At 50.8% G+C, this 69,778-nt stretch overlaps 1 protein-coding gene across 5 annotated transcripts; it reads left to right on the top strand.

Moving 5' to 3' along the window:
- Window positions 1-13,317: 13,317 nt before the first annotated feature.
- Window positions 13,318-53,297, top strand: ZBTB40 (zinc finger and BTB domain containing 40). 5 transcript variants are annotated; one of them, XM_086476076.1, is made up of 19 exons: window positions 13,318-13,377; window positions 21,342-22,132; window positions 22,761-22,888; window positions 29,427-29,622; window positions 30,155-30,297; window positions 35,542-35,734; window positions 38,623-38,759; window positions 39,199-39,388; window positions 39,587-39,682; window positions 40,446-40,579; window positions 41,551-41,719; window positions 47,155-47,562; window positions 48,061-48,267; window positions 48,825-48,989; window positions 49,460-49,674; window positions 50,272-50,431; window positions 50,760-50,846; window positions 51,842-52,062; window positions 52,808-53,297. In XM_086476076.1, the coding sequence occupies exons 2-19, from the start codon at window positions 21,403-21,405 to the stop codon at window positions 52,997-52,999; spliced, it is 3,771 nt and encodes a 1,256-aa protein (XP_086332202.1). In that variant the 5' UTR covers window positions 13,318-13,377; window positions 21,342-21,402; the 3' UTR covers window positions 53,000-53,297. The 5 variants fall into 5 exon arrangements, with proteins under 5 accessions (XP_086332202.1, XP_086332204.1, XP_086332201.1 ...); XM_086476078.1 differs by having other exon boundaries at window positions 50,269-50,431; window positions 51,893-52,062; XM_086476075.1 differs by having other exon boundaries at window positions 50,269-50,431.
- Window positions 53,298-69,778: the final 16,481 nt, after the last annotated feature.

Below are 69,778 nucleotides of genomic sequence, written 5' to 3'. Positions count from 1 at the left end.
TGCTCCAGCTCATTTTAATTTTTAATTGAATTGCCCTTCCTATAGGAAAGTTAAGGCCTCCAGGTTTGTTTCTATGCTCTGTTTAGTTCTGGGGAAGATCCTCCCTAGGGGCTGTAATTGTGGTGAGTGAACACTCAGCTGCTTGGAAATACATCCTAAAAATATCAAATGCCTTGTTTGTGATGTTGGCTACAGTCCTTCTGGATTTACAGTTTCCTTATAGGTTATTGCTCTTGCGTCAGCAACCTATACTGGTAGTTGAGGACATAAGTGACCTACAGCTATAGAAAATCCCAGGATTTTCTGCTCTGCAAAAAGAAAAGGCTGTTGTGGTTTAACCTCAAGCTGAGGAACAGTAAAATTGTGAAGACAACCTCAGCTTGAGGTGAAAAATCTCACAGGCTGATGTCCCTGGTGGCTTACCATAAACATGCATTTATTTAACACTGGGCTGCATGTGGTCCTGGAGCATTTGCAGGAGGATGGTTGATGTGTCTCATCCTGCTTCCAGAGCTGTCTGGAGATCCCAAGTCTTTGCTCTGCAGAAGCACAGCTGTGCTTAAGAGGCTCTTCTCAAGGCTCACTGCAAAGGTTAAGCTGTGTCAAAGGAAGTTGTTTTTCCAGAATCAGGGTTGAAGGACGGGGCTCTGGTATACCATCACACATTTTGTGTGGTTGTGATGGTCCACCAGGCCATCAGAAAGGCTTTGGGACAGAGAAGATGGCCATTTATTCGTAAATCTTCTGGTCTCCTGAAATGCTTACTGACAAGTAAATGAATAAAAACCAACTCTGACATGTTTCATCTGCTTCACCTTCTGCAAAAGCATACAGCTCACACACAACTGAACGGGGTACGTTCATCTTGAGCACAGCAACAAGCTCAGCATCTCCCCAACTTTATGTTCATCCCACATCTCCTGCTCCTTCCTGGCCACATGCTTGTATGTCCTCACCCTTGGAAAGACCAGGTAGAGCTTGCTCCTGGCTCTTGACCCTGATGCCCATGGTGGCACCTCTCCATTGAGGATCCTGATGGCAGGACAGAGCTGGTCGTCAGGCTCCTGTCCATCGCAATCAGCACAGTGCATGCAGGAAGCCATGGGGCAGGATGGGGCAGCGCCAGCATTCAGGCGCCTGCTCTTGGCCGAAAACCAGGTGTGCAAGCGGCAGAGAGGAACCACTCCAGAGCGCAGGGACCATGGCACAGGGACTGCAGTGAAGGGACTCACCCGATCAGGTGCTGCTCTCTCTTGCACGCAAGCACGGACCTGGGGGCTTTCTCCTCCCAGGGTGGGAGGTGTCCCGCTGACCAGGATCATGACTCATGCAGAGTCCCTTTGCCATGGCCACAGATCCCAGGGACTAGAGGGTGGTGGGTGAGGAGATACCCCCTTGCCCTGCTCCACTGCTCTGAGACCTCTGCATCCCACGTGGGTAGACGCAGGCCTGCCCTCGGCTGTCCCCGTGCAGATCCTGCGCAGCACGAGTGAGCGGGACGCTGACCTCTCCCTGCACGAGGCTGGATGCTGTGGTCTGTGCGTTGGGACCCGCTGACTCACGCATCTGACTCACTCCAAAGCTGAGTTTCCATTGCCCCAAGTTACTCCATTTCCCTAACCCGTAAGTCCCCCCCACCCACGGGGATCCTCTCCCTGTGTCAGGGAGGCTCCCAGCCCTGCGGCAGGAGAGCAACAGCTTCACTGAGAGTCAGCGAAGTGGATGAGAAATCACAAACGGGTTCACAGTTTGGCTGTAGCACGTGCAGAACCGAGCCCTCACACACAGTTATTGCCTATACTTGCTCCCTGCTCACTGGGGCAGAGCAGGGGAGCCCAGAAGGCCCACTCCAGCCTCCAGTGTTAGCCTCCAGAAAGAGGCTGCCAGGGACAAGAGCTGTCTGGCTGTACTGATCTGCAGCTCCACGGCCTCAGCCCAGGGCTCCAGCCCTAGACCCAAGGACCTGCCCAAGGTGTGCTCTGCTCCTAGCTGGCCGCATGCATCACCGGTGGACCACCTGGCTACTGCAGCCCAGTGCTGCAGACTGGCCTTTCTGCTTTCCCCTCTGGAACGGGGCACGTGGGGACGCGTGGAGCAATTTGCCTCCCTCCTCAGGAGGGGGTGCAGAGTCTTGCCCAGGTGGTAAAACAGGCTGCGACATGAAGAGCTCAGGAAGAAAGGAGAGAGCAGAACAAGTGTGTCCCAGCTCAGAGCTTGCTTTGGCTGCCTGGTAAGAGTTGGCTTATCTTGCCTTATGATTTGTAGTGCATTCTGTGCTTCAAAGCCCATCTCACCAGAGATCTCTCACTCCCAGAGAGATACACAGTCCTCCAGGAAGGTGTCCCTCTGACAGGTCCCTGTGCTGGCTGCGAGGTGTGAGAACAAGCTCTTCCCTTTGGGTGCAAGAAGAGGATCTGCTCCGGGCTGGGGAGAGCAGGACTGGCCCTCCAATGTCCCCACTGGTCCCAGGAATGGGGTGTCCTCAGCCCAGCTTTGCTCCCAGTCCATGCTATGGCACCGCTGGAGCAGCAAACCCACTCTGTTGGAAAGGTAGGGCAGGCTGGCTCATACCTAGCTGGTTTGCGTTAAGTGGTGGGAATCTCTGGGATGCTTGTTGTCCCCAGAGCCTCCTGTGCCTGCCCTGGCACCTCCCTGCCCATGCTTCCTTGCAGTTTGTTGGTCAAAATCCCCACCAGATCCCATTAAGATGGAGAAGCTCTGTGCTGCCTCTTGGGCCTGGTCAGGCTGGAGGCTCTCCTGGGAGGATGACCAAATGCTCACTACCCGTCTGGTCTGTTGTCCCTGTTCCTGCCCTCCCCTGTAATGTGGTCAGTCTCGGGAAGAAATGCCCACAGCTGCCAGGCCAGCAAAAAGGACTCTGAACTTATATAGAGAGGAGGACTCTTGGTTCACAGCTCCCTCCCTGAGCGACCCAGATTGACGAGCGTGGGTTTTGGTTGCTTCTGCTAACTCGCTATGGCTACCTCTGTCTTACCTGTACTATGTCCCAGCCAGGGCAGTCTTATCCACACATTTAAGCAATTGCTGCTGCAGAGATGTCCAGCACTGCCTCCTCAGGGATCACATGGCCCTTAGGGTGCAGCACCCTGGCAGGACCATGGTAGGATATACCTCTAGCTTTAAATGAGTGACCTCATCTTCAGGGATGGGAGGTCGGGATGGCGTGGTTGAATTTGAAACCACTTATCATGACAAACTACTTTATTTTTCTGGATGTTACCCATTCCAGGAGATCAGGCTAGACCAAGGTCTCTGGTTTCCACCCAGATGTGTCTACCAGCGACCCTCCACACATAAGAGCAGTGTCCCAGCCCACCAGAACAAAGGAAGAGTGCTTCATCCTTTGCAGCTGGAGGAAAAGCCCCCCCGAGGTTGCTTCACAGCATGATTAGAAATGCTGTCTCAGTCACATAACCTGCTGACAAACTTTCTGGAACTTTGCAAGGCCCTGGAAACATTTTGCCACCCTATTTCTGAGTCTCCTCTCCATCTTCCAGATGGTGCAGATGCCTGAGAAGCACAAAGGAGGTGCTGGCAGTGTTTTTCCTGGAGGATGAACTGTTGCTGGGCACCATGCATTGGAACAGAAAATACCGTACAGCCAGCACAGTACTACTGCTGCCCTGAGCCAGCTCTGGAGGAGAGGGTGGGTGGCCGTGCACAATCTGTCCCCAGTGTGCAAGGAGAGGGCCAAAATGGTCAGAGGGCTAAAACACTTCCCTTGCAATGAGCTCTGTGACAGAGAGACCTTTTCCAGCTCTGCCCTGCCCAGAGAGACCCCAAAATAAATATCCACGAGGCACAGAGCCCCAGGGGAAAGAGGAGAAGGCACAGGGAGCAGGACCAGGCCGGTGTGCTCAGCCCCACGCACAGGGTAGACACACAGATCCACGCTGTTGACAGAGCCAAAAATAACTCCAGCATCTCTATTTAACGCTATTTTAGAAAAAAACTCCTTCTCAGAAACTGTGAGCTGCCCCAAAGACAGGATCAGTATTTAAAAATGCCATGACTTCCGTGACCTGGTGATTTATACGGGAACTGGGTCGGGCCGGGTTGCTGCAGCCCCAGCTGGGTCCGTGTGCATTAATAGTGTCAGTCATTTTTGCTGTTCCCCAGGGGAGCAGGATGGGCTGGGGCAGCCAGAGGAAGAAGTCTGGGCTGTGCAGGGAGGCTGCAGGGCAGGGGCACTTCACATGGAGGCTGAACTTTCCTCCCATGAGAAAACATAATGAATTTTTTAGGAAATTTGGTGCCAGTGCCGACGCAGTTGGGTTGAAGTTGCCAAGTAACGTTGGCCAGCAGTAAGCTGCTTGTCCATGCCAGAAAGGGCTGGGGGCTCCTCTGCAATAGCAGAGGGAGCGTGAGGCACCCACTGGACCCAGGAGACTGTCTCTGTCCTCCTGTGCCCAGGATTCAGATGTGCTTTCCTCTTCCCAGGAGCCTGTCCTGCCCACATGGAGAATAGTCTGGAGGTCAGTGCCTCAGCTTTCACGGACATGACCAAAGTCTGAGCCAATAAGTAAAACTGTAAAGAAGTAACTATTTCGGGTCAATGTGAACTCTGTTTTCCAGGCCACAACTCAGCCAGCAAACACAGCACTTGCCTAGCCCAGATCAGGACGGCTGTCCTTTCCTACCAGATCAGCTGGCAGTCCCCCTGCCCCCTCCCACCACAGCCAGAGTAACACAGCATGTTTTCTTAGGGGACAAAGATGATTTTAGTAATTTCTCTCCTTTCTCTCACGCCTTGCCATCCCCTCCACTCTCCCTATCCAGCTGACTGTGGACTGCCTTAGAAAGCAGATGGGGGTTATATTTAACCCCCAAGTCATCTCCACAGCTCAAACTTTAGCACAAACAAATGTGTCAGCAGATGGCAGGGACAACAAGCTGTGGCATGAGGATGGAGAGATGATTACCAGCAACTCTATAAACTGATTTTCCCTGATAAAAAAGCCTCCTCCGCAACACCACCTCCCAAAATGTCCTGCCTGGTATTTGAACTGGGATACCTGAGGGATGGCATATGGGCTGCAGGTTGCTCTGCCCGTATCAGCTGGGAATAGGTCCCACCTTGCTAGATGCCAGCCATCAGGCCCTCTCCTACTTGGCCTTCATTGTTCCTGCCACAGGGCAGGTCCCAGTCCATGAGAAAGGACTCTTTCAAAGTGTTTGGGGCACTACTCCTCTGTGATGGAGACCTGCCGCAGGATGCTTCCCAGGCAGGTGCCCAGAGGACAGATTTACCTACGTGGCTGAGTGACGGAGAACATCGAGCCCTTCTCTGCTCTGCCCTCAACCCTGCTGCCTGGAAAGGAGCTCGTGATCCAAACCATGGCACTACCTTGGTACCACCAAGGGACTGCAGGAGTCTCCACCCCCTGCTCCTCCAGCATTAAAAGCAAAGCATGGAGGTGGGAAAGCTGAGCATGCTTTCCACTCCCAACCAGCAGCAGGCACTGGCGTGCGGCTGCTTGCATGGGCTGAGGGCCACAAAGGAGACTCTGTCCCAGAAGGAACATAGTCCATGCAGCAAATGGGTTGGGACGTGCAGAGGGACATGTGCCACAGGGGGCAGTTTGGAGGGAGAGCTGCTAAATCAGCAGGCAAGCGCATGGCTGGAGCCCTGCCAGCACCTGCCACCTCTGGAAATAGCTCTTACAGAGAACCGGGTTACAGGCATGGAGTCCCCTTCCCTCGCGTTATTACGCAGCACATGATACATGAAACATGCTGGCAGCAGTCAGTCTAGGGAGAGTTGCAGCAGGGAGGGAGGGAGATTAATAGGAAAACAAATCAGCACCTAGAAACGGAGCGAATGGACAACATGGAGGGACCCAGACCACCAGGGATGCTGGATCACAAACCCATGCACACTCATGGAAGGAAAAACAGGCTGTGAGCAGAGATGGCCACCAGGAGTAAAGACAGGAAAATGAAAGGAAAACCCTTTATTATCTAAATGGGGATACGATTTCTGGAAGAACAGACTCTTGAGCCCAGGAATGGTGTCTGAAGCACTAGAACAACCGAGAGAGGTGTTGATTGGTGCTGTCACCAGAAAAAAATGAGAGTACAGAGATACTAGTTTTTACCTAAAGCCAACACACGGGAGGAGAAATAGATACTTGATTCTGAAGCAGGGAACTCTGCATCAGCATGGGCCTTTGGAGGTAGTAAAGCAGAATACGTAGGGGAGATGCTGAGAAAAGCAGATCTAACACAGAAGAAATGTCACAAGACTAACAGTTACGAGAAATGAGTAACAAGGAGTGGTAGCAGCTCGTGTTTGAGATATGCTGGCTGAGAGTGATGTACGATGGACACAAGGGAACAGAGTGGACAGAAAAATGTGTGGCTCTGGGCAGCAGTGGAGGAACTGCTCTGTGCTCAGCGCCCAGTGCAGTCTGCAGCTTGCAGATCTGGGGGCAGGGATCCTGCCAAGCCAGAAGCTTGCTGCTTTGCTAACAGAGCATCTACGGACAGGAAGGAGGTTGAGCTCACTGCAGTGCATACACTGAGCAATCCCTGGTCACCGTGAAGAAGCCCCTACTGAGGAGCTTTGGAGATCAGCTCTGAGAAGAAAGAGTTCAAGTAAGTTGAGCTGGGCTTACCTTGCACCGCACATGCAGATGGTTCTGCAGTGTTTTAGCTTGTTACAGCACTGGCAGGGCTGGAAGAAGAGGCTCAAGGATGTTAACCCAACAGAAGTGGTTACTGAGACAGGACAATAATTTGTAGAGCAAGGTTAGTGAGATCACAGAAAATCAATCTGACAGATACCAGCAGCTCCTACCAGCAGAAGAGAAGTGAGTTCTGGGCCACATTTAGGGTGGGATTTTGCTAAACAGAGGCCAGGCACTAATACCAGCGGACTGAAGAGCTGACATCATGGACAGGTGCCTAGGCATGCTGAGTCGAGGATGAAGGCATGCCTGGAGTGGTGCCAGGGCTGGATATTGATGCTCAGCTGAAGACAAATGCTGTGCCCCATCCTGAAAGGAATCTCTGCAGCCTCCTGAAACTCCAACCTGTCTGCAAAAAGACTGGAAGAAACCTGATCACATTTAGTAATGGATCACAGACACACGATCGCTGAAGTAGCAACCACTGAGCCCAGGAACTGGACTTTCTAGAGGCCACTGAAGTCAGAATCTGATTGAGAAGGTGAAGATGCGCTGAAGACGCACTTTGGAAAGCCTGATGTTCTCAACATGTTCTGCTCAGACACTGGGCCACCACATAGCAACACAGTGGAAGTCTGGCATCCCGTGGGAACCCGGACACAAGATACCTTTCCCCACATACCACACAGAAGGGAGCAGGAATGGCAAATGCTAAGGAGATGGGAATCATTGCAATTAAAAGCAATGAAGTCAAAAGCCAAGGAAGCTGGTGAACCAGAAACTACAAGAGGGCATTAGGAAGTCAGTCTGGGTGCCAGTAGTCCACCTCTTGAGTGAAAATTCAGTTTGGCTGGAGAACCACAGCATTGAAATACTCCAAACCCATTTACAGTCCCTGCTTCTTGACGTGAATGTCCTGTTCCCCAAAAGACCCCACCAGACTCAGTTTTGAGGGCAATCTAGCTGGAATAATGGGGCAACTTACAGTCTCTGAGTACAACCCTGGAATATGCTGGCAAAGGCCAGAGGATGGGGCAAAAGGGGGGACAGAGACTTTGCTCCCCTGGCAGGAGGGGGAAGGACTGAGGTGGGAGGAAATCTGGAGTTTGGTACCTGGAGAGTGCATTTTGCTTGGTAACTCCCAGTGTCTCCTCTGGGACAGCTTGGAAGGCTTGTGCATGGTGTTCCGCTCCATTAGCAATTACTTTATGCCAGCACATGTAAATAATTATTCTGGCACAGCTTCCCAGCAGAGAGCTGTGTGCAGCCCTTCTGAGCTGTTGTAGCATTGACCCCAGAGCACAGCCTGCTCTGCTGGCTCCCTTGGAGGCCGACACAAGGAGTGATGACATTCGTGTTCGCACATGGGCAGGCTGCAAGTCCTTGCATCAACAGCACTTTGGAAACTTAAAGTATCTGTGCAGGTGAAGTGTATTTCCATGTGATAAAACTTACTGCTTCCCCTCAAGAACTGATTGTGCAGCCCATCCCTTTCCCTGAAATCAGACCGTCAAGAGAGAAACTTTGGGTTTAAAACAGATGGAGGGGAGAAATGCTTACAGGAAAAAAAAAAAAAAAGAAGAAAAAAAAAAAGAAGATAAAAGAAGTCTCCATCACTTGGCATTTTCTGCAAAAGGTTTTGCCTGCGACGGGGCGTTCGTGCCAAAGCTGTAAACCCCTGTGAACAGCAAGGTTTCCAGTGGAAGCCAGAGTCCTTGCAAACTGATGTGCCTTCGCATGGTATGACACGAAACAACTCTTTCACCCCAGAAATCTGCCTTTTTCCAAACTCCAACAGTGCCCTCAAGTGCTCAGAGGAGAAATCGCAAGCCAGGGATTGAGCTTGCTACCACCCAGGCTGTGGTGCAGAGGAGAGATTATGAATCAGGAGGGGAAAGATGTGGTTGCGTGTCCTTGACCTTGGCTCAGTGCTGTCCCTGCCTGTGCTAAGCTGAAATGGCTGCATCTCCCTGGTTTACTTCTTTTCCCCTACGCGGGCAGATCTGCACCATGTGACAGCCCAGCTCTCACCAAGAGATGCTCCAAGAGCATCCGAAGCAGATCTGCAATCTGTGTTGCCTGGAAAAGATGCACATGTCAAAAGCTTGTGAAAATAGTGTGGCTTGGATTTGAGCACTAGAGAGATCCCACCCAGCCAGACCTCTTGGACCCATCCCTCCAGAAGATGTGCCCTCTCTTCTGGAGAGGAGAAGACTGAGTCTCAGTGTCCCAGCTTCAGAGAGGAGGTTGTGTTTCACCCCATATGACTCCTTGGTGAGAGCTTTCCAAGCTGTGTGGAGACAGTTTTGGCACAGCAAGGCAGGACAGTCCTTGTTCCTTTGGTGGGCTGTGTCTCAGCAAGATGGGCTCTTTTGGGGAACAAGAGATAAGGCCTCTTTGGATCTATGTGACCTCTGCCTGCTCCCAGTGAGACAGCAGGAGCTGGAGACACTGTACATGCTCATCTGGGTTCCTTTGTGCGACACACACGTGATCCCTGGCAGGACTGTGAACTCAAAACCAGCTCACCTTGCTCGGGTCTTCCCCTGCGGGTTCCCCAGAGAGTCATCTGGTGGAGATTTTTCCTACGGGCGTACACTTTGTGGGAAGAAATCACTCAGATGGCACACCTCCACTCACCAGCATTTGCTGTACGAGAATGAAGGCATTTCCAAGGGACAACAGTGTTACTGTGACGGGAACCAACAACGGTGCATCGGGACACTGCTCTTGTTCCCTCTTTCCTCACCTTTTTCTTTATTTGCAGAGGCTACTCTTAGCCTGGGTCATGGCACTGGTTTGATTTGCACTGTGTGGCCCCAAACCCCATTGAGTTAAGCAGCAGAGGGGACAGAAACAGGCAGATGGGGAAGGGAACTTCTGAATCTGTTTTCATCCCTGTAGCCAGAGTATCATGGGACCACCCCCTCTGGCCACCTCATCTTCAGCCCTCGGCAGAAAGCTTGCCTGGCTTCTCTGAAGGTGTGTTCGTGGTTCTGCTCCATCACTTCTCATCATGCTACTGTCCTGTCATCTCCATACACCACTGTCCATCACCTCCAAAGCAGGAGACCGCAGCTGCTCTCTCAGCAGGCTGCCATCATCCCGTCAGTCCACTCTGAATCACAGACACTGCCAAGCAAACAGTGATTTTGGCTCAAGCCAGTTTCAGCAAAAAGCCACCCCTTTATCACCTATTGCTATGCTGCCTTGAGGTGAGCAGTGACGGGCATTCAGCTTTTTTCTCTCCCTAATTCTGGTGAAAAGCTGCTGTCACAGGTGCTCGCTCCTGTTCGCTGGAAGTACCCCAACACAAAGCCAAAGCAGACACTATACAGGCAGGCTCACGAACCTGGAGCCAAAACCTCATGCCCCACTAGACCCCTTTTCGTGCTGGAGCTGCAACTTTCTTCCCCAAGGACCAATTCTCAAGGTACCAGAGAGATCGAGGCTCTTCTCTGCCACCCTAGACTTTGCAGGAAAGGTTTGGCTGCTCCAGGGAAGGCACCTTCTGCAACACACAGCTCCTACTCTGCTGTGGCTCATCACTGCCTCAGACAGCATGAGATGACCCTGCCAGCCAGCGCAGACCTGACAGTGATGAGGACGGTCTTTCTAGTGTAGCTACCAGGCAGCGCTCGCTGCCCTTTGTCTCATCGATGCTCCTTGGCAAGAGCCAGCCTCTCCCTGCAGCAGACAGGGAGCAGGTTTTTCATCTGACACAGCCTGGTCATCACCTCCAGGTCAGCTGCTGTCAGCAGCCCCAGAGCAACAGACACTAGTGAATACTCGGGGCTTCAGCATCAACTTGCTTTGATCATAACTGGCCTGGGGATAAAAATAACCAGATCTGGGTCCAGCGCTTTTTCTCAGGGAAATCTTCAGCACATAAATAGGAGTACTTATGAGAAAACTGGTGGAGTGGGAATTCGCAGCTGTAACAGAGACAACAAGTTGCAGGAGACCAGCAAATGACCGTAGTCTGAGCAGGTCCCCCAGGAACCTCTCTCCATGCCTCTGCAAGAAAATGGCCTGTCCTTCTTTTCTTGCATCCACCAAAAGTGACCTTGAAGCCCACTGCTGCAATGCCATTTCTATTCCAATGGCCAGAGTAGGTGGCTGTGCCACTCATGGCTGAGGATCCCAGCCAAAAGGCATTTCCCTGGCACAGCACAGAGGCCCGAGAGCGGAGCAGGTCTCATCCTGACGTCGTGGGTTTCTAATACCCATTTGTTTGCAAACTGATCTGCCCGACCACGTGCCAGCCCCAGAATTTCATCTGCATCCCTGCGGAGAGGGCTCGGCAGTCGGCAGGACGCACAATCCCAAGCCCTGCTGCTGCTCTCCACTAGGTCACATACAGCCTGGTCTCAGAGCTACGTAGCCGAGGATATTACTCTCTCCACCTCCATACCCTTATCCTGAAAGTAGCACTTGTTTATGCAAATGAGTCCGTTCATTAGGTCTCCCCTTCGATCCATCAATAGATGGCAGCAGATACCCCCCTTCCAGGCCTGAGAATACAAACGGCACTGCCTGAACCTGCTACTCCTTGCACTTTCTGGCGAATTTTTGTTTCTTTTTTCCAGACAAAATCTTTCTGCTTCCACAATTACAAGAGTCAAGACAAAACTTCCCCAGAGCACTGCCAGAGCTGTGCACAGAGGGGCCAGCAGCTTTCAGGTGGGCGCGCTGGCACCGTGCGACCATACAGCGAGAAGAAAACACCCGCTCGGCACCCAGGAGAGGGATCGCATCCTCGGCGGCCAGGGCATGATCCGTGCTCAGCTGTGATTTAGGGAGGCCAGCGGGGACACTCGGTGGCCTCTGACTGTTCCCTGCACTGGCTGTTTGGTGGCAGGGGGCAGTCCCACTTGCTGGGGCCATCTGGAAGCTCTCAGAGCCTGCTGAAACGAAATGCACCCAGAGGCCCCTTCTGAGCTACAGGCTGGGTCAGATTACTGAGAGAGAGACAGGGAACATAAACACATCAAGGTCTTGGGGAGGAACACGGAGCACCCCTATGGTGCCAGTGTGCGTCTGTACAGAAATACAAACTGGGGTCTCGTCCCCTCTGCCCCGAGAGCAGGTTGCCCACACAGGGGTCAGCGAGGACGGCCTGTTCCCACCCCATGTCCTGCCACACGCAGACCAACGCACACAGACGTATGCAGGACCTTGAAAAGCACGGGGACCTTCAGCAGCTGGTGGCTCCTTTGCTCCTTGCGTTTCCTGGGGCCACCCATATACCCTGGGGGTCCCTGCTGGCATTGCCTGCACCCCCCCTGCCCCCCCCCCATTCACCTTCTGGGCCTGGTGACCCCGGTGGCCTCCCCAGCCTGTGGCACAGGGCCCCCACGAGCAGGGCTGCAGGCTAGCTGGTAAGGCTACCCTCAGGGTGGCTAGGGGAGCTGCAGGGGGCGGCTACAACCGTGAGATGGCCACCAGAAGGGAGCAGGCAGTTGTGCCAGCAATGTCTTGCACAGCCAAGGGCTAGCAACAGGGCAAACGGCTGATGGAGCAAAAAGATGGGGACCCACTGCCAGGACTGCGCCTCTCTGCCCTGCTGTTGCAAATCTGCAGCGGTCAGAAAAACTTCTCTACACCCAGTTAGAGAAGTAGAGACGTCCTTTATTAACGATGCGCACCGGGGACACGGGATCCTTCCCAAGGATGTCCGCCTGCACACTGCAACCAACGAATATTTATATATTCAATTCATACATATTCAGTCTATACAATATATATTTTATTATGGTGCACATTGTGTATAATCTCTGAATCATGACCAAAGCAGCTGCGAGCCAAGGACATGTTCCCTGACCATACACAGTCAATTCGAGGAGCGGTCGAGACCTCCGACTCACGGGCCACCTGCCCAAATGATAGCCCCTACTCAAAGGGGAACAACAGAAGACTATGACAGAGGCTGTGCGCTAAGAGGAAGCGAATGAATATGCATTGTATAAGCTAAATACGTATGAATTGAATATAGAAATACTCGTTGGTTGCAGTGTGCAGGCGGACATCCTTGGGAAGGATCCCATGTCCCCGGTGCGCAGCGTTAATAAAGGACGTCCCTACTTCTCTAACTGGGTGCAGAGAAGTTTTTCTTACCCACTGCAGACTTCCAACACTGCTCCCCCCGAAGCAGGCCCACCACCTTGGCTCTGGAAGGCCCAGCACGGCCCAGCCCATGGGTGAGCGCTGCAGAAGCAGGCTTCGTTCCCGCCCTCAGCCCGGCAGGCCCCTCGCCGCCGCCCACCACCGCCGCCGGGCTGCTCACCCACGGCCCTGCCCTGCCCTGCCCTGCCCCCGCCCGCCGCAGGGAGCGGGCCCCAGCTCCGTCCCAGGAGGATGGCGCTTTGTAAACCGAGGGGGTTCCGAGGGCGCCTGAGGCAGCCGGGCACGGGGGGGGGGGGGGGGGGGGGGGGGGGCGGTGCTGGCGGTCGGAGCCGCCGCGGCGGCCATCGCCGATCGCTCCCTCAGGGCGCTCCCGGCGGGACGGCGGTGGCGAGGCGCCACCCAGCACTGCGCATGCCCAGCTTCCCCAGCCCCGCTTCGCCTCTCCGTCACGTGCCGCGGGAGCCGGCCCGCTGCCGCTTCAAGATGGCGGCGCGCGGCCCAGCGCCGCGGAGGGGGGCGGGGCGGGGCGGCTGTTGTTGAAGCTTTATTGTTCCCGTGGCGGCCGCCGCGCGCCGTGTCCGCTGCGCCGCTCCCAATAAAGGTAACCATGGCGACAGCGGCGCCGGCTGGGCCTGGGGCCCGCCCCGCTCGGCCCCGCCGCTGCGGGCAGCCCCCGTGGGCGTCCCGGAGGGGCTCGGCGGGCAGCTCCCCGCTGCCACCCCGCCGGGCTGTCCCCATCGCCGGCCTCCCCCGCCGGGGCCTGGCCTCGCTTCGCCACCTCGGTGCCAAACCCGCGGGGGGGGGACGGGGGGGACGGGGGCCCGGGCTCTGCCGTGCGGGGGGACGGGGCGGTTTGCCTCGGCCCGGGGGGGGGGGCAGGGGGATGGGGGCGTTTGACTTCAGCCGCAGGGAGGGACCGGCTCCTGCGTGGCCTTCTCAGGCGGCGCAGGGAGGCTGGAGGGAGCCTGTGGGCTGCCCTCAGCTGCAGCCTGGCCGGGAGGCGGATCGCCCCCCCCCCGGGAGTGCGGTGTTAAATCAGGGTGTGCTTCATGGGTGCTCCGCGGGAGGCCAAAAGAAGACCCGCCGTCCCTCTCCTTTAAAACACTGCATGTGTTCCTTCTGCCGAAGGGAGCCGGGTGATTGCATCACTGGCTTGGGTCGTTCCTTTTGTAACCCACGCTTAAAAGCAAAGATGCTTCCACTGGAATTTTGGCTTTGCTGGGTACGACTAACGCACCAAGATGTTTCTCATTAGGGGCTCTTTGAGCTGTGTCCCCTGCTTGGGCAGAAGCTGTGAACCTCCCAGAAAGTATTTTCCAGGTAGGCAGGGAAGGGAATGACCTTGCTTTTCCATGCATTTGCTCCTCTCCTTTGCTTTGGACCACTAATCACGTCTGTTCGTTGAGAGGATCGGTTAGAAGATGGACCCATCAAAGAGACAAATAAGTAGGTTTTTGCATTGAGCCGAGGAATCAGGGGTCTGATGCAGTTCCTTGTGTGATCACCAGCTTGACAGAGCTGCTGCAGAGGAGCAGGGAGGAGCAGGGCTGACCCGGTCTGTAGCAGCCTGTTCCCAGCTTGGGTTAGATGTGTTATGGAAATGTGCTGTGGTGGGTCCTGGTCAGTAAAACCCATCTCCTCCCCAGAGTCATAGGCTTGTAGGTGAGTCTCAGGGTAATTTCTTCTCCTGTGGTGGGAAGGAAGGCTGGCACACCTGATTTATTGGCCCAGATATGACATGAGGCAGCATGATTCTGCATAGTTTTCATTAAGAGATACCAAATGTTTTGCCTTTGAAGAGGAATTTGTGTTTCAAACCCCAGTCCAAGGACAGGGTAATACAGGAACAGCCTGTTGGTGTACAGACCAGAACGGAGGTCCACTCCCAGATGACCACCCCAGCCTCAGTGCCCTGCTCGTTCGCTCTTGTTTCATCTCTCTTTCCAGTATATTTTAACTGTCACGACATACTGCCTAAAGAAGGTGCTGAAAATGTGCCCGTTGTCTCCCAGACTGCAGCTCAGCAGTTACAGAAGTCTTCCGGGAGAGGGAGGAAGCGAGTTGGCTTCCTGGGGTAGATGCCGTTAGGCTTTTACCTCGCTGCATCCTTCTCTGTTTTAAAGCAGCTGCACTCGCATTTGAAGAGCACCTGTAGGTCCTTTGGCCTTAGTGGATTTTCAGGACTGTGGAGGTGCCTCTCTGATGGCCTGAAGCAGGAGGTGATAGGGGTGGAAGTCCAGGTGCCTCCTGGCTTGCTGTGTTCAGCTCAAAGTAATTCTGTGTTCTTCACTAACAAGTCTGAAGGAACTGGTCCCGGTTTTGGGCTGACCACACTTGAGAAGCGTCATTTCAAAGCTTTTCTTATTTCCTCCCTGTGTGCTTGAAGAGGCCTTTGGATCAAGGCACCTTACAGGTGCATCGCGACTTGTCTGCTTTTGGGTGTAGGAACAAATGTCTTCTGCGCTTCTGCTGACAGCAAAGTGGATCACAAAAGCTGGTCAAAGTAGTGTTTTGTTGTTTGGTTGGTTGGTTGGTTTGTTGTTTTTTTTTTTTTTTTAAAGCCACTGGTGAATTACAACACGCAACCTTCTCTGATGTAAACCTGCCTGACAAACAGGCGTTCAGATGTCCCACTTTTATTTTTTGGGGATATTATGAGAACCTGCAAAATATAATTAGCACTTCCACTTGGGCATGGTGAGACATGGATGAGCAGAGCCTGGAGCAAACTTCAGCTGTGGCTTGGGATTTGTGCAGGTTTTCCACGGCGTGGTTTCTTTCTCTTGTTGGGGCAACTCTATTCCAGGGGGGGTAGGCAGCAGCCCTCGCTTTGAAGAGTAATGGAAAACTTGCTGTTGAGAGTTGGCGCATACCTATTAGTTCTTCAATCGGTTACATTTCCATTCAGAGCACCAGTGCAGACAGATAACCAGTGTTGCGTGGTTTTTAAGCGGTATATTCTGCTGCCTTTAGAGACTGTGGAGTGCTAAATTTAGTCAAAGTGTTGCTTATTTTCCTCTGTTATCTGTCTGCACTTATGCTCTGAACTGAAATAAAACAGATTGAAAAACAAATTGGTGTGCCCTGGCTCCTCGTACCAGATTGTATGTTATCCTCTGGGAGAGCTGCCTGCTCTGGCCCTTTGGAGCACCCCAGAGAAAGGTAATGACCCCTCGGCCTCTTTCAGCACTTCACAGGCTGCATTACTTTTTGTGAGAGAGGTAAGAAAATTGAATTGCAGTGCCCGATTTTCTGGCTTTCCAATAACCCTCTTTGTAAGGTCATCAGCTTAGTAACAAGAAAACAGGAAACTCGTAAACACACAGAGAAAGTATTCAGATTCTGATTTAAAGCTGTCGCTGCCCTTAACTCCTCAGAGCTAAAACCAGAAAGTTGCCTGTCGCTGGAAGGTTGCTGTCATACCCAAGGGATTTGTATGGGAAATCATGTTGCCAGAGGTTGATGTTCACAAAGGAGACAGAGGAGTCCTGTAAAAAACAACTTTATTCGAATAAAGGGAGAGTCCCTGGGCATATCCCTGTGGGGTCTCTCAAAATTGCTGGAGCACGCAGCCTCCTTTTAGCCTAATTTCCTGACTGTATATGACCCTCCTCCTTTCCGCATTGTCTGAGGTGCCAGGAAGGCACAGATTCCCAATCCACCTGTTACCTATTCCCCCTTAACATCTATACCTTCCTGCAGCATGCGTCGCATGTATCATTATCGCTCACTTTATGCCGCCCAGGGCAGAGAAGTTAACATTCATAAGTCTTTTAAGCCTGCGCAGTTTTTCTTAAAGTTCAAAAGTTCAGGCTGTACTTGGTCTTGCAACGAACTTTGGTGGCTTGGTCGAATTCTCCATTTTTTCCAGAACCTGATTGGTTCTTTCAGGTTATCTAGCAACTGACATTCATTTTGTGCTTCAAACAGATGTTCTTCTGTTCAAAGATAGATTGCAGATTAGGGCATGACTAAAAGTTTTTGAGGAAGTTGTGCGCACCCATATTACAACAAACTTTACAAATAAAAGAGGTATAAGTCTCTGTTTCTATCGGATTGCAGAGCCAAGGAGCACGGGAGAACGAATCTCTGTCCTGCTACATTCACTGATCTACCAGCATCTTTTGGAACGAGCCTTTGAGTGAGCGATGGGCAGTGAAGGTGTGAGCTCCTCTCAGGGGCAGGGAGCCTTCCTGGGCTGGGACCGGTGCTTACCCCAAGGACCACTGTGGATTGTGGCTCCCTTGAGCAGAAAGCGAAGGGCACAGGGCACAGGAGGGTGGTTGGGCTGGAAACCCGCGGGTCAGCGCTAGCAGAAGGGGCATTTGCTTGAGACAGAGGGGTTGGATTCTGCCTTTTTGCTTATCTCCTTCCGCCTGCTTTGACTGAGCTTTTTAGAGCTTGCCCAGGGGTTGCTTCCACGCTCTCACCGGCTGTGCAGGTGGCTTCTGGCAAGCTTGGTGTCAGCCTTCGCCGTGCCGTGCCGTGGTCAGCAGAGGGAACACAAGGCTGCAGGCTTGTCCCTTCCAACAGCCGTGGGATGGGGTTGCTCCATGTCTTGGCAGTGCAGCAATAGTTGTTTGTTGGGGTTTTTTTTTAATCTTTTTTTTTTTGAAGGCCAGAAAAGCCTGATCCATGTGCATCCCAAGGAAGAATTTCAGGCATGGAATGCATCTTCAAGCTGGCCCCTGAGATGCTACTAACCAATGCAGGAAGTAGCTTTGGGCATTATTTTGTTAATGCCAGTGGGTGTGTTGAGCGGCACCTTGTAAAAGCCTTTAGTTATGGCAGTGAGGGGTGTACAGAATCCTTTTGCTAAGGCCGTGGTGGCGTTACAATTCTTTCCATGCCTTGTGATGGACGTTGTGACAATGTGAGGTACTGTGGCAGCCTCATAACTGCGAGGGAGGGGTGGTCTCATCTGGGCATCTTTGAAGCACCTGCCTGTAGCATGTGGCTGCTAAAGTGCTCAGCCCTAAATTTCAGTTATCTTTTGATGAACCTAGTGACGTGAATGGCTTTTGAATCTGGATGGAAGTGATTATATGAATAATGAAAATAAGTAATTTAATTTAGAAACTCCTTTTCAGTTATGTAGATAGGATTGGGTGTTCCTGATTCCTTCTTCTCTGTGAAGTGTTGTTGCTATGAACTTACCTTTTTCCTGTTCTAATGTAGCTTAAAGAAAAAGACATGATCCCCTCAAACTGTGGAGGTGTACGGAGATGGAAGCACCTGAGAAAAGGAAGAAGGAGCTGGAGCTGGATGGTGGAGGGTAATGTTTGGTGCGGACCCATTTTGGACCTCCTGTACTTGGGAGGTTCAGAAGAAGGGGCTTCTTTGCTGAAAGGAGTGTCCTGAGAGCAGTCCCAGATGATAACTGCTGCTTAAAGATGAACAGGAGGACATTTGTCAACATGTGGTTGAGTAGAGCCTTAGGAATATTAGGCATTTTTGAAAATATGACTCAAATTGTTTGTCTGCAGTCTCACTGGAAGTCAGTGGAATGAAAACTCCTAAGCCACCTTGGTGTTCTCCCTGGGAAGCTGGCAGGACGAAGCTTAAAATGTCCCTTGATGTTCCTCAAAAGGTTCATCGTTCTTTTGCAAAGCCCATCTGAAGGGCAGCTAATATGAGACAATATCTCTGTCTCCCCTTCTGATTCAAGTGAGCCGGTATTTTGGAACAGAGCAGTACTTTTATGGCTTGGGTGTCAGAAACCCCAGAAGCAGCCCACTTACCTTAAGTCTGACATTCATAAAAAGCCCCAGTGAGCCTGGCTCCGAAGAGGATGCAGAGAGGCAGCTTTAAGCTGAAAAAGTAACAAATGGCTTTTTCTTACCAGTGGTGCTGGCAGAGTCGGGTGGCTTCTGCTCTGTAAGCACTCATTGCTGCTGAACTATTAGTTACCTGCTGTCAGAGAGAGAGTCCCAGTTCAGCCCAATCCCCCAGCCAAATCTCACAAAAGCCGTCTAGATGGCTGGGAGGTGAAACCAGACAGATTTGGGTAAGAGACAAGGCATGTAATGTAACACTTAGAATAGCTGTGGCAATGGAAGGTCCTCCCCCTAGAAACCAGTTCCTGTCATGACTGGGCACCTTGCTGGAAGAGAAGCTTTAGCCAAACCCAAGTTACTGAGTACAGAAGTCTGGGAGGCAGTGATGGATGAGAAATCAGATTGCTGGTGGTGGCCCCTTCTGGCTGTAAGCTTTGAATAAAAGCCTGGAGCTTGTTCTGAGTAGGGGACAATTGCCTTGAAGATGGTCTTGGCCATCACCCCTTGTTAAAAAACATAGTCTATTCTCTCTGGCAGTACTGGATATTTTGGTCCCTATAATTAAAGAAGTAAAATGTATTTAAACAAATATGTCTAATCTAATTGCTCAGGACACATTTTCTAGTGCTCCAAGTTGCCATAATGAAGAAGGGAAGGTGCTGTAGGCTGCTTAGAGCTTCTCTGTTTTGAGCTGTCATGGGCAAATATGTCTTCTATATCCTTGCCAGGAATAGAGGGAGCAGACGGTGCTGCTGCTTCTTCCAGCCTGGCGCAGTGGAAGCGATAGGTTTTATGCAGAAGGCTATTCATGGCAAAGTGAGCAGACATCTCTTCCAGGATGTCAATGGTTCCTGCTTGTCCTTTTGGAGGAAGAGCCACAGCTATTACTATTTAACCACCAGACTGAATTTTGTCTCAGATACTGGAAGTCCTTCGGCTCCAGGGAAGGAGTGGGTGGACTAAAACTGCTATTACATTGAGCCTGGCAAAAGAAATGGGTCTCTTTCTTCTCCCACGACCAGCAGCAACTCTGCTGATGGCAGCTTGGTTCCTCGTGATTTACAGAGGTGTGGGAGGAGAGTGAAGGCTGCGTGTTTAATGGGCTGAAAGTGCAGGTGGCTGGCCCTGGGCACGGGTGAGGGGGTGGAGCTGGCACTTGCAAAGTAGCAGAGATGAGCTGCAGACCAGACAGCCTTTGTGCCCAGAGAAGCTCTGGCTCCTGGGGAGCAGGAGGGTGGGCTATTGACGATCCACTCACCCTGTGCTCTTGCTTCAAAGGTATTCAGATGGAGAGCATGACGCCTCTGCTTTGAGGTGATGTCAAAACCTCTGCGGTCTTATCCTGATGACTGAAAAGCAAGTTAGATGGTGCTTCATGTTGAAAGGACAGGGGAGCTCTCATGCGTGGGCGGTGTCCACCAGCCAGCTGCCCAGCCTTTGTAGCTTTGGTGTGAAGTGATGTCTCTTGGCTCCTCCTGCTTTCCCAAAGCCACTGCGGGCAGTGCCATGCAGGACCGCTGGAGTCCTGCCTGCCTGTGGGCAGGAGGTCCAGCTTCCCACAACGTCTGAACTCCAGAGGAGTTGGTGCCTTGTGGGAGGGAGATACCAGCTCAACCTGCGCTCAGCGTCTGCTTGCAGCTTACAATTTGGTGCAAGTGGAGAGTGGCTCCAGGCCTGCTTTCGTGCAAGGCAGAGCTTCAAGGTGATGCATGAGCGTCGGCTCGTTAAAGCTGGTGTGCTGATGCTGGGCAATATTACTCCTGTTCTCTGCAAGAGCGTGGGAAGCTGAGTGCAAAGATGTTAAGCAGTTGAAGGTCATGTAAATCGTGTCCATCCAGGTGCTCTTCCCCTAGCGCTCATGCTGTTTTGTTTCAGCATCATTGCCAGCACCAGAGTTAGGCATCCTAGTGTGTAGACAAGGCAGTAACATCTTTATCTTGTCTAGCTTAGATAAAAACTCCAGATATCCCGCTGCTAAAAATTCTGTTGGCAGATGCCCTATCTGTTCTCCCTCCTGCAACGGGGCAGGGGGGAAAAGAAAGTAAAAGGGAGGCTTTGGTAGATGGGATTAGGGCTGTGGATTTCTGCAAGAAATTACTGCTTGGGGGAAAAGACCTGTAAATCGATGAGTTAGGGCTGTGGTGCGCTGAGAAGGGAGGTGCTGAAGGCCCTGGGCTGCAAGCAGACCTCTTATCTCTAATGTTTGCCTGCCCCTGCTGATTTTAGCAGTGATGTGGGGAGAAAATTAGCTGGTTCCAAACCACTTAGTGCTTTGCAGGTCAAAACCAACACCTCAGGTTCTCCTCTATGTTTGGCAGATGATCTGAACAGGTCTTCCTGCACTGCTTCCCCACCTGCCTTTTTAGAAACCAGCTGCTGAATTCAGCATCAGCTCCAGCTTCTGGGTGCAAGCGAAGCCTGGCACTGCAGTGCCTGACCTGAAGAGCATTCACGCCTCCTTGAGATTTATGGTAGGAGGCACATCAGGGAGTCTCTTCTCCCTTTTTATAGCTTCTGGGACTCAGTGCTTGTTCCCAAGCTCTTCTGAAGTATTTACATTTGATCAGGATCTGGACTCTTCGGCTGTAGTAGGGTAAGTTGCTGAATTTGGCGAGTGTGAGGATGGGACCTCTTGCTGTAACCGCTGAACTGTGGCATAGTAAACTACTAGGAGGTGTAAACTATAAGTAATTTTTGCATACTCTGTCTTTCTGTCTGGCTACTATCTAAGCAAAGTGCTAACAGGATCCTTCTTTTTTTTTTTTTTTTTTTTTTTTTTCCCTGCTAGCTGGGCTTTGTGAAAGCAGCATGGAGACCACAGTGAGAGGAGGCCAGTAGACCCTGGTGCCATGGAGCTTCCCAGTTACAGCAAGCAGCTGCTGCAGCAGCTGTACGCTCTCTGCAAGGAGCAGCACTTCTGTGATTGCACCATCTTCATTGGGAACGTTCATTTTAGAGCACACAAGGTGGTTTTAGCTGCTGCCAGCCTGCTTTTTAGATCCCTCTTGGACAGCACAGACACCATCTCCATCGATGCTTCTGTGGTGACCCCTGAGGAGTTTGCACTCTTGCTGGAGATGATGTACAGTGGCAAACTCCCACTGGGGAAACATAATTTCACCAAAGTTATCTCCGTGGCAGATAGTCTGCAGATGTTTGATGTGGCTGTTAGTTGCAAAAACCTCCTTAGGGACCTCATCAGCTGTTCTACTCTGGACCAGGTAGTGAGAGAAGTCTCCAGCCAGGCAGCAGACTCGTCTGGAAACCATGCTGAAGCTAATGACCTGCCCCAGTCTGAAAAACCTGATGAAGGACAAACACATATCCTCCTCTCTCGGAGCGTTTCCCCTTTTCCTGGCCCTGTAGAAGCAGAAATGGAAGCAGATGTTTCTCCTCCTGGCCAAGAACTTACCGTGAATCACACCTGGGTTCACCAGGACGTGATGTCAAGTGACTCCAGATCCCTCCAGGAGGATTCAGGCACTCGTCCTGACCAGCCTGCCTGTGCCAAGCCGGGTGGCTGTGCGGAAGAGGAGCTTGCTGAGCCTCTGGAGGAGAAAGGAGGAGCGAGGGGTTTAGGTGAGGCTTTACAGGTTGGGCACAGCATTGCCTCTTATTTGCAACCACGTTGACTCATGTTTTCCTGTTATGGGGGATATTTTCCTCTGTGTTTGTTCTTTTTTAGTTTGCCCTGGGTTGGGAGCAGCACCAACAGGTACCCCTTTTCTGCAGAGACTTTCTTCCTTTAGCACCGTACAATACTGTCCCTTGGCCTTTGCAGTTGCTTCATGCTCACCACTTTACCAGAGCTGTAGCAAGCAAAACTTTTCTTACCCATGCATGTGATTGCGTCTGCCGTACAGCGGGATCTGCGTTAGTGCAGGACGTGAGGTTGACGAGGCAATCTGTATAACCCTAAGTGAACAGCGTTGTCTGCTCGTGCTGCCTTATCCTTTAAACTCCCGTTCAGCATTGGAGGAAAACAGAGGCTGTACGGGGTATAAAACAAATGTTCCGTCTATAACTGGTGTTAAATAAGCTGTTGGTTTTCCCTCCAGGCTGCACGGTATCTTTAGAAGGGATTTGTGAGTCGCAGTTTCTCTATTATAGCCAATGTGCTGGTTACAAACTGATGCCTTTCAATCACATCGTGCTTTCTGTGAATTCCTTCAATTAACAAATAACTCATCTTGTTTCTCTCACACAGACAGCAAAAGCTGTGAACTGGATTTCTTTCTTCAGTATGAAAGTGTTTTCTCTGAGGCCCTTTCTGATGCCCAAGATGTGCTGAAAAGACTAGAAGAGTGCAGAGAAATTGCTGCCTCTCAAAAGGAGGTAGGTGTGTTTACTTGGGTAAATGATACCAGTTTTTTCTTCACCCTGCTGAGGGCCAGAATAGTTTGTGCTCTGTTTCATGGGCACCTGAACAATTGGGGCTTTGGTGCCTGGTTGTTCAAAGGGCAACACGTGGTCACCTGAACAGCAGCCTGGAGAGAAGCACCTGTAAGAGCAAGCTGCTTGTTCGTGCGTGTAGGTAAAGAAGTGTATGTCCTGCCCTGAAGATGTCTTTGCTATGTTCTCTAGGTGGTCCTGCTCTGGCAGGGGGGTTGGACTAGATGATCTTTTGAGGTCCCTTCCAAACCCTGACATTCTGTGATTCTAGGAGAGCTCCAGCGCTCATTTCTCTCCTCCTGTTTATGGCATTTGCTTTGTGAACTGTATTGACTTGTAAACGACTGACATATGAGATCCCAAAATAGACTTCCTGAGCCGTTGGCAAGGGCTTGCTGTGGAGCATCTGCTCTGCTCTGCATGTGGCAGGCTGCTTGTGGGGAGTGTTAGGGGGGGATTACAGGTGCCGCCCCTCGGTGCTTCTCCTGGTGATGTGCTGCTTTGAAACAGTCGTTGCTGATGAATGATGCTCAAGTTACTGACGGAGGGGATATCCGAGTCTGGTGCTTGGTTAGTGCTGAAGGATACTCTGGGCTCTGAACAACAGTAGCCAGATACCAGCTGTTGTACCGGCTCAGAGCCACCGCAGAAACAGCAGGTTGTGTCTGTGTTGGTGTAGCAGTGGTGCAGGAGGACATGGAGCTTGGAGATGGTTGTGGCGGGTCCGGGAGGGCACTCGTGCTGGCTGCACACTGCTGTGCAATCGCAGGATCTGCGAGAGAAGCTGTGGCCACTGCTGAGTGAGGGTGGGGCTGTACTTGCCGTCCTCCCCCTGGCTGTTTCTGATAGAGCGTTTGTCATACCAGGCTGCATGAACTGCCCTATGTACCTCTTCCGTATGTGGAAATACGAGCATGCAACTGTTTTATTGCCAGCTCTTCGGTGGCCCTGTGGTTAGCTGACCTTTTGAAGCCAAGAAATGCTGTTCCCCAGGTCGGGGGCTGTGATGCTGTCTAGGTTCCCTTGTGCTGGCTGGCTGGGAAGCTGTCAGGATTCAAAGTCGCTTGGTCCCTCCAGTACCAGTATGACCATGGGACATGGGACATTTTGGCCGTGGTGGCATTCTGCTTTTCAAAACCCAAGGCAACATGTTTATTAGGGAAAAAACCAAGCAAACATGCCAGCAGGGAGGAGAATTACCTTGAGTCAGGGAGTGCAGGTTTCTTCTGTGACAAGCCTTTCAACGTTCACAGATGGAAGCCCGTGTTCCCTTAGCTGCTGACTCTCCTGATGGTGTTCAACCTAACATCTCTGGCACTTTAGGAGGGAGTTGTGGGTCCTAATTTGTGTTTGTAGCAGCAAGCCCAAGTCTGCCTGGGCTGACAGGCACCTGTGAGGGTCCACCCCAAGAGGGATTAGGTTTTTGTACATTTGTTGATAACCCTGATCAGAAAAATATGTCAAGTTTAAGGTTTTACCTATTCTGCACCTTGACAATTGGCGCAGAGCTGGGGAGGGTGCTGTGCGATGTGGACGGGTGCTGCCAGAAGGGATTTGGCAGCTCCGTGCACCCATGCCAGCAGGAATCACCCGTGCTGCCGTGCCTTCCCTTGCCTGCTTGTGCTGCCTCCATGGTCCCAGGACAGAACTGCACCAGTGGAGTGCCCGGGCAGGTGTGCTGCCTTCCTCCTGCTCTGCAGAACAGCCCCATTTCTATGGCTTTGCAGTAACTGTCGTTCCATGTTTCTTCAGCCCCTCCAAGACCCAGCGGGTGGGTTTGCAGATCTGTGCCCAGCCCTTTATGCACCCAAATGAGCTGTTGCAGCAGGAGCCAAGTGAGAGGTTGTGGAGCTGAGACGCTTTGGGTGTCTGACCACAAAACGGCAGCTGGACAATTTTTCTGCAGCTATAAATAAATGCTGAATGAATGAGAAATGGATTTTCTTTTAAGCCTTCCTGAAAAATCACTTCTCAGCTGTGACAAGCATGAAAAGTGTCAGCCCCAGGGCAGGGGCAGGGACAGAGGCAGGGCTCAGCCAGATCCGTCCCTCTCTGAGCTCCTCTCTGGAACAAGCAGGACTTGTGGGCGCCAGCACCGAGCCTGGGCTCTGTTTCCAGCAGACTGACTGGCTTTTTCCTACAAGGGCTTGGTGTTTTCTTTGGGGCAAACACAGTGGTGTGTTTTTAAAGTCATGCTTAGAGTGCAGGTTCAGCGCCACAGAGCCCAGCTCAGGATGCGTAATTAAGGCTGAGAATTGTGCCAGTGGTAGGTAGACCTTAATGGATTTTCTTTTCTCTCTCTTTTTATTTTTTCCTTCCCTTTTTTGTATTATTTTGCCAGGCATTTCCTTGAAGTCTGTTAGGCGTCTCGGGGCAAGTAAAAGTTGCTCTGGAAGCTGGTGAGGTGCCGTTTCTTTGCACTAAACAGCCTTGCTGGGCATGCTTGCCTTGCGGCAGGGGAGCTCTCCCATCGTTTCTGCCTGTCTTCCTTCTGCTCAGGAGCCGTTGGTGGGTGGCTTATCTTTATAGGCAGGCAGCGATGTGTTTTGGGCAGCAGAGCCTGGGTGGTGTGGGGGCTTGCAGGTGTTCACAGGGATTTTGCAAGCCTGCCTGTTGACACAGAGGCTGGTGTTTCTGCTCCCCTCGTTTCAATGGGATTTTTGCCTTGGTCGTAGCCTCTGTGTTTCTGTTCCTTTGCTTGTGAGCTCGTCCCTGCATGGGTGCCTTGTTCCCCACAGCACTCCTGTCTGCTCCCCTCTGGTGGTGTTGCTGCCTTATTTCCTGCTACCTCCAGTGGGGATTTGTTAGGCTTGTGGGGTTTTTCCCCAAGGAATTTTGTGGTGCAGGGCTTGCTTTTGTGAGAATTGTTGCTTCTCTCTAAGTTTGATGTTACGTTCTGCTTCTCGGGCTTGAAAATGCGGATGAGTTGCTTTTTTGTTTAGGGAGATGTGATTTTGGGGTTATTTTTGTTTTAGAGTCTCTGTGTATCTCACATAAACTATTCCTATCTAATTTGTTCTGGCTTGGATGAAACCTGCTTTGAAATGAGAACAAGGCTGAAATTGCAGTAATTTGGGGAAGCGTGGAAGAGCTTTGCTGGTGTCAAGTCTTATCTTCCCATGCTCTCTTAGAGAAACTCAATTCAAATTATTGCACAGCTCATTTGTTCCCTCTACTACAGGGTTCGGATGAAGTGGGGGAGCGTTGATTCTCCCACGTAGAATAAATGTCACTGTGCTTGTGGATCATTTCCATTGCCTATGGGCCTGCCCAGTTATTGTTGTCCTTCGTTTGCAGCTGCAGGGATTTCTGCATGCAGAGGAGTTGTTTCCTGTTACTTTCTGCATCCTGATTAGGAGTGATACCTTGTGAGGGCTTCTTTTTCGTGGTGACAGAGCTGGAGAACTTTTTTTTTCCTCCCCTCCCCTGTTCTGATGTACTTGTGTGGAAGTTTGGGCTGAGCTTTTGTACCTGTTGTGTGGAGCACGCAGGGCTCAGCATTCTTTAGAGCGTTGTTGGTACTGGGGTGTCCCTCATCAGTCACGTACAAGTGCTGGCTTGTAAAGAAAGCACTTCAGATTTCTGAACCAGAAACGGGAATGTGGTGTTTCTGTCATTATTGTACGCACAGTGGTAGTTGGTTGGCTCTGTGGTGCCGTCGTAGCCTAGGAGCTTCTCTGTGGTGCATTGGTGTACAAGCAGTCCCTGTGCTGTCCATGGCACCGATGCTGCGGGTAGCGATTTTATCTGTGCAGGTTTTCAGCGGCTTTTTAATATTTTCTTCACCTTATGTACATCAAAAATTAACCAGTAAAAAAAACCCAAAGCAGCTCCCATTCACAGAGGTCTGATGATTATGTCTCTGGAAGTTTCCCCATGGTGCCCAGCCTCCTGTGGCCAGGGACTTTGCAGCTGACTGAATAGCCAGTGCAGGTCTCCTTGGGGAATGGAGGAGGTGCTGAGGTACTGGCAGAGGATTTACCATGTTCAGGAGTGAGTCTTATAACTGCATATGCCTCGGCTTGTGAGGGAGGGGTCTGAAGGGTGCTAGCTGCATCTGTCACCCTGAGCCCTGTGGCTTTCCAGGCTGTCTCTTGCAGATCCCTCCCCAACACCCTTTGGGTGCTTACATTTGCCCTAAAGCTGATGCTTGAGGGAGCTCACTCAGTAATAGTCACTAAAGTGGCTTTTTGATGCTCTCATGGTAGGAGCAGGAGTGTGGATAAGGCATGAAAATCCATAACCCTGCTTGCCTCCCTGCAGGGAAGAGGCTGGTGGCCAGCTGGGCTAGTGTCTGCACTGACTTGCCCTCCCTGTCTCCCCACATTGCTCTTCAGTCTCAGTTATGGGCCATCACGCTCTCGGGTGCGATGTGCATTACTTACTCATCTGGTTTAGGTCATCTCTGGGTCCCAGGACATCCCTTGGGTTGGCACACTGACTTTCAGGCATTACCTGCAGAGATTCCTGTTCAGAGCTTACCTGGGGGCTGCTGTGGAAATGAGAGATTTGAGATGATTTGAGAGATTTGAGATGGGAGGGCTGTTTGGTGGTGTGTGAGCATTGGGGTACTGAGTTAGGAGTGTTGTGGCCACCAGAACTGACATCCTCAGCTGGGACCAAACTTCTTGGTGGACATTGAACCTATTTGGTGGCACAGCTCAAGCTTAAGCCAGGTCTTGGTGACTTGGTTTCCCTGCTTAGAGAGACAGTCTTTTACTCTGGTCTGGAAGCTGGATATGTGCTAATTTGTGCCAGTTTGGCCGTGAAGGGGTTTGCAAGTGTCCCAGGCAGTGAAAGCCTAGTGGATCAAGCTGTATTGTGTGGGTGCATTATGACTAAGTGGAAGCTGGGATTCCACTTTTTCTCCATTTTTTCCAGGATCTTTGGGAATTGTTAGTGCTTTAAAGTAAGTCTAAAATGCACTGTGTGGTCTTTCAAAACAATGCTAAAAGGCTGTTGCTCCCACTGAGCCACGTGTCTGTGGAAAGGTCTTCCGGAAAGAGACTATTAATAGCAGAGCCTTTCAGCTTCTTTCGTTTTCGTTAACCAAGTCCGTGCACTGAGGAAGGGATGTTATCTGGAGCTCTGGGTAGCAAAGCTGTGCTGATTTTAATTAAAAAAAATATTAAAAGGAAAAAATATTGCAACAATGCAAGTTACTTTTCACCCATATTAGTAAAAACATGTGTTTGGCAGGGTGCTGAGCACCTTTAGTACGGTGAGAGTCAAGGTATTTTGTGTTTTACAGGATCATTTTGATCTGAAAGGGGCCAGGCACGCAAACCTTGAGAACAAACATGGTCTGCTTATCAAGTCTCATTACAAATTAATGTTTGCATTAAAAAAATACCTTTAAGTTTGTTCTTCATCACGTCTGTGGCATCTCCTTTCTTCCTTTATAACAGAGTCCTTCATGTCCGCGTCTCTCTGTTCAGCAGGAAAAATGCCGTTAGCGGGTAAGAGCTGGGACTCCTGCAGCTTCCCCTCTGTGGATACTCTTTGCAATAGGTCATTGCACTGTCACGCTGCCCTAATATATGAGCATTTACACCTGCTAGGAAAAGCAAGTCCACCATCCCCCTGGTGCGGCCCCAAGCAGTTGCATTCAGTCTTTTTATCATAGAAATAAAAATGACAATGACAGCAGAAAATGGCCGCTCTCTCTGGAGCTGGGCTGAGCTCTCCACTTCAAAGGTGCTTTTATGGCATCCCTGGAGTCTCTAATAAAGGACGCCTGCTCTGAAAGGCTGGCATCTCTCCTGGAGAGCTGGGGAGTGTGTGTCTTTAGGGGCAATATTTACAGCGTTAAAGGGCTCGGGGGAGATGGGAGCAAGAGTTACAGCCTCTTTCTTTTCCTTTTATTTCCATAACTGCGTAGGCATGTTTGCCTCTGGTTGCTCTTTCGGGTCACTGGAGTGGATTTTGGAGCTCTGGGCATGCTGAGAGCCCATGACACTCAAGAGTTTGCGTGCCTCCTCTCCAAAGCATTCTCTGGGAGACACAGCTCCATTGTGACGAGGATGGAGATTCCTGAAAGTTCCATTTAAAATGCTCTCTGCTTTCTGTGCGAGTGATCTCTCCTTGTTCTGTGGTGAAATTTAGTATCCCCTGTCCTAGCCGTGGGCTTACAAAGTCATGGTGTTTAAACCATGTTTCATTAGGTCTCTTGGACTTAGTGGCATTTGGCTGTTAGGGGAAGAAATGAAGAGATGTTTGGTGCTGGAACCAGCTGCACTTTGTGGGACTTGCTGTAAAGATAAGGGCTGGCAGGAAGGCTTGCTGCCCTCCTTCCTGGGGCTGGTGGCTGCAGACCAGAGCTTGAGTTCGATGGCGTGTGTCTATTTGGTTATTTTTGTTGTTTTGTTTCATTTTTTGTCCTCCAAACAAAACCCCTAGGATTCTGCTTTTTATGTCGGTTTGTATGAGGCTATTGACCCTGTTATTAAAATCTTCCCTGCATTTGCCTGTTCTGTTGCAGGCTCTGGTTGTCTGTCTGGCAGAGGCAGGGGAAGAGTCGGTGTTCAAGAAGCTGCTGAGCAAAGTGAAGGATGCTCAGGCCCTGGATGCTCAGACCATCGTGTCTTTACTGAAACTGTTTCAAGATGCAAATCCGAAGCTGAGAGCGGCTTTGCTGGAGAGGGAACAAGGCAGCGGAGACACCCTGCAGCAAACAGGTAGAGAATTGGGAGCAGGCTCTCGCAACGTGAGTGGGCAACCTTCCAGACAGAGGAGGTCTCCAGAAACCCTCTATCCTTACTCAGATGCAGGAGGTTTATCACGTGCTGGCCCAGATCCTGGAGCGTTTCTGTCCTGCAGCAGCGGGGTGCAGGCAGTGCAGGGCTCTCCCCATTGCTGCCTGGAGGGCTGGATCGATGGCTGCGGAGCCAGCATGAGTCAGAGCACAGCTGAGCCTCAGGACTGAAAGCTCCTTTCTTACTGGAGTCTGACACAAAGCAGTGGCCTTGCAAACCTGGTGTTAACCTCCAGCTTGCTTTATGGCTTTGTGCTCTGTGAGATAAATGAGACGTTTTCCTTTCATAGAGTTTAAAGGGAATAGTAAAGTGGTTTTCCTCTGCTGCTTGTGTTTGGGATGAGCTTTGCTATTCACTTAGATCTTTCACAGAGTCTTACTCGCTTCAGGAGCCTGTCACTTCTTTCAGACTGGCTTGTTTCTTCTCTTGTGCTTCTGAATCCTTTTCCCCCCAGAGAGCACAGATGAGGGCGAGACACTGACCACTCGGTTGCTGGGATGCAGGGAGGAGCTGATCCAGAGCGTGACACAGCTGAGCCCCATCGTAGAGTTCTTGGAGGCAGCAGAAGAGGGATTCCTGACCGCCTCAGAGAAGCGGGTAAAAAAATCTGAAATAAGGAGAATTCTGTGGGCGAGGGGGGGGTGTCTGTGTGTCTGCAAGGCAACGTCTTACCGCATGGTTTGACAAGTGATGTACTAGCCTCACCTGGCAATTTCACCTCCCTTTTGTACAGCAAAAAGTGTGTTGTCTCAGGTCCTTCTGCGCTGAACTGGGAATAGTGAAAGCTGAGTTGCGAAGGCAACCTCAAGACCAGGATGAACACTGCCTGGCGCAGTGTCAGACCGCCCCTGCAAGCGGAGCCTGGGCAGAGGAGGTGCCTGGTACTCCTCGTAGGCCCTGAAAATACCTTTTGTGAGCCTGGAGAAGGCTCTGTAGTGGAGTTTGGTTTCAGCAGAACCACTGATACTTCTGTGCTGCTTTCTTGCCAGTTACATCCTTGTGTACGTGGTCATCAGCTAACCCTTCCGCTGGCTCTCCTGGCTTTAACTCTTTTCTTTAATTCTTATCACACAGTTGCCTGCAAGAGCAGTACATTCACTGACTGACTGTTTTGTTTGTGGGTTTTTTGATGTGTTGAATGCAGCAGTTGGTGGGGAGGTCTGTTGCTTTCCTGTAAGCAATTGCATTACGTATGCTGATTTGAAGAAGCCATGAAGGACAAGATATTGTGTATAACCTGCTTTCCTTTGTGTTTTGCGGGGAGCTGGCTATACCCTGGATGTGCAGCTGAAACTTGCAGGGTGCCCTAGCATGCTGCGTTCAGTGCACAGCTTGCAGACCTCCTGTCCTAGTTTGTCACATCAGTTGGTTCCCCTGACACAGGATTATAGCAAATGGAAAGCACTGTTGTGCTCAGTGGCATGAATGATGTCTGCTTTCTGGCTGAGTGAGCCTGGCCAGAGCCACGACAGGTGAGCTGAGAACCTCTGCCCATCTCATAAGTCCCTCAATTAATGTCTTGCTTACTTGCACGTGGTCCTTGACCAAGTGTCCAGGGTGGAGCATCCCTGAGCGTGGGTGCAGCTTGGTGCAGGAGAGCCAAAGGAGGTGCTGCCAACAGAGGTGTCCACCTTGTCCTCGTGGGCTAGGGTGTGACTCGGGGCTGATGAGTTTTCCCCTCTGAAAGCAGCATGGCTGAGCCTGGAATGGAGACGTCAGAGGAGGGAGCGAGGTGTGAATGCAGCAAAGGACTCGGCATCCGCTGGGGATATTGCGGCTGTCAGAGGAGACCTGCGTGGTGGTGCCTGGGGCTGAGCTCTTAGGCGTGAAAGCTTCATCAGCAGTGGGGAGATTAGGATTTTTCATATATGCCTGTTCATGTTGGATTGTGGCCTTTCTTTTAGAGACTGCACCTTTTCCCTGCTTTCTTTTTGTCTTCATGAAATTAGGTAGTTAAAATGCAGCCATTTTTTATCTCCCTTCCATTGAAAAAACCCACCAAAACCAACAATAAACCAAAACCATTCTGCCACCAGAATTCTGCTCTTTGGGCAGAGGATACAGCCTCTAATTGCATTGTCATATACTACAGGACTCCTGCCTCATTGGCTGAAGGGGTAGTGTTATTCGGTATTTCTTTTTATCCTCTTCGGTCCCTTTATGCTCCGTTTGCTGCAGAGCCTCCAAACCCTGCTCTGAATACCAAGTCCTTCACCTCTATGGGATCCCTTCGTGCTCTTGTTTTAGCCCACAGGTTCCCAGCAAATAACAAATGTGTTTGGGGAGCACTCCAGTGAGGCTGAGTGCATAGCTTTTTCCCTGCTGTGGCACAGGAAAATAAGGCAGAAATTGCTGAGTGTAGACTGACCTTGGGGGAGTCTCTTTTTTTCAGGCTTGGTCTATTTGTTTATTTCTGCCCCCCCCTACCCCCCAGACAAGTGGAAAAGTGTTTAATTATTTCAGAAGTGAAATTCATTAAATTAGTGGGCCTGTGGCATATGTGCAGTTGAGATCTCTGGTGTCTCAGGTGCAGTACTGGGAAAACGTACATGGAATGAGCAGCCACCTCTGAAGGTTTCGACTTACCTGATTCATCCAGCATTGCACTAGAGCTCTGGGCTGGCAGAGATAGGATCTAGTTCTCCAAGGGTTCGTAAAGATGAGGCTTTCTGTTTTCCTCTCACAGACACTGCCTCATTAGCTACACATTTATTCAGCAAGACAAGTGTGAGTTTTACTGTAACAGCCTTTTTTCTACGCAACTGGATTCTTTCTGTTCCTGGTCCGAGCTATGCATGGGGCAAGTCTGATTTTCTTTGCTCAAAAACCAGTACATGATGTGTTGTTAAGCCTCTTTGTAAATCCCTGTTTTTCTGGGGAACTTTTTACCTAGAATTTCTGGTTTTTGAATGCTTGACTCATGGCTTTATTAGTGTTTCTGTAATGTGGGGAGGTAGGGTGGAGGATCTGGGAGATTGCTTGAGTGCAGATTTTTCACTTAAGAGAAGTAAACTTGGATGCAAAGGAAGAGCAGATAACCTCTTGTGCGTGGTGTCCCATGGCTTAGGTTGTCGCAGAGTTCAGAGCAACCAGCCTGCAGTGCAGCCCTGAACACAGAGCTGGTTAAAACGCCCGCCCTTTCCTTCTGTCCAGGCTCTCTTCTAGAGGGGAGTTGGGCATTTTGAGCTACGTACTTTCCCCTCCCTTTGGCTCCAGTGTCTACGCGGCTTGATGTTCAAACCAAACTGCTTCAGAGCTGGGGCAACACGAGCAAGGTTACTGGCCATTGCAGGAGCAATCCTAACTGGATGCACGGGAGGATGGAGAAGTCCTGCTGCAAGCAGGGGTGTTTTCCAGCTGTGTCACCTGGGTGTTGTCAACATCGGGCCATAACTTCTGTGCCTGTTGAGACTTGCCTGGGAGCAGTGGTAGTTGCAGCATGAGCTCCCCAAAAAGATGCTGCTCTTGTACCCCTTTTTGTGTTCGCTTATACGGTAACTTCAGACTGAGCAATCCAGAATCAACTCAGCGTGAATTAGACGGGAGAATATGTCAAGTTCACTAACAGAGTTTTGGCTATAAAAGGATGGATTTTTAGAAATGAGAGAAACTAATTAATGAGATCAGCTGCTTGTAAGAGTGCAGGAGGAGCTGTTGGATTAGTTTCTTTTATGTTAAAAGCAGGAGAACTGTCTGAAGTTTGCATCCTCAACGAGAGAGGAGAATGTGTACAAGAGGTTACAGACCTGAGTAAATTAATAACTTGAGAAAGAGTATTAGGACCTGCAAGGAATGGCTGAAATGTCTGACAGGCAAAGAAATGTCCTTTAGAGGTATGAAGAGGGTCCTGTAGCGTGTCAGGCTGTTGGGCATCACAGCCTCTATTGAGACAAGCAGCAAATGTTTGTCTGATCAAGTAAAGGAAAAGAATAATGAGAAGATTATTCATGACTGAGCCCAGGGACAAATCCAGGAGAGACACAGGAGCAGAAATTTCCTGCAGCTGAAGTGAAACCACAACTCAAAGGGCATCCCCCAACAGACTGGAAGAGCTGGCACACGTGGCTATGAGAGCGACAGCAGGGTTTATTACTGTATTTTCCAAGTTGAGAGTGGTCCCTACAACTGCTGACCAGGGCAGACATATGGGAGAGGGAAGCAGTGATGCAGGCAGCCAGCTCTGGGACTGCACAGGAATATGTGTTGGGCCAGGCAGGACAGCCCGTGTAGCTGAAACACTGCACGTAAACAAGAAATGGGATAGAATGCAGAAAGGGTGTTGAAGTAAATTGTTTCTGCCTGACCTGGAATCTTTATTTGATGAGATAAAAATGGGTTTTTCTGCCTTGGTCTAAACTTGAGCAAAGCATTTGAATGTCGTGTGAGGAAATTGTTGAACTAGAGGAAGTGCTGATAAAAAGGGATGTAACTTATTGCGAGATAACTACAGATTGTGCTGAAGGAAGGACTGACAGGTTGGAGCAAGGTTACCAGTGGGATTCCTGGCACTTACTTGATATTAATGCTAATGTTATTGACACAAAAATTTCAGAGCATGCTTAGCAAAACTTGCTGATGAGCAAAACCAGGATCTTTTGTCCATGCAGAGGAGGATCTGCAAGAGGGAGATTTACATGGCTGCAGAACTAAGTGAGAACCAAGTGACGTGGTAGTATGAAGTGAAGGGCATGCATTTAGAGGCAGTAACGAGAACTAAGAACGACAACTGAAATGTCTGTGTGCGGTTCCAGTCTTGTTCAAAAAAGATGAATTCGTATTGAAGCAGAGACAGATCTTCTGTTGTAAGATCAGGGGAGTGAGGAGCTGTTTTACGAAGGGAGCTGCCTTATTTAAACAAGTGAAGTGACAACTGAGAGGGAATATGATTGTGCTGTTATAAAGAAATTGGAGAGGAAGGGTAGGGTAAACACCTTGGAGAGTTTAGGAGGCTTTTTAAGCTAAAAGATAATGTTGGCACATGAACAAATGGGTATACACTAGCCATGAATAAATTTAAGCTGAAAATTAGGAGAATCAGCAGGGGAATGAGACTGTGGAAGAGCTTTCCAACCAGGGGAAAGGGAGCAAAAATGTAACTAGTTGTAGGACAGATCTTAATAATTTTATTAATGGGACTGTGTAGTGTAGTGCTTATGACAGCAGGGAACTGGACTGTCAACCTACAGGGTTTCTACCGTCCTACATTTCAACTGCTTGGGAGCACAGTAGTTGCAGAGAGGAGGTCAACCTGTATTTGTCAGCTGGCTTTCTCTTGTAGGAGCCTTGTAGGTATTATACTAGAGCTTTTCCAAGCTACAGTGATTGCATCTCACGTAAGAGATGTCTCATGTGGCCTTATCATAGAAATAATCATTCGATTAACATGATGCTTATTTAAATAATGAGTCTTTTTTTTTTTTTCCTGTCCATCTCTGTCTTTTGATGACAAACAAGGGAAGAGGGACTGCCAATTTTAAAAGTATTTGCTAAAAATATTAAATGAAATATTGTTTTGAACCCTGTCTTTAGGTCTGTTTTTGTTTCCTTTGAAAAGATGTTTTTCGTTTGTTGGCCACTTCCAGGAGCTAGACTTGGTGGAAGAACACACCAGGGTAGTTTTCAGGGTGGCACATGTCAGATATACCCGGGACATGTTTAGACGTTCCTGTAGCTAGCACCTCGTAACACCTCCCAGTTAGTCAAATTAGTGGGAACGGTCAATATGGATTTATTGCAGTGCTGTGTACTGTGACACTGCTCCTGTTTCTCTGGTCTCTATTCAGATCCAAGAGTTTGTAGGAAGCTCGCTCAAACAGATTCTTGGCTGTTTGTTTGTGACAGGTAGTTTTGGATTGCTGTGAAGGTGGTTCTCAGAGGGAAGCCATGGACAATCTGCTCAGGAAGGTGAATGAAGAGAAAACTCTGAAAGCGGAAAGTTTGGTCAAACTTCTGGGGGCTGTGAAAGCATCATTCCCTGGTCTCCGCATTCTGCTAGACAGCTTGGTGGCAACAGCAAGTGTCTCTGATGGCAAAGGTATGGATATACTAAACTCCAGAGCCTGGGGGCTCAGTTTGGGGAATTGCCAGGAAGTTTGGATGCTTGTCTGGACTTCAATGTGCTCTTATAAACTTATTTTCATGTAAGGGAATGGGATGGCCGTTTTACTCAAACAAAAATGGTCTGGGAGCACTGGGGCAGGAGGACTCTTGCTGCTTTGTAATGAAATGAGCAGTGTGGGGCAGAAGCCTTGTTGGCTCCTTCCTTGACACTGATAGGGTGGAAACTAGGATGTAGTCTCTGGAAAACAGGAGAACTGTTCCCTCCAGTGTCAAATTACTTCCTGGTTTTGAGTCACTTAAAAGCAGCAGCAGCATGTGTCTGTAATAAATAGAACAATTTTCACATAATAAATGCTTCACAGGTGAAGGCATCTTTACCAAACTCTGGTCTGTTGGTGACTTTAACGTATGGTACTTGCTGGCGTTGGAAGCAAATGCTTAAAACTTCTCTAAAGTCGTAGATGTCTTGACATTAAATACAGACAATGTCTTAGCTGTGTGCTGTGTTTGTGAATTCCTTGTGATTGAAAACTTAGTTGGGCTATGCTCCTGTCCTCGGTCTAGGTAGCATTTCTGCACATGGTGCCCACTAACTCGTGGTCTCCTGTGTGGAGCAGAGTGTGCTGATGGGAATCCCACAATTAGTGTCCCCATTAGACATCGTCATTTTGGGCAACTAGTCCCCACCTTCCTTTTGTTTTGATGGGGTTTTATTGTTTGTTGCCTGCCAGTGGTGGTTCAGGGAGTCATGAGTCCTCGCCTTTGGGCTGGTGGGACAGCCTTCCGAGTTTGAGTGGGTTCAGGTACGCTCCTGAGCAATTCAGATAGAGAGGCAAATTTCACCAGCCCTGAAGTCACATAAAAATTAAAAACTAAATTAACATGCAGCGAAATGTAAATGAGTGTTTAATAGAAAGCAAAACTGTGCTCGTAATGCCAATAATTTCCTCTGTAGCAAACATTCCCGACAGGCAGTTGCTTTGTCATTTGTTAAGCACCATTGCTTTCCTGAAACGGCAGATTCCCAACATGGTTAATTATCTAGTGATAATACCCGTTCCAAGGAGGAGCATTCCTTAATTACATAGAGCTGAATCTCTTCAAATTGCAGCTTGAACAAACAGAAGCAGAAATATTTCTTATCATGGAAATAGAGAGGGAGGGAATGATTTGAGCCAGTGACAGCAGCCTTTGATGTCCTGTGCTGTCCTGCTAACAGAAAGGACATCTTGTGTAGGGCACGCTCTGCTTGTGGAGCCCACCTTGGTACGGCAGCAGAGCTGAGAGTGCATTCGTAAGAACTCAAATTTGTGTAACGAAATTAGAAACATTCCAATGGGAGAAGGGGGAAAATCTTTTTATTTGTAAGCCATCCCCTGATCCGTGTGGGGCACATCCGAGTCATACCTGAACCCTACGGAGCTCAAGTGCTTAATGAGGTTCCCTTCGCTTTGCTGGGGCGTAGACTCATGTCTCCAAGAAGTCTTTGCCCACGGAGTTTTTCGTATTAGCTCAAAATATTCTGTTGATTATTCCCACATCTTGCCATTGCCTCCTTCACCATCCTGGAGAGCTTTTTCTTCTCACCCGGCACTGTATGTCTTCTGGGTCCCAGAAACTTTATTTTCTTTTCACCAAGCTGTGTGTATTTAGCTGCTTTACTCCCAAGTAGTGCTGTGCGAATAATAGATTGTTCTGTTTGGTACTGAACCAAAATGATTAAAAGACCTAAGCCTATAAACAAAAAACATGCACAAATGTCTTGGACGAATTACAGTTTTTTGGTTTTTGTTTTGGTTTCTCCTACAGAAGTATAACTATGCATCTTCTCCAATGTAGTAACTCCCAACAGTTAAAAAAAATCCTTTTCAGACTCATCTTTGGCAGTTTCCAGTTTTATTGGTCAACTAATGTGGTGACAAGTACAATCATACCTTGCTTCTGGTACACAGTATGTTTTGCCTAAGTCTCTTCATCATGTGGAATAAACACTGTTCCTCTTTCTTGATTTGGTCCATTGTGTCCTAATACTGGGGTGTCTTTAAAGGGTTGTGGTGTTACACTAGAGTCATTGTTTCTCAGATTCGTTGGGGCAAATCTCAGCAGGCACAGCTTGGAATTAGATATGGGAGGAGGAAGGAATGAGGTTAAAGTTGTGATTTTTTAAAATTTTTTATTTTTTTTTGTAAAAGGGAGAGAAGAGTTTGTTACTGCTGCTTTGCAATCACAAGTTTGGTTTGTGTTTTGGTAACATTTTCCCCAAGAACAACTCGTCTCACTAAGTTCTTGATTACCTTGGACCATCTGGGTGCTCGTAAAATGTTAGTGTGTTTAGATAGTCACACAGTGTTGAGACAGGGCATGTTGCAGAGCTGCTTCTCGGTGGAGTGGATCAAAGACTCCCACTTACAGACCTCTTTGAATGAAACTACAGTTAGGAGTCAGTGATGGGGTCTCCTTGATTCCAGGGCATAAGAAGAGGCTGATGACCAACTTTGAAGTGTTGTCTTCATAGGCAGGGCCACATGTTTACCTGCTGAACATGGCTGAAAACTGGGACTTTCTTTTTCTGTGCAGAGACCAGGACTGAGACTCAGAAGGCATTTAGGTGCCAGAGATCTATTTCTGTAGGCATGTATGAGCAGAGGATATTCTGTGTTATCTTTGATTTGGAGAAGTTTTGATTTGTCATGTTCATCCTCTGCTTGAAGGGGAATTTAAGTGTACTGAGCGTAAGGCCCTGAGCATTAGTGACCCAGGGAGAACGAGCTGCCTTGGCTTTTTCAGTATCCCTGCACTCTGAAGCCCTTTGGGAAGATGCTGCAAGCTGAGCTGTTCTTCTTTTCATTCACTTGCATTCAGCCAAATGGAGCTCAGAGGATTATGGAGCCAAACTGTTGAGACAATACCGAGAAAACTTAGTGGAGCTCCTCACAGACACCCAGACGCTGCTGCAGGGCATCTCTGCTGCACAGAGCCTGTCCCCAGCTGAGAGAGAGGTAAGCAGAGTCCTGCATGTGTGCAAGCAGATACTGAGCTTTAATCCCCATCTGGGATCCCTGAGGACTAGGTTTACTGCCTGGCATGGCTTGGTTTGGGGCAGTCCTCCAGCAGGACCTGATTTGATGATTCCTTAGTATCCCACAGCAGGGGTGAAGCAGGTACCGTATATGAAGCTGAAGGCTGGCAAGTAAAAGTGGCTGATTTGGGCACTAAGGAGAGATGCTTAGCTTCGGAGTGAGTTGAGGGAAAGGATGATGAGTTTGGGTGAAGAACTGGGCTTCAAAGTGGTCACCACTTGAGTTGCACCATGAGCCAGGTCTTCAGCAGGGCGGGAGCAAGGGAAGGCTGGGTCGTGAGCCGTGGTCATGTCTAAATGTGACGCAGGGCAGGTGGATGAGGGTCCCTTGTTAGTGCCTTGCTGTGGGTCTTTCCAAGGCAATGGAGCAGGTTGTGAAGCGCGAGGCTGGCGGTTTCGCCTCGCTTGTGTCGGCAGCGCTGGAGGAGCGGTCTCTGTCGGTCTCTGCCGTTTGGCAGCTGCTGCTGGCTGTGCGGGAACCTGCACCGCTGAACCTGCTGATGGAGGAGATCCGGAAACAACCCGACGCAGAGTTTTTCTTCCGAGCAGGTAACAGCCTTGGTGTCCCCCCCGTACTCTCCCTGAGCTTCCCTGCTGCTGGCAGGAGCTGCTTTCTAATACCTCACCCTCTCCCTGTCTGGGAACCCCTTTTCGCAAAACACGTGTCCTGGGTGAAACTGTGGATTGGTTGGAAAAGCACTTTGGTCTGCAAACGTGGCTGCTTTGCTTGTGGCTCTGTGTCTTCAGGTTTTGTAATGAGCAAACCTCTTGAGAGCTGGCCACCATCCTGCGCTAGTAACCAGCTGGAGGCCCATCAGACTGAAAGCAAGCGTTTCACTGGAGGTCTGTGTGCAGCTACCCCCCTGTCCTCTGCAGAGCCTCAGCCTCTCGCTTTCAGTTTTCCTACTTTTAAAACCTAATCTCTGCTTTTCCCCCAAAATCATTATCAAAATCTCATGCAAGTGTAAGGAGTGCTCAGGCTGGTGGTCTCGTGTGGCAGGAGAGGGAGGCTGTGCAGAGCCCAGCCGTGTGTGCTGGCACTGTGGGCCCAAAGCTGGGGTTCACCTGCCTGCAGTCAGATGCCTCTAGTGTAGCTGCCTCTGACCAAACTCCTCTCCTCCATCCCCTCTGTACTCAGCCCAGAAAAAACAGCACTTCTGGCGCATGGCCAGCCGCTTTTTACATGGCTGTCCTTGGATGAGGCAAATTGTGACTAGAAATGACTGTTTCTCTGTGAAAGTCAGAATGGGATGTCTATAGTTGGGGGAGAGAAGAAATCCTGAGTCTTGGGAGAACCACGCCTGCCTTTTGAGATTGTCACTGTCTCTTTTCAGCAACATGCTTTGGAAAACTTGGTTTTCTCACCTAAGGCTGGACAAGCAGTGAGCGTCTGCCAGGGTTTTATGCTGGATGTCAGTCCTGCAATTAGTCTAACCAAAGCTTGCCTGTAGTTGTTTGCTGTTTCCAGTGCCCTAAAGAAGTCACTTCTGCTGTTAACAGCTCAGCTTCAGGAGTGGGCTAGACAAAGCTGAACGAAGCTAAGGCCTTCAGGTTCTCTTTGGGTTTTGTGTTTTTAAATACCTTTACTTTTTATTTTCATCTTCAGTGGCCACCAGCGAGAGCACAGCCATTGAGATCATCCTGCGGCACCGCAAGCTGATCTCAGAGGCCATCAAGCAGAGAGTGGACCTGGAGGGCTTGGCTCCGGGTGAGGCAGGACTCACAGAAATGGTGAAAGAGGTGCGAAGGGATGCTGTCAGAGCCGGCGTGATTCGGGGCTCAAAGGGTGGTCAGGCCAAAGTGTGCACTGAAATCAAGCGACATTACTTAGGTTGGGGAAGCCATCCAAAGTTGGAGGTGACCCTCTGCTGAAGTGAGAGTGTGTTGGGTGTTTTATATAAACTCTGCAGGAGTTTTTTGGTAAAAGAAATTGCCAGTGAGATTCCCGGTTGGTGAAAATGTGGGTATTCAAACACAGTGAAACTCTTCCAGCTCTGCAAGGGTGCTGAAGTCCTAGAGAAAGCAGAGCTGCCAGGTAGCGGGTTTCCATTTGACTTTGTTGTTCCAGGACATATGAGAATGAAGTGCTCCCAGGAAGTGCACTGAGGATGCCATGATTGCGTAGTGTCGCCGACTGCCTTGCCTGTTTTCCCTTTGACAAGGAAAATGGGCCGTGTTAGTTAGTTACATGCTGGCCTTTTCCACCAAGTGGGCTACAGTTGCTGTTTCCTGCTCTGGTTAGCTGCTGCTGGAGATCTGGGTGGGTGAGGTACCTATGGGCATGCGCAGATCCTCACCTTGGTTCTCCTTGCAGTGGCTGGCTGAAGCAGGTTGGATTTGGGAGAGAAAAGCCCAGAGAGAGTTGTGTATGAAAGGCAGGTTTATGAGTTAGGTAAGCTTGTAATTCACGTGAGGCATTGAGGAACGGCTCTCTCCATGGAAAGATGTTTTTAAGTGAGCTAATACCAAAACAGAAAGTCTGAGAGTTTAATTTGCTGTAACTTTTTTTAGTCCTGAAATTCTCTCAGCTCATGCACATGCATCAGTGTAGGGGCAAAGACCTGCATGGAAAGGAATTTCTGTTCTGGTTTCTCAAAGCAGTTTCCCAGCAGTAGAGATGAAATAAAGCAGACATGCCCTCACTCCCAGACCATCCGGACCTTTCACAGCCCAAAATCTCTGTCATGTGATATTTTCTTCTTCTTCTCCAGCTGCTGAGAGTTTCTGCTCAGAAGGAAAGTTCAGAGGCCTCATTGAAAGCAGCTCTGAGCATAGCCCAGGAGAAGTCTGTCCCAGCCATCAAGATCTGTCAGCTGCTGTGCAATGTCCATGAGTCCTTCCCGGACCTGCAGCCAGTGATGCAGGAGCTGGGGCATGTGGGTGAGAAAAGCACAGGCTTTCATCCTTCTGTGGTCTTTTACACGTGGTTATAGGAGTCTTGGGCGGTTGGGTAGTGGACCTCAGTGTCCTGAGGTAATTTCACAGAACTACCCCTGGCCAGCTGTCGGGATTGTACTTGCAGGAGGATTTGCAGGGGAGACTTCTGGATCCAACTGCTGAAGTGGGCATTTCTCCTGCTGGTAAAGTGCGCCACAGTAAAGTTTTGTGCATTACGAGCATTGTGGAGACCGTAACTGACCCCATACTGGTATTCTTAAACTGTGTTTGCATTTCTCCACCCCAACCCTTACTCTGGAGGCATTTAAGCAATTTAGTTATGTAATTTGTATCTATATTGGCTTATTTCTCAGAATTATTATCCTTACACTGTGGGGTTTCTTTGGCTCTTCCTGTACTGTTGGGTCTTTATGAATTCAGACTTGTATTACAATCCCTTGACTTTGTATGTGTACGTGTGTATACTTCACGGGCTGATTGTGGAAAGGTCACATCAGGGTGCGCTTACCTAGTGCAAAGATGACTGTGGTGGTGCAGTTCGTAGTCTCAGACTACTTTCTGAGTTAACCTTCTTATTGTGACTTAATTTGGTCTTGCTATATATGCGCTTTACAGAGCAAACGATCCCCTGGGAGGGTCCCACAGCAGTAGGGAAATGTTACATACTGTACTAGGTTGGCAAAGGCATGAACGAAACGTATGCAGATGGCAATTTGGTGAACTCCAGAAACAAATTCATAGCAATAACCATGTGTGGGACCCTGCCCTGAGCCGAGGGATGCTTTCCAGCTGAGCTGAATTGTATCTCTGCGTCCGTCATTTGAAGGAAGAATGCTTAACAGAATTTGGTGCTTTAGTGAAAAAGATAGCAGAGGGCCAGGAAGCTAACTGCAGGTTTGCATTCTCTTGAAAAGGACACAAATGTGACTTGCTTATTCTGTTTGCTCACATACATTTTTATAACATCGTGTTTCCCAGTGCATCCAGATTCTTTGGGCTGCAGACTCCACTGGGATGTACACAGGGGTTTTTATCCAAGCACAGGTGCTGGTTCAGCTCAATCCATCCCTATTTACTCGTGATGCAAGAGCTGCTTAGCCTACGGTGCAGTGTGGAAGTAATAGCAGATTGTTAGGTAGTTCGGGTAAGCAGCTTGTTATTAACGTCTCATCTTTTTTTAGGGTTTGCTTTGTCTGAAAATTTGAGTTGGGGCCATGATCAGTCTTTATGAGTGAACACAAGCCTCATGGCTTTGACACTGGCCATTGTTTCATGTTCAGTGAAGGCGAAGCCAACGTTCCCTGTGTGCTGGAAGAGGCAGAGAGTGACCTGCTCCTAGGTCGCTCTCTGCATCCTAGGTTCGTTAGCTTGCCTGTGTTCTTGGGCCATGAGGAAGCGTTGCTGGGGTGGTGGATGGGACTGGATGACTGGGAGCAGTGTGTGTGCAGAAGAAAACGAGGCTCTGGATTACTGCTCTAGCCGTAGGGCTCGGAGGGTAATAGCACATGCTCTGCTCCTCTTCCTTAACTCTGTGGCCTTCCTTAGTGGTCTCCCTGAGAGATGTTCTACACTGTAGATCCAGTATTCATGCCCAGTTCAGATCTAGGTCCTGTCTTCTAACTCCACTAAGAGCTGCCACCAATCCAGTTGGCTTTTCACCCTGTCATGGCTCTGGTAAGGATTTCCAGAGAAAAGGTGATTCCTTCTTATCTGCCATTCCTTCTCTGTTTCCTCCTGATGCTGCAGGCACTTGTCCCACTCCCCTTGACCCTGTCTGACCATGGGATGTGCTAGGGCTGGTGCCCTGGTGACTCTAGAAGAGGTAAGCCAACAACAATGGCACGTGCCTGTGAATGTGCAGCCCACCTTAGCTCCTGAACACCTTGCAGTGCTTACTGGTGAGGGACTTGGGGAGTCAGCTAGATTGCTCTGGCAAATGCCTGCTTCTCTGGCACCAATATCAAAGGGAGCAGACTGCTGTTACTGAGTGTCTTTGCAGGGCTTCAAGCCAAGGTTGAGACAAAATCAAGGAAGAAGCAACATCAAAAACAAGAGCCCTGGAAAAATGGTATTTACTTGGCAAAAACATATATTCTGTATGAAGTGTCTTAGGGGAGGATTGCCAGTTACCAGCCCCCTTTTGGCATCCTACAGATCTTTACACTGAACTTCCATATCTGAATTTCTAGGCCAGTCTTCTCAGCTCTGATATCACTGCTTACCAGCCCTAGATGTTGCAGGTGGCTTTACGGATCAATAGCCATGGGGCTCTTGGCATGGGATATGAATGATAGCTGCAGGCCTCATGTTTGAGGGATGTGAGCTTCCACTTGGAACAGAGGAGATCTTGTGTTTCTGAGGAACATAGGTGCCACACAGAGATGCGCACAGTTTGCAATCCACTTGAAAGCAGCAGTTTTTACATCTCTACTGAAAAAAAAACCAACCTGATACTTAATTTAGGTGAGCCAAAGCACTTGAAAAGCACTAGGCATCCCTGTGGAGGAAACTGCCTGTGTCCATCCCCAACCACACTCAGCATCATCAAAGTAATGGGTTGGTTTCTTTGATGGAGGTACGATGTGAAACCTGTTGGCTTCTCCTTGGGTCCCTTCTGTAGCTGGAGCACTCTCACTGTTGGCAGCTGGTGCTTGCAAGGACGAACGAGGTTTGGCCCTTCCAGCCAACTCCATAACCTCCTCTGTAGCCAGCTGCTTTCCACGTCTCCATACAGTCACTTCTTGGGAGATCATGTTTGTCAAGATATGCCTCGCTTTCAGGTCTCGGCAATGTGTCAAAAACTCCAGCAAAAAGGCTTTTCTTCTGCAGTTTTGTGTTTAAGACAGACAATTAGCATTTAACTTAGGCCTGAGTCACCCCCTGGAATTGTTAAACTGTGGGGTCTGCAAGGAAAATGCCATTCTCCCCTATAAAGATTCTGTGTTAGAAGCCACCATGCGTGTCAGCAACCACTGGAATGACCTTCAGGATGCAAAGGGGTTGGTGGAATGTTCTTCCAGCTTAAGCTGAAGTGGGAGATGGGATAGTCACTCACCAAGAGATCTTCTGCTTCTGGAGTGTAATATATCATGAATTGCAGGGTGGACAGAGCAACAACCAGGATTACAGACTCGGCAGACCACTTAGAAAAGAAGAAGATAACTTGGTATGAAATACTCCATAATAAACAGCAGGGGTTTTCTTCCAGGGCTGAGTGTCTTTGCCATCAGAGAATGGAAAGTGATGCAAAGTCCAGAGTCCCAGAGGACCCCACAGTCAAGAATTCATGTCTGGGACCTTTCTGGTGTATGTTTACCGTCGGCATCTGCTCCCAGGAGGCTCAGCCAGGGGCATGGCCAAGGCATGCTAAGTTCCTTCCTCTTAAACTTGATGTGCAGTCCCTTCTTCAGTCTGGTCTTATTTCTCACCAGAACACTCGGGTTCACCTCCAAGCTTCCTGCATCTCCAAGGATGGAAGCTGACTGGGTAATGCATGTTGTTTGATGCTGCTCTAATGAGGTATGAAATGTTGTCTTCACCCATGGAAGGGGTTCTGGGAGACCTCCTGGCTGCCATGTGGAAAGGAATTGATGCCCTGACGTAGCAGTGCTGCATGTCCCCTCTTCCGTGCAGGCAGCAGCCAGCCCGTTGTACTTGATGCTGTTAAAGCAACCTGGCACCTGACCTTACTCTCACATCAGCTTTGGCTCATGCAGTTTAGCATGTCTCCCATTCTCCCATCTCACGGTAGCCAGACTGTGAAGGCCTTTTGAGGGTATATTCCACCGTTGGGCAAGATTCCTCCTTCCATCCGGGATATGTATATTACGCTGGCACAAGGCTACAGGGTGCAGGTACCTAGCCATTGATTTCATGTGATCTGCTTCAGCTTGCTTTCAGAACTCTTCTCCAGGAGCAGTAGCATCCCCCTGAAGACAGAGAGCTGTTCCTGGGGCCCCTTTATGTGTTTCCCCGTGAGGGCCGGCTGAAGTTAAGAGCTCTCCCTGCCTTTATACCGTTAGTCTTGTGCTGTTGTCTAGGCTAAAGGTTTTTAATCCTGAACAACATTTTCACAGGCATAAGAGCAGGAGGACCATGAGCCAGCTCCTGGCCCACTGGAGTCTGTGACAAAACTCCTCTTCACTGCATCTGACTCAGGTTATACCCCTGCTGCCATGGCACTTCTTCTAGACATTTCCAGTCCCAGTTTCCTTAGGGCTCGTGTCTTCATCCACATTCATCCTGCCCAACAAGATGACTCTTTCTGGCATTCAACAGTTCTGGGAGGTTTAAAGATACCTCTTCACTTGGGTCAGAAAAATTGATAGTGTTGGTTTTCAGGATGTGGGAAGAGACCTTAGAGGTGAAAGACGTGTATTGCTATCGTGACAGAGTAGGACTGTTAAAATGGAAACTAGTCATCCAGTCTGTTTTTCTCCCTTGATGTGTTCAGGGGTTGGTGGGTCACCACTTCGCATCTTAAGATTTCCAAATCTGTTGGAATATGTCACCTAGTTTCGTTGGAAATCTAGGTCAGTATCACTGTGCAGGGACAACACTTTGCTGAGCTCTTCCTACAGTGAGGAAGGCAGAAATGGAGTTCTGTAAGCACAGGCTGAATTTCCTGTGCATTGGCAAAAGAAGTCTGCACTGGTTTCCATGGCCACACAGTTGCGTGGTTCTCATTATAGCAAAGAAGCCAAATATATCTGTTTGTATTTTGATATCTTCCATACATACATCCCCTGTGGGTCTTTTCTGTAGATTGAGATCCTAGGTGAATTTTCCAGCTCGTGCTTTTTGAGATGATGGTGTTACAGGGACTCAGAAAAGCATTAGACTTTGTAAGAAATGAATGTAATGAGCGATTTAAAATACCTCAGGGCTCTAACTAGAAAACTCAAAAGGGTCGTAGCAAGATTATCTGCTCCCTTTCAAAGAGTTTGCATTTGAGAAGTGTTCCTGAGATTTCTTGTAATTAATGGCTGGATATCCACTCTGAATGGCAGACTTAGACAGTATCATACCTGAGGCTCAGACCTTTAAACATTTAAGCATGGCCATAACTTCACATGTCTGAGCAGGAGGCAGATGCTTGGAAACAACAGTTGTTCCTGTTTGAGGAGCAAGCCCTTTGGAATATCTGGCCCTGGTTCTTGCTGTCTCATCCAGCCCGTGGTATGTGTGGGTGGAGAAATTCAAGGAGCACTCCTTCATGCATTGTACCGTGCATGGCCGTGGCTGCTTTTGGGCAGAGCCATCTGCCACTGTTGTGATGAGACAGCATGTCTGATGTGTGTCTGTCACTGCTGAGCAGGGACAATTGCTTGTGCAGGAGTATTCAGGAAATGGGAGACTGGGGGGCTGGTGCCCAGTCCTACTGGTCACCACTGAAACAGGAATTGCTGTTTCCGTAGGTCTCTTGACTGAGGGAAGTGGGGAGAAACCTGGGATCAGGAAGTGGAAGGTGAACAGTGAATCCCAAGTTGAAGCTCTGGACAAAGATGAGTACAAGGTGGGAGGTGCCGGTGCCAAGGAGCTGAAGGAACCCCAAGAAAAAGCTTCTTCCAAGAAGAGTTTTGTCTGCAAAGCCTGCGAAAAGACCTTCCACTTCTACTGCCGCCTGAAGGTGCACATGAAACGTTGTCAGGTGGCCAGAGGAAAGCAAATCCAGTGTAAGGAGTGCAGCGAGGTCAAATCGACAAAGAAGGAGCTGGAGAAGCATCAGCTGGAGGTTCATGGAGTGGTGGGGACAGCCAAGAAGAAGAAGAAGCGGCTCCCCGTGGTGTGTGACATCTGTGGCCGAGAGTTTGCTCATGCCTCAGGTAGGGTTAGTGGGACCAGGGGTGTTTGGACAGAAGTCTGGACCGTATAATGAAGTGATAGTCTGAAATCTCCTCCTCCTCCTCCCTGCAGCTCCGTGAGCACCATGTGTGAGAAATGCAGCTCAGCTCATTTCTCCTGCCCCACTAAGCACAACCGCTTTCTGATTAGTTCTTCCCTAATTGGTTTTCCACATGGCTCATCAAGGAAAAGTGAGGCTACTGGCAAATTTAAAAGCCTCCAAAAATAATCAAACTGTTCCGGTTCTGTGGCTGGTTTAGCAGGATGAGTAAGAGGAGTTGAGTTGAGTCTCTTTGCCCTCACCGTGACTGCTCATGATATCCTGGTGGACTTCCAGGCCAGAGGACACTGGTGGACCCCTGGTGGTGTGGGTGGGCTGGTGGACCTCCAGGCTGGGTGGAGTGGTACCCCTGCAGCGGGGTCAGACAGGGCTGGCACTGGGTCCCACCAGTGCCGCCTTGGTGTCCTGCCTGCCTCAGGGATGCAGTACCACAAGCTGACGGAGCACTTCGACAAGAAGCCCTTCTCCTGCGAGGAGTGTGGGGCCAAGTTTGCAGCCAACTCCACACTGAAGAACCACCTGAGGCTGCACACGGGGGACCGGCCCTTCATGTGCAAGCATTGCCTGATGACCTTCATGCAGGCCTCGGCCCTCGCCTACCACACCAAGAAGAAGCACGCTGAGGGTGAGCCTTCCCCATGGGAGCCTGGCCATGGGCTTAGCTTGCTCCATCCACCCCTTTGTGCCCTGTTCCTTCATCAGCCTTCTGTGTTTTTCTCCTGAGTAGCTCCTCTCTGTCCCCTCACATCTAGACTCCTGCGATTCGTCCTCCTCCCTCTGGCTAATCTGTTTTCTCCCGTCCCTCCCTCTGGCTGAATTTTGCATAGCTTTTCATGCTAGCGCTTCTCCTGCCCCTGCACCCTGCCCCTTCCACTGCCGGGGCATGAGCATGTTGCAGCTGGGCGGGTAGTTTCGAACATGAGACATGCCAGCATGTAGTACCTTCGGAAGTGTGTAGTACCTCCGGATACTTGAGGTCTGTAGTAATTCAGTACTCCCTGTGCAGGTGCAGCTTTCTCCAGCACCTCTAGGACCTTTTTGACCCCGCGCTGAGATGCTCTGACTACCCCGGGAAAGTCTGTCCACTTTAGAGTCTCTCCCTTTTCCCTCTGAAATTAGATGTAGTCCAGGAAGAGCTCCTGTCCCGTTAGGTGCGGGCGCTCACCCTCGGTGTCCCTACAGGGAAGATGTACGCCTGCCAGTACTGCGACGCCGTGTTTGCTCAGTCCATCGAGTTGTCGCGCCATGTCCGGACTCACACGGGGGACAAGCCGTACGTCTGCCGGGAGTGTGGGAAAGGCTTTCGCCAGGCCAACGGGCTCTCCATCCACCTCCGGACCTTCCACAGTGAGTGTGGCTGCTCCCTCCCCAGCTTGGGCAGCCCAGCCTGCGAGGCACAGCCTCCGCGGGGTCATGGCAGATCCACCTGTGCCAGCAGAGGCTGGTGCAGCCGTTACCGGTGCCTGCAGGCTGGCTGGGTGTCTCGTGGTGGGTTTTTTCCCTCCCAAGAAAAGCAAGATTCTTCAGTGGTTTGATGCTATGAGTAGTGTTACCCCAAAGAAAAAGGCAGGGGTGGTTTCCAGCAAACCGCAAGCTGCTGGGAACCCACCACAGGACACTGTAGGTGAGCAGAAGCAGCAACATCTGTATGCAGAGCCAAAGTTCCAGTGCTAGTTTTCATCTGGGCAGTAACAAGCACTTCATTCTCTTTTCTTTCCTCCCTCAGTGAATTCCCGTCTTAATAATTTTCTTTTTTTTTTTTTTTTTCCCTTGATTTCTTTGCACTCTGGGGTTTTTGTCACATTTCTGGGCGACAGACATCGAAGATCCCTATGACTGCAAGAAGTGCCGGATGAGTTTTGCCACCCTGCAGGAGCACCGCAAGCACATCCACGAAGCCCACTCCCGGGAGTACCACCCCTGCCCCACCTGCGCTAAAGTCTTCAGTGCCCCATCACTCCTCGAGCGCCACATGGTGACCCATGTCGGGGGAAAGCCCTTTAGCTGTGAGATCTGTGACAAGGCTTACCAGGTGAGCTGGTCCAGCAAGGAAATTTGGTCTCGTGTGCCAGAAGCTGCTGTGGCCTGCTCCTGCACCAGGATGTCTCTCCTGGCCATGCGCACTGAGTGCAGCAGGTTTTGGTCAGCAAAAATTGGAGGTTAGGGAAAAATTGCACAGAGGAGGTAGAGTCCATAGGGAAAAGGCAGGTCCACAGAGATAGGCCGTGACTGCAAAGGCCTACATACTTTGGACCCTCACGAATCTTGTCCACCTAAGCTTCTAGCTTCCAAGAAGTGTAGGAATAAATACAGTCATGTTGCAAATGGCGTGCCTCACGGGGAGTGTGTGCAGGAGCGCATTCCTACAGCGGAACAAAAATTCAGAACAAAAGGAGACTTGCCGTGGGTGAGATGAGGATGAGGGATTCAGCAATGTTCAGCTCTTCGGGGGCAGTGGAGAAACACAAGTGAGGTGTTAGCTCTTGTCCTGGGGGAGGATGAACAGGTCTTGTACCTGCTGAGCACAACCCCGCTGTTACTGTTGCTTTCCAAGCAGTTTCTTGCTGTCATGATGCCCCTGGAACAGCTTTGGATTGTAACCATGATTTGATCCTTATCATTGCAGCAGTTGTCAGGGTTATGGTATCACAACCGGACCCACCACCCCGATGTCTTTGCAGCTCAGAATCATCGCTCCTCCAAGTTCTCCTCCCTGCAGTGCAGCTCCTGTGACAAAACCTTCTCCAGCACTGCAGCTCACCGAAAGCACGTCAAGGCAGAGCACGCAGGTAACAGCCCCCTTGTTAGTGAACAAAACCACGTGGCGCTGCTGGGACAGATGTAGTAATGACTCTGATGGACAAGGCTGCACATCCCTTTTACCTGCACATCGCAGCAGACTCTTTGTATCCTGTAGTAGTCTCTTCTGGCAAGTCTCATCTCAGCATCTTGCAGCTCACTTGCTCTTGGCCTCTCCTTTTCCTGCCTTACCTCCAAAGATGCTCCTCATATCTGGGTGCATGTGGTGTTGCTGAAGTATTAACAGAGCTCTGGTCCAGAAGGTCTCTTGTAGAAGACCTTGGGTGCATGCTTTTCTGTTCTTGTCCTTGTTTGCAGACGTGAAGTTCCATGAGTGTGAGACGTGCAAGGAGCTCTTCCCCACGCCGGCTCTCCTGCAGGTCCACGTGAAGTGCAGGCACTCAGGTCTGTTACATTTGCTGTTGCTCATGTTACCTGGTGAGCAATGACTGCTCCTATCAGTAAGTGATGTCTAAGCTGTAAGCAGGGGAGTGAAGAAGGACATGGTAAGGAAGCAGAGTGTGAGGAAACAGAAAATATGGATGAACTGGAAAAGCACTGGTTTTGGCGAGGCTGGGACATGTTTGTTAAGCTTCTGGAGCCACGGTAGTCAAGGAGGGATCTGGATTTGCTTGTTTACAGCAGAGAAGAGAGCCAAGAGCAGGTGAGGTGACATAGCATAGAGAAACAAGGAACTGAACCCCAAGCATTGGGGTTTGTGGAGGACAGAGCTAGTGGGAGACTGGAGAAAAAGGGAGTTTAGCACCAGAAAGATAAGAGAGCGACCTGGGCTTGGGGAGACCATATCAAGGGCCCTATGGCAAGTGGGCAAGCTGAAGCAGTGCTGTGGGGGCAGAGTGCACTGGCAGACCAGACTGCTATCAAAGGTGGATCCACAGGGCTGTGCACGGGATAGCAGGAGAGGAGATGGATGAGGAGACATTGGAGGGGGCAGCCAACAGCAGCCTGGAGAGTGAGGAAGGAGAAGACCTAGACATAGCTCTGTCTGAGAGGAGAGAGCCCCTGGGGTGGATAGTGGGTTTGCAATAGCTGAATCGATAGCTGGAGCAAGCCAGGCCAAAAAGGAGCAGGGCTGGATGGTGTAAGGGACCAGGGAGAAGAGATGTCTGTGAGAAGGGACAGCTGCAGCTACAATCAGGTGCACCAGCCTGGTTCCTGAATGCCAGTGCTGCAGGGAGCTGGAGCTGAAACCGGGCTGAACAGCTGCAAACAGTTTGACAGACAGTGGTGTGGCCAGGAGGAGGGACGCTGGCACACGCTGTGCCCCGAGTCCCTGGCGGGTTTCAGCCCTGCGCATCTTGGCCATTTGCAGCTTTCTGTGCTCTTGGGCTGGCCCTGGCCGTTGCAGCCCAGGCTCAGGGTGGTGCTTCTCCCTGCAGGCTCCCAGCCATTTCACTGCTTGTACTGCTCAGCATCCTTTCGCTTCCCAGGGGCCCTGCAGAACCATGTCACCAGCGAACACTTCAAGCAGACAGAGAGCACCTTCACCTGTGAGCTCTGTGGGGAGCTCTTCCCCTCCCAGGACAAGCTGGAGGGGCACTACAGCGCTGAGCATCCCAAAGAGGTCTTCTCCCAAGCCACCACAGCCCAGATTGTGCAGGTAAAGACTGCTTTGTGCCGCAGCCCCCACGGTTGTTCATCCATCCTCCCCTTCCAACCTTCTTGTTCTTCCCAAATCCACCCTGCAGCTCCTGCCACCCCTTCTGCTCCCTAATTCTCCCTCTCAGAGGGGTCCAGGATGCAAGCCCCCCAGCCCACAGTGCTCTGGGACTTCTGTGTTAGTATGAGGTAGGTTCTGCTTGCTGGAGAGGGAAGCAGCTCAGTCCTGGTCTTCAGGAGCCGAGGAGGAGGGACTGACAATGTGTGCAGAGGTGCCTGGTTAGTCAGAGGCTATTAAAACCCAGATGATATACCCCATGAGATTATAGCTGTTTTGTTGGAAGCCAAATGCTAGACTTGAACCCAGACTCTTTCTCTTCAGTATCTCAGCCATCAGTGGAGAACAGCTCCTTGGATGAGGGAGCCCAGTGTGCAAGATTCCCTGGGGCTGGCATTCCTCCAGTGGATAATCACAGAGTGTTTATTGTCTACGACTGCTTATGGAGCTAAATTATAGCAATTTTGTGGAGACAAATATTTAAATTACTCTCCTGTCTTCTCTTTTGCATCATCGGTGTGTGTGATTTGGTGTTTCCCATTAGTCTCACGCCTATTGTAATTGCAGACCTCTGGCGTGAAGCTAAATGTTATTACCAGAGCTGGGGCTGGGAAAGATGTGGGTAACAAGCTGACTGTGGGGAAACTGGTGCTCTAAGTGTCTGACTCTGAGGTCATCTTCCATGCAGGTGATTCAGACGTTGGAGCACGGAGCAGCAGAGCACATCATCTCTTTTGATGACACCCAACTTGCTGGCTCCCAAGTCTTTGTGACATTGCCTGAATCCCAAGTGAGCCAAACTGGCTCAGAACTGGTGGCAGTGACTATGGAGGACTTGTTTGATGACAAAGTCACTCTGATTTGTGAAGAAACCAAGTGAGAGTGAGGAGTGGGTGCCCATGCATGGCGCCTGGTATCTGCTAGACTCATTCAGGAGCTGTACCTCAACATGCTGCTCCAGCAGAGAGATTCAGGGTTTCTTTGGGAAATGAAACCAACACTGAGTATGCAACGCTGCAAAAGAAATGGCGCGCAGCAAGCACAGCGTGGCCAAGGACAGGAGGTTTGTAGACATTCACAAGGGCTTGGGAAGTCTCCCTGCAGTCAGCAGCTGACAGCTCAGGTGAGCTGGACCACCCATCTCTCCCAGCTCAAGAGAAATAAAGCAGCAGAGGAAAAGGTGGGAATTGAGTGTGTTCATGTGTGTTCCACCACTGCTGTGTACAGAGTGGTGGGGAGGAGACTAGTACCGGATGAAGTTGGAAGGGTACGGGTATGTGAAACCGAAGAAAAAGCTGTTCTGAGAATTTGGGGTAGAGATTTTTATGGCTGAATCGGTGATGTGCTCACAGGTATCTGTTACTCTGCAGGGTGAGTAAGGGCTGCTTTGTTTCTTCTGTTGCTCTCCCCTGTACCATGGTGCACCCTGTTGTGCCAGCTAGAAAAGTCCTCCAGCACAGAGCTGACACCTGGGGCTTTCTGCTCAAGCAGAGACTTCTCGGGAGTTGTGCTAAATGGCTTTGGAGCTGCTTGGGTAATACCTTGGACAGCACGGGTCTGATCCCATCCGTGGTTTTGCTGTGGCCATCGTTACAAAGGGTCACAGGCAGGTCTGGGCATCCACATCCTCGTTGTGAGCAAACAGCTCTGAGATCTCTCACTCCTCTAATTCGCCGAGGATACGCTGAAGCTGCCACAACTGAGAAAGAAGGAGGAGCTGCGCCTGCATGGCAGGGCCCCTCGTTGCTGGTGTCAGTGGTTCGGCACTAGTGAAGGTATTTCTGCCTGAGTGTGAGATAGCTGCTGTGACTGCACATAGATGTTCCCCATGACACACAGGGCATTGCTTTGTAAAATGCCTTCAGGTACCTACTGTAAAGTTTGCTTCTCTGGTGCCAGGATGATGCAACGGCTTCATTGCAGCACGCTGGCCCCTTTAAGGCTAAATTTCATAAAGCTTTTTTATCTGCAGTTTCCTAAAATATAATCTGATAATTAATGGTTTGCTGAATCCATTATGAAGTGCAATTAGATAGACGCAGGGTTCCTGTGGCTCTGAGGGGACTGATAGCATTTATCTTGCTTTCCCTCATGCCGAAAGGTTGAACTCTGCCACTGCGATATTTACATACTGAGCGGTGACCCCCACCTCGCCTCACAGCCCCACACCCTGCAGCGAGCAGCGCCCACTTTGTCGTGCTGCCCAGAGCCACAGGAGCTCCGGAGATGAGCAGATTGGAGTTTTCTAGCAGCATCTTGCGGTGCCCGCTCACAGCCACCAACCAGAGATGGTCGCGCAGGAGCGTGCCAGGGTGGTTGTGCCAGTGGGGTAGTTTGTTGATCCTATTCCAACTTGGAGAGAAGAAGTGAACAGCAAGGGGTGCTCCCAGGAGAGGGGCTCGGTGGAGCTAATGTTCTGTGTGGCGTTTTTTGAATGTGTGTGGCAGCAAGCATGTGACCCTGTTGAAGTGTTTGCACGTGTCTTGGAGGGCTCCCACCTTTGTCTTCCTTGGTTGCCTGCGTGGTTTGTGCCCCAGGCTTTGCGGCGGTGGTGAAACGGAGGAAGGTTTAGTTGGTGAGATGAGGTTAAGTTGCCACTGAATCCGGGAATGACCAGGAGATGGTGCTCGAGGTCTTGAGGATTAGTGCTAATGGCCAGGTGCCTCGCCACCTTTGCTGGAGCTCCTCTTAGCCTTCCCAGGCCTTCCCCAGCTCCTGGGCTGGCAGGTGTGGAGAGCCCTTGGAGCCGCTGCAAAGCTGAAGGACAACTCCAAGCCCTGGACAGGACACCTCTAAACCCTGGATATCGCTGCTTAAAGGAGAGCCTGAAACTGGGCTGTGGCTACCTGCGGAGAGGGTAAAGTACATCTGTTACTGAGGGGAGCGGTGAAAAAGTCTGGGACCCTTCTTGGCCAGGACCATCTCATCCCTGGTTGGACACGGAAGAGCTGTGCATGGCGCTTAGGATGAGCACAGGGATAATGACAGAACAAGTGTGTCTTGCTGGTCTCAGAGCAGATGTGTTGGGAGGTAAGCAGTGGATTTTGTCCTGCAGGTTGGTGGAGCTGGAAGCTGTTACCCCTTTTCTGACTCTGTGGGGGCTGGGAGCTGTGGAAGTCCTGCGCAGGCTGCATGTGTGCTCTGGAGCTGGGAATGAATTGTTCAGGCGATGCTTTGCAGATGTCCTAGCCTTCATTTGGGAGCCAACACCTGCAGGGAGCACTAGGTGAAGCTGATCTCCCTTTGCTCCTGAAAACTCTGGAAGAAGAGCAAAGGGTTAGCAGGGTTTGGGGAGAAGTTACCTTATTTATAGCCCTCTCATAAGGCAGAGGGCGCTTAGCTAGGGGAGGGCATGCAAATGATGCATCTTGGCTTTGATCCGTTTGGTCCCTGTTGACCAAGGGTTGTCACAGTTCAAGGGGGACGGTGTAGGTCATGTATCAGGCACAGTTCAGGCGCACGTCTCCTCTTTAGGGCCATCTCTCCTGCTTTTGTGCCCTGCAAGAGCCTGCATGGGTGTATCCTCAGCAGAGTCCTGCCAGCAGTATACACCCACAGAGCTCTGCAGCTGTACATAGGCCATCGAGCACCTCCTGTCATTATGAGGAGATAATAACTCAGATTCCCACTGTTCCAGTTCCTTCTTGATGGATGAAATGTGCATGTCAGAGCAAATTGCAGTGTTGGCAACACCTATGTCCCACCCAGAAGGAAGATGCATTTCTCAGGACACGTTTTGGTCTGGTGTGCGCAACACTGAAGATGCTGATCACTAGTGATTTCTTCTTGTGCTACATATTCTTGTTTCCTCTGTAAAAATAAAGCATAGAGAACAAAAGATGTAGCTACAGATTGTCACTTGAAGCCTCTGATTGCAAGGAAAAATCCTTGTTTCTGAAAAGGTGATTTTTGCAGGTCTTCTCCCAGGTGCTGGGTGACCCATTGGGTTTTGTAGGGTCCTGTGCCTTGACCTTGGTGCCATCCTCTGTAAGGAAGCGGAGGAGCTATTGCCAGGTCAGGCTGGAGCATGGGACCATCCTGCCCTTCGCCGTGTCCTCCTGTTGCAGGTGCCAGATGCTTTTGGAAAAGGGGCAGAGTGCCCCTAACAGAGGCCTGGGGAGTAACATCCCATGGAGGGTGTTAGATCAGTTAATGATTTATGTATCTCCATGCATTCATTGGTGCCATTCAGGGTGCAGGACTGAGCTTGTGACTGTCAGGAAATGTCTGTTTTCTGCATAACTTTTATTCTGACCTGATGTGCGTCTTGTTCGCTGACGGATGCTTTGGAGAAAGGCAGGGTGCCGCTGGCCACAGCAATGGCTGTGAGCAGCCCTCACTTGGCATTTCTCAGTGCAAAGTGTAGTTTTGCAGCCCCAAAGCGTTGTTGTAACACAGTATATGCAAATTCTGTGAGCTGGGCTTTGGTTTTGGTTTGCGTTTTTTGGTTTGGTTTTGTTTTGGTTTGTTTTTTTTAAATCCAACTGATCTGTGATTAAGTGCAAAGATGCTGCTGCCTTGTCCAGGAGCGAGGGATGGCAGTGGCGGGAGCATGGAGGGAGCTCATACGTTGCTTGAAGCCTCTCCTGGGAAAAAGGAGGAGGAGAGCAGGTACCAACGGTCTGAAAACCCTCTGTGACTCGTGCAAGCCGTGGCAGCCCTTGTGCCCGGCTGATGCTGATGTCTTGGCAGATTTCATTATCAGCCTGGCAGGCTGCCGGCATGTCCCCAGAAAATTCAGGCACTGGAAAAGGGAAGCGATGTTTTCAACGGCCTCCAGCTCAGCAAGTGCCGTTTCGCAGGGCAGAGATGAGACACTTCAGCAGCCGGAGGGAATTCCCTCTCCCAAATATCAGTGGTTTGCTGCAGACAGTGAGAGCCAAGGTGCTTCCCCGGGAGATGAGCTCAGTAACCTTTTGTAATGGGGAGGAGCAGGCTGGCTAATGGAGGGGGCTCGGCTGCCTCTCCAGCGTTGGTTAATACGTCTAATCCCCCAGCACAGTCAGCTGTAGGGTGTCTCGCTGCACTAAGTTCCCACAATTCCTAATTTCCTGCATTAGAACAGTAATTCGTTTTATTGGGTCTCCAGCCAGCCTTTCGCATGTGATGAGAGCAAAGCAGAAGCTCTCACTTCGCCTTCCCTGTGCCATTGATGATCACTCAAAGCAGGAAATCTGCCCAGGTTTCTAATCGTATTTAAGCAAACCTGATAAAGTGTAGCTCTTCGTCCGTTTCATAAGACACACGTGGATCCTTGTAGCACCTGCTGTCAAGTTGCTATACATAGCTCTCGCTTACAAATGGCAGCGGGGCTGGGAAGCACCCATGGGTCAGACCATGGCACCTGTTTCTGAGACCTGCAAGGAAACAGAAAGTCCTTGCAGGCAGAGCGTGCGGGCGACACAGAGGCTGGAGGAGTGGTGAGGAGCAGTGGGGATCCAAACTGCCTGGCACGCGGGTGCAGTCAAGCTGTGCGCGTCTCGGCGTCGCTAAATGTCAGGCTGCACATCTGGGAAAAGGCGATGCTGGCCACAGGCGAGAGGATGGGACTCTGGTCAGGATGTCTGAAAGCATCCCGAGGTCTTTTGGTTGTAACTGGAGGCACGTGGAGCCGTGAGCAGCATTTGGGGGCTTTAGTAGCTGCTTTTGGCAGGCTGGGAGACTTTTACTGCTGCCCGCTGCTTGGAGCGTTGCTGCAACTAGATGTCATTCCCATACAGCTGCTCACCCAGAGCAGTATGTGACAAGGAAATGACAAACTGAAGGCTGTGTGGGAAACAACTACCAGCACAACTGAAGAGCTGGAAAATCTGCCTTACTACGTGAGAGCGAAGAAGCTCTAATTGCTCAGCGTGGCTAAGGAGTGCCCTGGTGGCAGCCTTCACCCCCCTGTTCTGGGGGACTGTGTTCACTCCTGTCTCTGAACTCCAGCAAAGGCGAAGTGCTGAAGGGCATCAACGCTAGTCAGGGTCCATCTGTACAGAGCACAAATCCTCAGATTTGCCTTGTTTCCCTTCCCCTCTTGGGCACCCTTGAGATGCCCAGCATTGAGGGCAGTCCAGACAGTGACCTTTTTGCTTCTAACAGGAGCGGCTAGTCCCTGTCTTGTTCCCGGCGAGCTCAGAGTCAAGTTTGTTGGCCAGTATTTCCTTCACCTCCTGGATCAGGGATACTTGGATCCCTGCAGCATATGGGAAGTCTGGTCTGGGCAGGCTGTCTGCTTGTGTTCTCTGTGCTTCCCAGACCTTCTCCCTCTGGCCACAGAGCCTCTTGCAAATGGGAAGGGCTGACCAGGACGTGGTGGTGTAGCCATCCTTGCTTGGAGGACAAAGTAGCTGCCACCAAATGGGTCTATCCAGATAGATTAGATCTACCTTGGTGCTGTGCAAAATTGTCTCAGCCTACAGGTCTTAGCCACTGGAGGCTTCCTGCCAGAGATGGAGTTCGATCTCCTCCTCTTGGCTGTAATAAGGTGAGCAGAGTGCTGCCTCGAGTTTCAAACTGCCTGTGGAGATAATCCGTGTCCCTCTAGCTGTGCTGAACCTGCTAATGGGCATGATGATGGCTTTCCCTGACATGTGAATCTGGCTTTCTCTGCCCAAGGAGGCCAAGGCCATATGCCACCTACTCCGTAGTGTTGGCCTTCTTAGCCAGCACTTTGGTAGGGAAGAGTTGAGCTCTAGTCCTTGCTGGCCACCCTCATCCTTCCACTCTGCTGTGCTTCACCTGGACAAGGTCTCCCTGCAGGTTCACCCAAGCCCTCCACCCACCCTCACCTCGTCTGTCATCACCCAGAGCATCTTCCCCAAAGCTCATCCTACAGAGATGGTGCATCTCCAGGTATGCTTGCCATGAGCTGAACCCCATGCAGGGCTTTGTTGTCTGTGGAGACTACATGCGGTTGCCCAGCTGGAAAGTCTGCAGTTGCTGGTAAATAACTCTCGTTCTGGCCTTCTGCAGGAGTTGCAAGGAGGGCTCTGTGCTGGGTGGAATATGGGTGGGTTGGCTGGAAGGACCCCTTGACGGTGACAAACGTGTGGGTTGTTCCTTTTAGCCAACTTGTGCGGCTTTCATTTCTTCCAGCTCAGAGGCTGCAATTGAGGCAGTATTTAGGCAGGACCACCGTGTCAGCTGATACTTAATGCCATAATAATAGATTTGTTTAGCCCATTGCACTTCAAACCTTAAGCTGTTTCTTTTGTCTCTGAGCATTTAATAGCTGTTGTTACTGAGCTGCCCAGTGACACACAGGGCTTCTTCCAGCGTGGTTATAGACGACAGTGGATTTGGCGATGCGCAGGAGTAGGTCAGATGATCCCTATGGCGTGCGTGAACTTCCATTTATCAACACTACGTTTCCCTTGCAGCGAAACGGGTCTCTGTTAGCAGTGAATTCCCTCTGCAGCTCCCTACAGCCTCTCTCATCGACTAACCCAGATAATCCTCTGCTATCTGCCACATCTCAGTAGATCTATTAAACACACAAAAGTTCTGGTGTCCTTGTGCGTAACCAGGGTAGGCTGCAAGATTTTCAATCCCCCAGTGCAGGATACTGTCAAAGTTTTATTGAAAGGCTAAATAAATAAACCACTTTTACTCATCCATTTCTTGGTGGTTCGAGAGGGCTTTTCTTTTTTAGAGGTGAAGCATTGCGGGTCACTTGATGGGCTACTTCAGGTTGGCGGCGATACAGCTGACCAGGAGTCGATGCAGCTGATGGGACCCGGTGGTAGGTGATTCGGTTTGGGATCCCAGGAACTTTGCACAGTTGCCGTTGGGTCTGCCTACAGCTCCGGTGGAGGATCAGGACAGGTCAGACTTGCTTCAGGGGTTCACAGTAACTTACTTTCATGCTGAAGAAACCAAACCATGATCCCTGCTGTGTGTCCAAAGTCCGTTTGCCTGTGTCCCTCTGGGGTACGCGCAGGAGACTGCCAGGCTTTGGCGGGCTCTGTCCCTTCCTCTGCTTAGCCTTAGGAGGGCCCGTGGAGCGGGTAGCACAGAGGGTGTTACTGCTGGTATTCTTGTTACTTGCATTGCAGTACCTGTCCCCCCCTTCCCCTTCTCACTGCAAAAGACTCTACTGCTCCTGCATGCCTAATGCAAACGTTGCAGAAGGATGATTCAGCACTTGGCAGGGAATTGCAAGCGCCTGGGAGATTTGGAGCATCTTGGAGCACCTCTGGGAAGCAACAGGGTTTTCGGGGTCCCTGCGCTCCTCCGTGTGCCAGCTGTGTCCCCACGGGCTGCGTGCCTGAGCAGACGTGGGGCACAGCCCTGGGGCAGCCTGGCGTGCTGCAGGCTGCCGCGTTCCTGCCTCTGCCGCCTGCCTGGCTGCTTTCCCCTGCCAAAGCTCTGCGGCCCCGGCAGGGACCCTGGCCTCCCCTTTCGCCTCCGGGGAGCAGGCAGCTCACCTTGCCGAAGTGATCGAACACAATTCCCTTTGTCTGTGTCGTGAGCCCATTCCTGGGACTGTGCTCATGCCAGATGCCCATGGGAAGAGGTCTCCTGTTGGGAACAATCCCTTCCCTGGGCTGGGAAGAGGGATTACTCAGCCCTGTAATTTGAGGGGGGACTAATTGGTGTTGGTTTAAACGTGAAAGCAGCCAGGCTGTCTGCTGTGGTGGGAAGCAGAAAGAATCTGAAAGCAGCTGGGATCAATGGCAGCAGGTCAGGGGGAGGAATGCAGCCCCTAGCTGGTGATGGGCTTCAGCAGGGGCCATAGGATCTGCCCGTCCCTTGGGGACACTGCCTGGGCTCTTGGGAGTTGGACATTGGCACCTCCAGCATCCCCCAGAGCACCTCTGCTGGCTTGGCCCTTTGCCCTCCCTGAGCCCCCTGCGCTGTGCTGCGGGGCTGACGGGTGGTGTCTTGGGGGAGAAACGTGCTGCTGGTGCTCTGGAGACCCCAAACAATCCTTGGGGGGCTGGAGGTGGCAGTTTAACCTGAAGAAGCTGTTTGGCTTGAGGTCCCTGTGATAAGGACCCGTGTGTGTGTGTGTCTCTCTTCTCCCTGCACCTGGGGAAGCCATCCCCATCCTCTGGTTGCATTTGTTTGGGGCAAGTCTCTGCTCATCGGTGGGTTGCTCCATCTTCTTCTGGCTGTGCCTGCTGTGCCGTGTCCCTCCCTGCTTTTAGTGAGCTCTCTTTGCGGGTCTTCTTCCGTGCTCTGTACGTGGGGCTGCGTGGGCTGGGCAGACCTGGACCAGGATTCCCCTCCCAACCCTGTGGAAGCTTGGCCAGAATTGTCTGCTGAGACTGAGGGCTCCTGCCTTGTCCTGGCATCGCCGGCTGCCCCCGTTGGCGCCGGGTGCAGGGGAACCAGCCTGGGAACTCTCCCCTGGAGGTAACAGGGAGGTGGTGGTGGAGGGGGCAGAGTTACAGCTGCCTGCCCAAGTGATGGCCTCGAAGAGCAGCTCACGGGCACGCAGAGGTGCCCTGGTCCACCCGCCTGCGCTGCTCTGGGTGGCTCCAGTGAGAAAGGGGGAGTGCAGGGAGGGTGCTCACATGAGGCTGCATCAGGGCCCGGTCTCGTAGGAGGAGCAGTGGCAGAGCAGAGTGTCTGTTGCTGGGCAGGATGATGGAAGAAGGGGATTATGACAAGCAGTATTACCAGGGAGCACTTTTCCCCCCTGCTTTTTTTTTTTTTTTTTTTTTTTTTTTAAAGCTCAGATAATGCAGAACACATCCACGGAGATTTCGTCTCAGTTTTCCCCAAAAAAACCCTTTGGTCTGTGATGAAGCTTGAGACATCTCCAGCACAAAGAATTCTTTTTTTTTTTTTTTTTTTTTTTTTTAAGTTGTTAACGCCTGAAAAGAGGGGTTTAGGAGAGAACGACCTTCGGTGTCGGTTATAATCTCACTGCACGAGTCTCTAATATCCCTTGCTCACACAAATACATACACCCAGCTTCCTCCAGAGCATCCTTCAAGAAAATCGATGAGGAAACGGGATTTGCCACGCTGGTCCAGCTCGCTCAGGGTCCTCCCTTCATGGTCTCATGCTCCAAAGGTGAAAATCCTCTGCCACCCACACAAACACTTCTGCGGCAGCCTGACGGGGAAAGAAATCCCTTCGAGCACTGCAGCCCCCTCAGCTTTTCAGTAAGTGTTTTGGTCACCCCTGTTGGAGCGTCAAACCCTGTTACACTGCTGCAAAGCCTGTGAGCGTTGTCCAGGTTGAAATCAATTTAGGGGTCAGTTGGCAGGACTTTCTCCACACCTCTCCTGTCCAGGGGAGCAGCTCTGGACATACATTCTCCAGGATGCTCCGTCTGTGAAGTCATGGCTTCAAACATGGTGAAGCAGAAGTCGTATGTGTTGATAGTCACCCACAGAAGGATACTGGCTGAATGTCCAGCAGTGCCTCCGTGTGCTGTTGAACCCTGCAGTGTAACCATCCATAGCAGCGTGGTATTGCCAAGGGAAGAAATGTACCTTTGTGAAGAAACGAAGGGGCAATTTGTGACCTCTTCTACTTCCCACAGGTCCCATCAGCTGTACCTTACTGTGAAGGTGATTTCGACCCGGCTCTGGAGGTACCAAAATGACGGGTCCCTCCATCCTGGACCACACTGCTCTCTTGGTCCTGTGATGTTAATCTGACATTGCAGTTTCCATGAGTACCCAGACATCTGGTTGGATGGCAGCCCCATCCTGCCAGTCTTGCAGTTTTGGAGCCTCGGGCTTGTTGTCACAGTGCAAGACACCACAAGGTAGGTCCTACAAGCAGTGGGACCATGCACCTGAGCAGCACATCATGGTGTGTAATGGGGGGCAGGCACAGATACCAGCGCCTCTCTTTTTGTGTCTAGCCTCCACGCTGGCCATGGCTGTTTGCCAGCCTGCTGCTGACCTTCCAGGGGTTTCCTTTATTCGAGGAAGCTGGTCGTACTCAACAAAGCTTTACGCCTGTCCCCCTTCCCCTGGCAGGGCAAACCACCCTCCCCCCCCCGTGCTGTTGCTGTGGCTCGAAGCCACATGCTCCATCTGTGCTGGGGACACGGTGTCTCTTGCTGCCTGCAGGCACGTCCCAGCATTTGCAGCGTTGTTTTAACTTTGCCCTTCTGCCTTCTGTTCACGATCTTCCAGATCTGCCCTTTCTGATTTTCTCCACGCTGCCATCTCCAGGGCCTCTCCAGCTGCGGGATGGTACCTGGTCTCATAGACAAGACATTCCCATTCTGGGCCAGCTCAAGTCTGTCCTCAGTGGGGCTGGAGAAAACTCCGGTGGTACCAAGGCAAGCAGCCTGGTAGCGTTCACTTTGAAAACCCCTCGCTTGTCCAAGCTGTAACGTGGTCAGGTCACCATTATTCCTACCCAGGAACCATGCAGTGGGTTAGCTTGACTTTATTTCTTTCAGCAGTCATGCTGCTTAAATAACAGGTACCACAAAGGATGCTGACACAGTGCCGATCACAAAACAGGGCTGCAAAAGCCAGCCCCTCATATCCCACTGCTGCCACGGTGCTCCTGGCTGCACCTCCAGTGGGCAAATCCAGTCCACTTGCAAGATTTCCTCTCCTGCTGAGCACACAGAGTCAGGCAGATCTTTTAATGACAGCTGAGATTTGTGAGTATTGACTTCATTATTCAGTGATTAAAATATTCCAGCTTCATTGCGACACAGGGGTGCATTAATGATTTATAGTATTGCATTTTGATTCAACACCTTAGCAAACTTTAAAAGCGGCTGGTGCCATGGTTTCTGCTGAAATCTGGAAATTAAATCTGAAAATTCAGTAGTTCATTGGCTTGAAAGATAGGAAAATGGGCTAGATGCACCACAGAGAAAAAAAATCTTAAAGTCTTTGAAAAGTGACCATAACCCAGACCAGCACATGGATGCACCCGCTGCCCGAGGAGGCGGTGCTGGCCCTGGCGGGGACAGCATCCATCTCCACACATGACAGGAGGCTGGCACGTGCCTTGGCTGCTCTGACCCTCTGTCATTCTTCTCAAGGCAGCTTTTACAGAGTTTTAAGTCTTTTATAATGTGATGGGTCCTGGGAGCAGTGGGCCCTTCTGGAGCATTTCTGGGCCATGGGGGCTCCTAGCCCAGCACCTCTCAGCAGCAGCCATCCCACCTCCCCGTGGGACACTGCCCTGCGACCATCTGTCCCAGCAGACCGTCCCAACCTTTTCTCTTGCTCCTCTGGTGTAGGAGACTGGGAGTGAGGCACAGTCATGTCTTTGCTGCTGTCCCTGCAGGGAATCCAGCATCACTGAGCCTCCATCTCCATCCTCTGCCTCACCTGCTATTATCGGCAAACACTTTGAGACCTATTTGTCTGAATCTCTTGTACACGGTGGGGTTCCCCATCGATCGCTTTATTTCTTACCTCTGCTCTTAGGAGACCCCTGGGGCTGGGTCTTTTCCTCTTGCCTGCTTCCTGAGACAAGCAGGAGGGACAGCAATGGGCCGAGGGGGCGCAGGACGTTTCAGAAGGAGGGATGTTTCACTCCGAACGTTCCTGCCATAGGATCTGCCCCTTGAGATGATGGCTGCGGCAGCCTCAGGCCCTGGGGACCCCCAGGTCCCTTTTGGATATGTCATCCCCATCCCGTTTTATCCTCACTCCCTTCACAGCCCAATTAGCTGTTTGCTTAAGGTACTGCAAACCTCACTTGATAAGTTTACCTAATTGCTTCACTTAAGTTAATTACTTCTTGGCTGAACAAGAAAGCAACATAATTGATGTCAAGGCATATTTGTCACTTCGATTAATGTTCCAGGAGTGGGGAGCCTGGCACTGCCCCCCACACCCTTCCTTCCTGGCTGCGGCCACGGAGGTGGCCAGCATCGCTCTGCTCCCTGCGGCTCCCAGCTGTTGCGGGAGAGCGGAGGTGGGTGCTGCACCTCGGGCAGCCCTGCCATGCATGCCATAGCCTCCTGGGGCAGGCTGCGACACGTTTGTGGGGCTGCCTCCTGCCCCCACCTCTTGCCAGACCCTGGGAGCAGGCAGCAGTTTCCAGGCAGCGGCGATAAACCCCGTTATACAGCACTGCCTGCCTGATGTGCGGGCAGGGAAGGGGAAGGCAGGGAGGCTGCCCCGTGCTTCAGGATTACCTGTGGTGTGGACAGCGAGCACCTTTCACACTAACCTAACGGTGAGGAAGGAGATGACCCTTGTGGCTCCAGCCTGCCCTGCGTGGGGAGAGGCTCTCCGAGAGCAGCCAGCAGCCAGATCCAGACCATATCCCATGCAAGACTAAATCCAGCCCATGCTCTGGCTGCATGCGGGCTGGGGTTTGGGTCAGGACACAACCTCAAGTGACTTCTTCGAGTCCTGCGTGTTTGCTGGGAGTTAGAATAGCCGTCGGGATGCTGGGCTGAGGTCTCTCCTGCTAAATGAGCCCGGCAATGATTGTCAGGGAGTTTGCACCCGCTTCTTTCTTTCAAAAGGTTTTGGTTTGTTTTTTTCTTTTCCCTTTGCATCTGAAAGGATTTGAGGCAGTAGGTTAGCTCATAAAAAGCTTTCCCTGGGAGCGGCTGCCTGCCGGACTTGGGGTGAATGCCCCGGGGAAAACGCCTCCCACTCCAGTGAAATCTTCCTCCCGTGACCTGCACCAGGAGGTGAACTTTTGTGCGAGAGAAAGATAATCCCCTTTGCTCACCGGGACTGAAGGCTCTGTGATAAAAGCTTTATTCAAGATCAAAGACATATGCTGCTTTTTTTTTTTTTTTTTTTATTATTTTAACTACTACCTTAAACAAAAAGTTTGGTTTATGCTGGATTGAAGCTCCAAGCGGTGACAGCTCCAGAGCTCATCTTCCTGGCCGGTGTCGGGGAGCGGGACATCACGGGGGTATAGGGCACCATGACCATTATTCTGGCACAAAGAGGGTTCGGGGGCTCAGCTCTGTTTCCCATTGCACAAAACCACTCAGGGTTCAGGTTTCTTTTCAGTCTGGGGATTATCCAGGCAGCTGGAGGAGGCAGGGGGGAGCCTGGGGAATGGTTCACGTTTGATCTTGCTCAGCAGTTTCGTCTGCACGAGTGTCCGGCTGGGGCTTTGCTCAGGGGTCCAGGAAACCTCCTGTGATGGAGGTGAGACAAAGGGCTCTGGGCTTTCCTCGGCAGTGAGCTGGTCAATGGGGGTGGGGGGGTGATGTGTTGTGCTGGTTTGCACTTCAAAAGCCATGAGATAGGCTTCCAAAACTGTGAGCTTGGCTACAAATTGCAGGGTGGTTTCTTCATTATCGGGGCCCCAGCACCGAGACCCTTTTTGTTGATTTTTTTTTTTTTCCCAGCTGCAGACATTTCCCTGCAGCCAGCCAGGCTGGTACCTAGTAAAAATCAAGCCAAAGTGCCTCTTTTCAGGGTGCTGGGTGTCCTGTATCAACACCCGCTTCCTCAGGACATGCCACACTGTGGGGTACCCTGTATCTTAGGACACCTTGTGTTGTTTGGTATACCACAGGGCACCCAGCTACAGGACTCCTCACATCATGGGACGTGCCCAGCACATGTACCCTGTGTCTCTGGACATCCTTTAGGGTAAGACACCCCATACCCCGTCCTGCAGTAGCGAAGGGCAGCTATAATGTGAGAAGCTCAGTTGCCAGGACCACACATTTCAGACTGTGAAACAAGTCCCACATAACCCTGCTTTTACCCCCAGTACTGATTTTCACATCACAGCCAAGTCCTGTGCGTGAAATGCTAGGAGGTCTCTCACTTCCACTGCTACATCCACTCTGTGTTTAGCCCTTTGTAAAATGGGGGATCACAGGTCGAACTGTGTGCTCAGGATAACTCCTCTGAAGCTAATGGACTTATCATGGTCCCTCATTTCAGAGCTAAGCTCAGCAAACCTGGTTTCAGTGGAAAAAAAAAAAAATCTCTCCAGGAATGAAATTCACTCTGTCATGTGCAACACATTTTGCACGCAGATAAACCTTACTCATCTGTGTGGCTTCTGCACAGACCGGTCCATCAGCTGTCCTCAGCTCTCTGGGCACTGCAGGGCAGGCAGCCCACGAACTGGGTCCTGGCTCTGCTGCACTCAGACCTGGAGCAAAGTTGTGGGTCCCACCTGTGCTGAGCGAGGGACGTCAGATGATGTTTGCCAGCTTGTTCTGGTGAAAATCTGTCGGTCCGCAGGCCAGGGCATTGGGAAAGACCAACTTGCCTTAGGCTGTTAGAGAAATAAAACCATTTAGAGAATCAGGGTTGACCCTGATGTAGCTGCTGTCCAGCATCCCTCCAGCTGGCTCGGGTGTAGCTGTCTCACTAGCTCAGCATTAGGCTGGGAGATCATTCCCAGCAGGACCAAGGAGCCAGGAAGGGTGGACAAGCAGCTATATGGCTGATAGGATGTTACCACCTGCAGTCTGAAGCCTCCTTTACCTTCTGCTCCTGCTACGCGACCTTCCCCTGCACCCACAAACAGATGCCGACTTGGCTGTGTTGCTGAGAAGACGGCTACTGAGGTTGAAATGAGGGAAGGAAGAAGCTCAGGCGCCTGGCTGAGTTTGGGGTCTTATGGTCCAAGCAGAGAGAAGGGGTTAGCCCACACAGATTTAAGAAAAGGGGACGACTATCCCTGCACAGCCCGTGAAGACCACGGCCATATCGTAGGCTGCTACCAACAAATGGGTTTGGAGAGGCTGGGATAGGGATTGCTCCTGATCCCCAGTGGGCACAGGTCAGCAAACCCTCCACTGAGGCTCAGCACAAAGTGGAGTGCACAATCAGCACAATGTCCTTATATGTCTCTCCAGAGTCAGGGGTGAGACAAACACTCGGTGCTTCTGAAGTTCTTGCAGGGCTCTGACTTGCAGCTTGAGGTCTGTCTTTAATTAAAGGAGGGCAACCGAGTTGGGATAGTTCCCAGAGCTTGGGGAGGATTTTCCTTCCCCAGCAAGAAGATGCAGGTTTATAATGTGGGGAAGAGCTTCCCCTGAGGGCTGGGCCAAAAATGAGCTCTTCTGCTCTGTCTTCTACGGTAGAGAAATGTCCATGCTGTGCAGCAGCTTGTACCGGTGTGGCTGGCAAGGATGTGGCCACAAGCCATGCAGAGCTGTCAGGGAAGTGGTGGGCAGAGGAGAGGGGCACAGCCCAGATCCAAGGGAAATTGTCCTTTTCTTTGGAGTCAAAGCTCCACCATCGAAGGGGTCATTCTGGACACGAGGGAACCAACAGCACAGCAGCTGATGGAAGTGCACTCTCACTGGGTAATCCAAGAGCTCTAATGATCTGCCTTTGATCTCCTATTCAATGGGGAGATTTATTACAGCTTTCATTTCAAGTCAGAACTGATGAATTTCAGTGGACCTGTCGAGTGGCTACAATCTGGTAGCATTTATCTTTCAGGAGGAATAGATCGTCTCCTCTCTTTGTCTCTTTGAAATGATGGGGAGAGACATGGTACCCAGCTAGTGAAGGTCAAATGATACCTGCTGCATGGCAGTAAGGTCTGCCTTGCTCAGGGCAGGCTTCCTGCTCCAGCTGTGGCAGAGCAGCTGCTTCAGTGGCCTTTCTACTCTGGCACAAAGTTAATCTGCTTAATACATGTTGCTCTCTGTCTTCCCTGCTTTTGCAGACAGCCCAGAGTGGCTGAGATCCAGCATCATGGGACAGGGCTCTCAGGGCTGTTTCCCTGGATCCAGGCACTGCTCTGAATCTGGAAGATGCCTCTGCTTCTCTAGCAGAAGGTGGCCTGGAAAAGCGGTGTCCAAAACCATCTCTTCTGGCTTGGGTTGTACAAGGGACCTCTGTTGCATTTAAGCTATTTTCTGTAGTTTCACCAGAATCAACACATTTCACTTCTGACTGCTCAAGGATGTCGGGGGGAGCCTGTTTCAGACGGTTCCACGTAGGTGCAGTGTAGCTGTCCCATCTGACAGTATTTTCACTCGATACCTCTTCACTGAAGCAGGTCTGCAGCAGCAGATCCCTTATATGAACACCAGGACGGCCTGTGCACGTGGAAAATCTGGGGATCTTTGCTAAATAATAACAGTTTTATCGTTGCTAAGAGCCGCAGAAGAACTCTCAGGCATTATTTTCAGCCTCTTATCAGTTAAGGCTGCTCCTTAGCAGGGCCTGCACTGGGCACCTCTTTGTGCTGTTGCGGCTGCTCCCTGCCTGCACCCAGCGGCAGCAATGGCAGGAGTGTATTTTCTGTTACGTATTGGTGCTGGTTTGGGATTTGGCTTGGGCTGGGAGGTGCATTCCAACACTTAGCATCTGCAGCTGTTTCTCCAAGTCTCCAGAGCTGATCCTGTTGTTTTGGTTCACCTTCTACCCCATCTCGTCCCCATCTCTCTCACCAACGAGACTGCACCTTCCTGGCGCTCTGTCTCAGCGCTGCAATGTTTGCCCTGGGAGCACTGCACTAGTGAAAACAGCGTCCTTGCAAGCTCCCACTGCTGTTCTGACCATACCAGGCCATCTTGGCCCCGCACCGCTATGCCGGTGTGGGCCCACTGCGCAGCTCTGCATTGTGGTCCGGCAAGCTCTGCACTGGCAGCGGCACCTCCACGGGGCCGTCGTGCTCCCTCCCATCAGCAGACAACAAAGAGGCTCTGACGTGCTCCTGCTTTGAGCAGGGATGGACTCCTCTGGGATGGGCTTGGCTGCCTTCCCTGGCTCGTCTCCACTTCACGAGCAGTTGTCTGGGTATGCTGACAGCCCCACAGACTCCATGTCAA

Source organism: Leptosomus discolor, chromosome 20, assembly GCF_034619465.1.
Source record: "Leptosomus discolor isolate bLepDis1 chromosome 20, bLepDis1.hap2, whole genome shotgun sequence".
Taxonomy (NCBI): Eukaryota; Metazoa; Chordata; class Aves; order Leptosomiformes; family Leptosomidae; genus Leptosomus; species Leptosomus discolor.
Note: the sequence above shows the minus strand (reverse complement) of the source record. Positions and strands in the feature narration are given on the sequence as shown.

What these genes read in the sequence shown, in the direction of transcription:
- ZBTB40 (XM_086476075.1), top strand. Translation starts at nt 21,403, where the DNA reads ATGGAGCTTCCCAGTTACAGCAAGCAGCTGCTGCAGCAGCTGTACGCT. An exon ending in GCAGGAGCTGGGGCATGTGG is followed by an intron (nt 41,720 to 47,154) that starts GTGAGAAAAGCA and finishes CTGTTTCCGTAG; the next exon opens with GTCTCTTGACTGAGGGAAGT. An exon ending in CAAGAAGAAGCACGCTGAGG is followed by an intron (nt 48,268 to 48,824) that starts GTGAGCCTTCCC and finishes GTGTCCCTACAG; the next exon opens with GGAAGATGTACGCCTGCCAG.